This window comes from Rattus norvegicus, chromosome X (assembly GCF_021556685.1).
Source record: "Rattus norvegicus strain SHRSP/BbbUtx chromosome X, alternate assembly SHRSP_T2T, whole genome shotgun sequence".
Classification (NCBI taxonomy): domain Eukaryota; kingdom Metazoa; phylum Chordata; class Mammalia; order Rodentia; family Muridae; genus Rattus; species Rattus norvegicus.
The window spans coordinates 159558463-159630551 of NC_141554.1; the positions used below are offsets into that span (position 1 = coordinate 159558463).

The 72089-nt window shown below is 42.0% G+C and overlaps 2 protein-coding genes across 5 annotated transcripts; one reads left to right on the forward strand and one right to left on the reverse strand.

Moving 5' to 3' along the window:
- Nucleotides 1-14466: 14466 nt before the first annotated feature.
- Cetn2 (centrin 2) lies at nt 14467-19356 on the reverse strand. Of its 2 annotated transcripts, none has more exons than NM_001400934.1 (5): nt 19309-19356; nt 17229-17387; nt 16819-16947; nt 15415-15552; nt 14467-15055 (listed from the first exon to the last, which is right to left on the reverse strand). In NM_001400934.1, exons 1-5 carry the CDS (start codon nt 19309-19311, stop codon nt 14966-14968), a joined length of 519 nt encoding a protein of 172 aa, NP_001387863.1. In that variant the 5' UTR covers nt 19312-19356; the 3' UTR covers nt 14467-14965. The 2 variants fall into 2 exon arrangements, with proteins under 2 accessions (NP_001387863.1, NP_001387862.1); NM_001400933.1 differs by having other exon boundaries at nt 19174-19356.
- A 258-nt stretch (nt 19357-19614) lies between these two features.
- On the forward strand, nt 19615-50483 carry Nsdhl (NAD(P) dependent 3-beta-hydroxysteroid dehydrogenase NSDHL). Of its 3 annotated transcripts, XM_087599715.1 has the most exons (9): nt 19635-19688; nt 23099-23304; nt 27362-27478; nt 29558-29716; nt 41697-41843; nt 44801-44929; nt 46914-47056; nt 48374-48476; nt 49621-50483. In XM_087599715.1, the coding sequence occupies exons 3-9, from the start codon at nt 27404-27406 to the stop codon at nt 49951-49953; spliced, it is 1089 nt and encodes a 362-aa protein (XP_087455841.1). In that variant the 5' UTR covers nt 19635-19688; nt 23099-23304; nt 27362-27403; the 3' UTR covers nt 49954-50483. The 3 variants fall into 3 exon arrangements, with proteins under 3 accessions (NP_001009399.1, XP_087455841.1, XP_087455842.1); NM_001009399.1 differs by lacking the exon at nt 23099-23304 and having other exon boundaries at nt 19615-19688; nt 49621-50474; XM_087599716.1 differs by lacking the exons at nt 23099-23304; nt 27362-27478.
- Nucleotides 50484-72089: the final 21606 nt, after the last annotated feature.

A 72089-nucleotide genomic window follows, 5' to 3' on the forward strand; every position in this document is an offset into this window, starting at 1 on the left:
AGAATTGAAGACCCAGAAATGAACCCACACACCTATGGTCACTTGATTTTTGACAAAGGAGCCAAAACCATCCAATGGAAAAAAGATAGCATTTTCAGCAAATGGTGCTGGTTCAACTGGAGGGCAACATGTAGAAGAATGCAGATCGATCCATGCTTATCACCCTGTACAAAGCTTAAGTCCAAGTGGCTCAAGGACCTCCACATCAAACCAGACACACTCAAACTAATAGAAGAAAAACTAGGGAAGCATCTGGAACACATGGGCCTGCCCCACATGTGGTATATATATCTACCAAAAGTAAATAAGACTGATGAGGCTAAGAAGTGCACCCTGACAGGAACCGGATGTAGATCTCTCCTGAGGACACAGCCAGAGCATGTCAAATACAGAGGCGAATGCTAACAGCAAACCATTGAACTGAGAACTGGACCCCTGTTGGAGGAATTAAGAAAAAGGATTGAAAGAGGTGAAGGGGCTTGCAACTCCGTAAGAACAATGCCAACCACCCAGAACTTCCAGGGACTAAGCTACTAACCAAAGACTATACATGGACTGAACCAGGGCTCCAACTGCATATGTAGCAGAGAATAGCCTTGTTGGGTACCAATGGAAGGGGAAGCCCTTGGTCTTGCCAAGGTTGGATCCCCAGTGGAGGGGGATGTCAGGGGGTGATAAGGGGGATAGATGGGGGGATCACTCTTATGGGGGAGCGGGAGGGGATATGGGATTTATGGACAGGAAACCAGGAAAGGGAATAACATTTGAAATGTAAATAAAATATATGTCCAATAATTTTTTTAAAAAAAGGTATAATCCTGTCTTAGGTTTACTACTACTGTGATGAAACATAATGACCAAAGCAAATTAGGGAGAAAAAGAGTTTATTTGGTTTACACTTCCATATCACTGTTCATTGTTGAAGGAAGTCAGGACAGGAACTCCCACAGGACAGGAACCTGGAAGCCGAAGTTGATGCAGACACCATGAAGCTTATTCCCTATGGCTTACTCAGCCTGCTTTCTAATAGAACCCAGAACCACCAGCCCAGGGATGGAACCACCCAGTGAGCTGGGCCCTCCATCAATCACTAATTAAGAAATGTCTCTCAGGCTTGCCTACAACCAGATTTTATGAAGACATTTTCTCAATTGAGGTTCCCTCCTCTCAGAAGACTTTAGCTTGTGTCAAGCTGACATAAAACTAGCCAGGACCCCTAACACTATTAATGATACTCTGCTATGCTGTCAGACAGGAGCCTAGCATAGCTGTCTCCTCAGAGGCTTCATCCAGCAGCAGATGGAAACAGATGCAGAGACCCACAGCCAAACATCAGGCAGAGCTCAGGAGTCTTGTGGAAGAGTAGGGGATAGAACTGGCAGAGCTGGAGGGTTTGAGGACACCACATGAAGATTAAAGAGTCAATTAACCTGGGCCCATGGGAGGTTCACAGGCACCATACCACCAAGGAGCATGCGAAGGGTGGGCCTAGGCCCCCACACATTTAGAGCAGATATGCAGCTTGGTCTTCATGTGGGTCCCAAAAAACTGGAAAAGAGGCTATCTTTGACTCTATTGCATGCCATTAGATCCCCTTCTTCTAACTGGATGGTTTGGTTAGGCCTCAGTAGGAGAGGGTGAGCTTAGTCCTACTGTTACTGGATGTCCCAGGGTGGGGTGGTACCCAAGGGGGCTTCTCCTTCTCTGAGAAGAGGAGGGGTAATGGAAGGATTTGTAAGGGTAGTAATGGGGGTTTGCAACCTGGACATAAAGTAAATAAGTAAATTAATTAATGAAAAAACTAGCCAGGACAACCACTCAATTGCAGCACTGGGATTGTCAATGAAATTACTGACCTCTGTAGTGAAAGACTGAAAGAGTGAAGCAAATTCTTATTTTCTTATTTTGACAATATTTATTGAAATGATGACTTATGCAGAGTCTTTCTAAGCCCTTTATGTGTATTTGCTTGATTATAATTCTCACAATTGCTCTTGAGGTAGGTTCTAGTAACACACTCCTTGCAGACAGATGAAATGAATGAAGTCCTGGAAGCTTTGCTAACTTGCTTCAGGTCAAAGCAGTGAAACTAGGCACAAAAGTTCAATATTTCACTCTCAGGAGAGTATCTGCTTTAACAAATATCTATAGTCTTTCTTGTAGGATTGTTTGAGAAGGTTTCATTTAATGAAAGAACTTTGTGCATCTCAGGCTGGCTTCAAAGTGCTCTGCAGCCAAAGCTTGCCTTGGACTCCTGATCCTCCTGCTTTTGCCGCTCTAGTGCTGGCATTCCAGAATCACCACAACCAGCTTAGCTAGGTTCCTTCAGAATGTGGTTCTCTTAAAATGTACATTGTAGGATCAAAACAGTAAGCCTGATGCTGAGGTCACCCTGAGGCTCCGGTAACCTGCCTTGGCTTTCATCTTTCCCAGTAAGTGCTGGGCATATTTCTGGCAGAACAGTTTAAGAACTTGGCAGGACAAGTTCTTTAATAAGAGAAGTATATGTATGTTTTGCTAGAAGTCTGGTAGGGAAAAACTACCAATTCAGAGGCTTCAGCAAGAGAAATACGTTGATTTGTTTGCTTGTTGGTTGGTTTGTTTATTTTTCCAGAAACCTGCGATTTGAGTGTTAGGCTTAACCAGAAAGCTAGTTCCTTCTAAGGCTAGGAAAGAAGGCTCTAGCATCTCTCCACAGCTTGTGGGCATTCCAACTATCATTCTCTCTGTGTCTCTTACATATTATAAATGCTTTTCCCAAGAGAGGCAAAAACAATATCTAGCCCTCCTTATGAGGTCACAAAGACAACCCAAAATATGATTCCACCAAAGTTCAGTGTGGAGAACCAGTGAATTTATTCTGATTACTCATAAAGCACTGAGTAAGGGGTGACTGGAAGGAGTGTAGGTGACCCAATGTAGAGGCTCTGCAAAGTCTTCATAACTGTATGGATAGAGCTTCTCATTTTTAGCCTTATACAACCTATTATATTCTAGTCCCTCCCCCAATACCAATGCTGCATGCAATTAGGGCAGAATTTCGCATACACAGGGCTAAGGGAGGCTGCTCGAATGTCTGGTGTGGCTGTGATGCCTCTCAGTCCCCACCCCTTATATGAAGCCTGATCTTGATGGGATCTTAAAAGTAGACACACATGATCAGAGAAACCTACTGTAAAACTTCATTTCCTTCTGTGTCCCAATATCCCCTTTCTGTAAGTGAATTAGTAAGGATAGATATGGCCCCATCCTTATGACCTCAGCTTGAACACAATCATAAAGACCTTAACCACAATGAATGAAGTTACACTCTGAGGTACCAGGAGTTATAATATCAACACTGAGGGAACCACAATTCAACCTGTAATAAAGGATAATTGTCAGAAAAACAGTCATGTACAGCTAGAAAATTTTAATGAGTTAGTAAATCCCTACTTTATGACCCACAAACAATTAATGAGTAAGCCTGACTACAGCTGGAACATTGCACTAGGCACACAGTGTGGCTGTGAAGAACCCAAAGACATAACTGTGCCCTCCCTGGAGAGATGTTCAGTGTAGTTGGGGAATCTCAGTGAGCCACGCAGCAGGTAAACAATTCTAATTGCAAACCTGTTATTGTAGCCTTTTAATTAGACTCAGTAGGGCACCCATCCAAATGTGCGATCCTTTCATGAGGACCCATATCTGCTAGTCTTTTTTGTGGGGTTCCCAGTCTCACTAGAATTCCCCCTCCAGTCTCTCCCAATAACCTAGCCATCACATCACACGCAAAGGCTATTTGAGCATCAAGAAGCTACTAAGGGGTTGGGGATTTAGCTCAGTGGTAGAGCACTTGCCTAGCAAGAGCAAGGCGTGGGTTCGGTCCCCAGCTCCGAAAAAAAGAATTAAAAAAAAAAAGCTACTAAAATACCCATTGCCTCCAGGCCTCTGTCATGGTGCTCCATCTAGTGGCAAGACCGTTTTTTGCAAGACAACTGTCTTGCATTAATTCCAGCTGGGAAATCTCGCCTCACACCACCACCACCACCACCACCATAAATTAAATAATTAATTAATTAATTAAAATAAAAATTTTCCGGACGGAGAGAGCTCCTGAAAAAAATGAAAACTATAGGTTTGGGACAAAGATAAGGATATTTCAATTGGGGAAATGGCAAAGACATTGAGTATGTATATAGAAATGAGTCCACATAGGTTCTTATAAAGGACAGAAAATCCGAATTCAGGGAAGCTGGAAAACTAGCAATAAAGAGTAATATGCAGTGACAGAGATGAATTCATTATTCTGCTGAAGGCCGTAAGTGAGCCCAATGTGCCCACCAGCTTTTTGACCATATGCTATACAGAAGCCTGGCATCCCTAAGTTCCCTTTGTTCTCATGGTACACTGATTTTCTAGATTGTGCAAAGCAAGGCTGAAGAATGTCAAGTGCTAGGCCTCCAAGGCCATAGCTGCCGAGTAGAACAGCTGCAATTTGCAGCAGATCTAACCAAAAGTAAAGGTCTCACTCTTTCACAGAACAACATGACAACAAAGTCTTGAGGGAAAAACAAAATAGAGATCAGGTGGGGAACAGTATGACAATCTATATTAGGATTGACAGGAAGCTTCAGAAATTAAAAGGGGAAGGAGGTTGATGAGGTGGCTCGGTGGTATAGATGCTTGCCACCAAATCTGATGAACTGAATTCAATCCCTGGGATCCACATGGCATAAAGACATAACCCACACATGCTGGTTGTCCTCTGAACACACAGGTGCTCTGGCACATGCAACCACTTAAATAAAAAATGTAATTTTAAATTTAAAAAAAAATTAAAAGATGGAGCCTGGATAGAGAGCTCAGCAGTTAAAAGCATTTTCTGGTTTTGCAGAGGACTTAGGTTTGGTTCCTAGCAACCACATGGTGGGTCACAACTGTCCTCAACTACAGTTCCAAGGACTTCCACACCTTCTGCGGGTGAGAAACATCCATATGGTGTATATACATACATGGTGGCAAAATATACACACAAAATAAACATAAATATTTGTTAAGAAAAGGAACTATTAGTAAGGGGTAGATCAAAGTAACTTCTATGGGATGTCTTCGTGGCACCTAGATGGTCAGAGCAAAGAACAGAAAGGAAAGTTAAATGACATATAAAAAGTTCAGGGGAGACTAAAAGAGGGAGGCTTCCTTCCATATAGCTCAAAGGCTGACTGTGATATTCTTAGTCATGAGGGCAGAGCTCTCCTAAGAGACAGTTCAGTAGTAAAGAGCATTTTCTGCTCTTGAGGAGGAACCTAAGTATTAAACCTTGTGGAGGAACCAAGTCCAAATCCCTGTACCCATGTTTGGCGCTGCGCAATGGCTCTATAACTTCAGCTACAGGACATATGAAGTCCTTTCTTGGCTTCTGCACACATAGACAGCTGCATATATAGATATGCATGTATACATGTACACACACACACACACACACACACACACACACACACAAAGAAAAATAATACATTGCAGAATGGCACAGTAGCTTGGTAACATGGCTTCATCCATGCACAATCAGTGCAGACTGAAAGGTACAGGATACTCTAGCAAATTCCAGCATATGGAACAGTAAACAAGTCATGAAACTCATTGTGGAGGAGGCAAGAACTTACTGCAAAATGTCAATGACAATGGAGGGCTCAGAAAGGGGAATTCTTGGATTAGGCAGCCATCTGGGGTGGGGCGGAGTGGGGGTGTGTGTCTTGGCTTCAAAAACAAACACCATCAGGACAGCAAGCAATTCTGGCCAAACTGATGGGTGCCTATCTGTGTAGAGAGCAGAATACTGCATGTTTTCTGGGAACTAGTAACTATTAAAGTGTGGTTTTGATCCTATTACTTCCTTTAACCCTGCTGCCAAAATTCTTGTATTTGAAAGGAAACAAAAGTGAAATGGAGTTGAACAGTTCTGAACCACAGTGTAGCTAAAGCAGGAGAAAGCTCAGGAGTAGAACTGGAGGGGAGCCCAAGATTCTTGAACTTGACACTGTTTGCAAAGTCAGCACTTTCAGAAGCCATTGAACTTCAGGAAAGTTATTCCTAGTAGATGCTAGTGGACATGCCCAGGGGCTAAACACAGTCTAACTACTAGGCTTCCAAAGAGGCAGGTTTCCAAACACATGTTCTCTTGTTATATTAGCTACCTTAGAAACCATAGCAAGATAAGGAAGCAAAAAGGCAGAAGCTGTTCACATGCTACTGAAGCAAAATAGTCCCCACAAAAAGAATGTAAGGCATGGTAGAAAGTGAAAGTACCTCAAGATGGCCTAGAGAAGCCAGTCTGCATTTAGCATTTAGGCCCCCTACAGTGTTTTGCCTATGTTTTGTGTCTATGTCTTCCAAGGACTGCAATTCAACTACCTTTATCTTTAAACTGCTTTCTCAAATAGATTCTAAACTCAACACCAGTGTGTCTTCAGTAAAAGATTCATCCACTGAAATATTGTTTCATGAATACTTACTATGTCTTTAAGCCCAACATGAATGGACCTCTTCTATCCTCCAGACCATCTTTCCAAAACTTATATGTGTTCCTTCTCCATTCTCACTACATGCCTGAGATCACACTGACCCAACCTCAAATCAGTCATTACTGTCACCAACTGAATCCCACTTAACAAACATTTCTACGCTACAGCCTCACATGGAGTGTCTTCTCCATTCTCTCTCTCTCCCCTTCCCCACCACCCTGATATCACTGTGTTCTGTCCTGAATGACCTGAACACACTCACTTGGTTCCTTCAACTTCTGATCCCTTCCTATTTTGTAAAATGTCTCTGGATCCATTTTTCCCCTCCTTCACCACCACTTCTACACACACACACACACACACACACACACACACACACACACACACACAAAACTGATGCAATTGGCTGAAATTTTCCCTCTCCTGAGAGCCAAGTCTCTCTGGTACAGTCATACTAGAACCAAGCCCATCCCGTCTATCCCTCTGCCTCAGTTCTTTTCTATACCATGTACCCAATCCCTACAGTGCCCCTTGCCTGGCTCCACATGAACTAAACTTACCCAACTCAGGTCCCTCTTCTTGGTTAGCCCCACCTTCCTGCTTGGATGACTCACCCAGTCTGTTTCCTGCACTGAGAATCAGAATGGGTGCACTGGAGGACATGGCGACTTCCTTATATTTGCTTTTGTCACTAGGGATGATATGCAACTCTGACTTCTATCAAGAGAGACTAAAAAGATTTGTTATCAGCATGGGACACATTAAGCAGGAGGAGAATGTTTTCAGGGTAATTAGCTTGATTCAACTATTTTATAAATGACAAATTTCGAAATATAACTGTGCAAACACTAATTATATAGAACTTTTACTTGACAATTAAGAATAAATTGATTTTGTAACGCTATATACTTCAGAGTAAAATGGGTGGAGGGTCAGTCTTTCCAATCATTTATCTTTTATCCTCCTAAAAAATGCTGTCAAGTTTGGGGACAATGATCATATTTTACACCCTTTTCTGACTGATGCAGGGGCTAGGCATACAAATTTGAAAATATACATGCTGGCAAAATAATCATACACATAAAATAAATATATGTAAAAATTTAAATGATCTGATTGAAACTGATCTAATTGTGTGGAGTCTTGTTGTTTTGCTTCTTTGAGACAGGGTCAGACTCTGTGACCCACAATGACCTGAAATTCATTATGTAAGCCCAGCATGCCTAAAAGTCGTGCCAACCCTCTTTCCTCATTGACCTATGTACAGGATTACAAGCTTTATTACCTACCTGGTTATTATTGGTTTTGTGTGTGTATATATGTATATATGTTTGTATGTATGGATTCAATCATTGTTCCATTTTCCATTTCTCTTCAGCTCTTCTTGTTCCCACACTGACCCTGGAGTAGATTACAATGCCACACACTTGGCCTTCTCTCAGGCCAATTCTCTGCAGGCCTAGAAGGCACCTGTACAATACCTATTTCCTTTTCAAACCAACCCCAAAATTCAATGAGATACTATAAAAAAACAAACTCACAAAACTGACTGAATATTACACATTGCCCATCCCTCTCCATTTTGTCCAAACAGAAATTACACATAAGACTATAGGCAGTCTTCGCCTTGAGCTGACCCTGGAACACATCTCTATATACCCAGATCCTGTGGGTAGAGAGCTGGATTTTCAGAAGTGCAGACAATCCTGAGAGCACAGATGAGATTACCTCTTCTGCTCATATTCCTGGCCCAAGAGGAAACCACCTGGATCCCTCTGGACACAGGAACCTAGGAGCAATCTGGGACAGGAACTTTCTGGTCTCTGCCTGCACCCAGAGCTGAAAGCCAGACTCAAGGAGCACTGACACACCTGGGAACAGAGGTAAGACCACAACTTCTGCTCTGAGGGACCCATATGGAGCCCTCAGGACACAGGAACTCAGGAGCAGTCAGGGAAAGGACCCTTCTGGTTTCTGCCATGCCTGGAGCTGAGCTGGTTCCACAGCACACTGTACCCAGATCCCTCTGTAAGAAAACAGGTCTATAGGAGTGCTGACACACAGGCTTACAGGAGGGTCAAGAGACTGTCAGAGACAGCAAGACAAGGTAACAGCAGAGACAAACTGATGGCAAGAAACAAACTCAGGAACCTAAGCAACAGAAACCAAGACTACTTGACATCAGCAGAGTCCAATTCTCTCACCATAGCAAACACTGGATATCCAAACACGTCGGAAAAGCAGGATTTGGAGTTAAAATCACATCTCATGATGATGATAGAGGACTTGTAAGAAGGATATAAATAACTCCCTTAAATAAATACAGGACAACACAGGTAAACAAGTAGAAGCATTTAAAGAGGAAACACAAAAATTCCTTAAAGAATTACAGAAAAACATAACCAAACAGGTGAAGAAATTGAACAAAACCATCCAGGATTGAAAAATGGAAATAGAAACAATAAAGAAAGCACAAAGGGAGACAACCCTGGAGATAGAAAACTTAGGAAAGAGATCAGGAGTCATAGACGCAAGAATCACCAAGAAAATACAAGAGATAGAAGAGAGAATCTCAGGGGCAGAAGATACCATAAAAACCATGGACAGAACCATCAAAGATAATGTAAAATGCAAAAAGCCCCTAACCCAAAGCATACAGGAAATCCAGGACTCAATGAGAAGATCAAACCTAAGGATAATAGGTACAGAAGAGAGTGAAGACTCCCAGCTCAAAGGACCAGTAAATATCTTCAACAAAATCATAGAAGAAAACTTCCCTAACCTAAAGTAAGAGATACCCATAAACACACAAGAAGCCTACAGAATTCCAAATAGACTGGACCAAAAAAGAAATTCCCCTTGTAAGGAAATCAAAAGAAGAGAGACAAACATAATTCCACCTCTAACAACAAACAATAATCACTATTCCTTAATATCTCTTACTATGAATGGCCTCAACTCCCCAATAAAAAGACATAGATTAACAAACTGGATACGCAATGAGGACCCTGCATTCTGCTGCCTACAGGAAACACACCTCAGAGACAAAGACAGACACTACCTCAGAGTGAAAGGCTGGAAAACAACTTTCCAAGCAAATGGTCGGAAGAAGCAAGCTGGAGTAGCCATTCTAATATCAAATAAAATCAATTTCCAACTAAAAGTCATCAAAAAAGATAAGGAAGGACACTTCATATTCATCAAAGGAAAAATCCACCAAGATGAACTCTCAATCCTAAATATCTATGCCCCAAATACAAGGGCACCTACATACGTAAAAGAAACCTTACTAAAGCTCAAAACACACATTGCACCTCACACAATAATAGAGGGAGACTTCAACACTACACAATCATCAATAGACACATCAAGGAAACAAACTAAACAGAGACATAGAGAAACTAATAGAAGTTAAGAGCCAAATGGATTTAACAGACTAATTATAGAACATTTCATCCTAAAGCAATACCTTGTTCTCAGCACCTCAAGGTACTTTCTCCAAAACTGAACGTACACTTAGTTACAAAACAGGCCTCAAAAGATACAAGAAGATTGAAATAATCCCATTCATCCTATCAGATCACCACAGACCAAGGCTGGTCTTCAATAACAAAAACAACAGTAAGTCCACATACACGTGGAAGCTGAACAATGCTCTACTCAATGATAACTTGGTCAAGGAAGAAATAAAGAAGAGATTAAAGACTTTTTAGAATTTAATGAAAATAAAGGCACAACACATGCAAACTTATGGGACACAATGGAAGCAGTGCTAAGAGGGAAAAAACTCATAGCTCTGAGTGCCTCCAAAAAGAAAACAGAGAGAGCATACACTAACAGTTTGACAGCACTCCTAAAAGCTCTAGCAAAAAAAGAATCAAATACACTCAAGAGGAACACACAGCAGTAAATAATCAAACTCAGGGCTGAAAACTACCAAGTATTAACAAAAAAAAAAAAAAAAAAAAAAACCTATACAAAGATTCAACAAAGCCAGGAGCTGGTTCTTTGAGAAAATCAACAAGATAGATAAACCCTTAGCCAGACTAACCAGAGGGCACAGAGAGACTATCCAAATTAATAAAATCAGAAATGAAAAGGGAGGCATAATAACAGAAACCAGGGAAATTCAACAAATCATCAGATCCTACTTATAAAAGCTTATACTCTCCCCAGCTCCGAAAAAAAGAAAAGGAAAAAAAAAAGCTTATACTCAACAAAACTGGAAAATCTGGATGAAATGGATAATTTCCTAGACAGATACCAGGTATCAAAGTTAAATCAGGAACAGATAAACCATCTAAAGAGTTACATAACTCCTAAGGAACTAGAAGTCTCCCAACCCAAAATAGCCCAGGACCAAATGGGTTTAGTACAGAATTCTATCATACCTTCATAGAGGACCTAATACCAATACTATCCAAACTATTCCACAAAATAGAAACAGACAGAGCACTACCAAATTCCTTCTATGAAGCCACAATTGTGCCTATACCTAAACCACACAAAGACCCAACAAAGAAAGAGAGCTTCAGACCAATTTCCTTTATGAATATCAATGCAAAAATACTGAATAAAATTCTGGCAAACAGAATCCAAGAACACATCAAAATGATCATCCATCATGATCAAGTAGGCTTCATCCCAAGGATGAAGGAATGGTTCAATATATGGAAATCCATCAACATAATCCACGTGTAAACAAACTCAAAGAAAAAAAAAACCACATGATCATCTCATTAGATGCTGAGAAACATTTGACAAAATTCAATATCCGTTCATTTTAAGTCTTGGAAAGATCAGTAATTCAAGACCTATACCTAAACATAGCAAAAGCAATATACAGCAAACCAGTAGTCAACATCAAGCTAAATTAAGAGAAACCTGAAGCAATCCTACTAAAATCAGGGACTAGACAAGGCTGCCAACTCTCTCCCTATCTATATAGTACTCTAAGTCCTAGCCAGAACAATCAGACAACAAAAGGAGGTCAAAGGGATACAAAATGGAAAGGAAGAAGTCAAAATATCACTATCTGCACATGATAGGATAGTATATTTATATGACCCCAAAAGTTCCAGAGAACTAGTAAGCCTGATAAACAACTTCAACAAAGTGGCTGGGTATAAAATTAACACAAACAAATCAGTAGCCTTCCTCTACTCAAAGGATAAACAGACTGAAAAAGAAATTAGGGAAACTACACCCTTCACAATAGTCCCAAATAATATAAAATACCTCAGTGTTGACTCTAACCAAGCAAGTGAAAGATCTGTATGACAAGAACTTCAAGTCTCTGAAGAAATTGAAGAAGATCTCAGAAGATGGAAGGATCTTTCATGCTCATAGATTGGCAGGATTAATATAGTAATGGCTATTTTGCCAAAAGCAATCTATAGATTCAATGCAATCCCCATCAAAATTCTAACTTAATTCTTTATAGAGATAGAAAGAACAATTTGTGAATTCATTTGGAATAACAAAAAACTCAGGATAGCTAAAACTATTCTCAACGATAAAAGAACTTCTGGGGAAATCACCATCCCTGACCTCAAGCAGTATTACAGAGCAATAATGATAAAAACTGTATGGTACTGGTACAGAGACAGGCAGGTAGATCAGTGGAATAGAATTGAAGACCCAGAAATGAACCCACACAGTACAGTCACTTGATCTTTGACAAAGGAGCTAAAACCATCCAATGGAAGAAAGATAGAATTTTCAGCAAATGGTGCTGGTTCAACTGTAGGTCAGCATGTAGAAGAATGCAAATCGATCCGTTCTTATCACCATGTACAAAGCTTAAGTCCAAGTAGATCAAGGACCTCCACATCAAACCAGATACACTCAAACTAATAGAAGAAAAAGTGGGGAAGAGCCTCAAACACATGGGCACTGGAGAAAATTTCCTGGACAGAAAATCAATGGCCTATGCTGTAAGATCAAGAATCGACAAATGGGATCTCATAAAACTGCAAAGCTTCTGTAAGGCAAAGGGCACTGTTGTTAGGACAAAACAGCAACCAAAAGATTTGGAAAAGATCTTTACCAATCCTACATCTGATAGAGGGTTAATATCCAATATCTACAAAGAATTCAAGAAGTTAGATTCCAGAGAACCAAATAACCCTATTAAAAATGGGATACAGATCGCTTCTCGGCCTTTTGGCTAAGATCAAGTGTAAAAATGGGATACAGAGCTAAGCAAGAATTCTAAACTGAGGAATGCTGAATGGCTGAGAAACACCTAAAGAAATGATCAACATCCTTAGTCATGAGGGAAATGCAAACCGAAACAACCCTGAGATTCCACCTCACACCAGTCAGAATGGCTAAGATAAAAAAACTCAGGTGACAGCAGATGCTGGCGAGGATGTGGAGAAAGAGGAACACTCCTCCATTGCTGCTGGGATTGCACACTGGTACAACCACTCTAGCAATCAGTCTGAAGGTTCCTCAGAAAACTGGACACAGTACTACCTGAGGACCCAGCTATACATCTCCTGGGCATATACCCAAAAGATGCCCCAACATATAACAAAGACACATCCTCCACTATGTTCATAGCAGCCTTATTTATAACAGCCAGGAGCTGGAAAGAACCCAGATGCCCTTCAACATAGGAATGGATACAGAAAATGTGGTACATCTACACAATGGAATATTACTCAGCTATCAAAAACAATGACTAGGGGCTGGGGATTTAGCTCAGTGGTAGAGCGCTTACCTAGGAAGCGCAAGGCCCTGGGTTCGGTCCCCAGCTCCGAAAAAAAAGAACAAAAAAAAAAAAAAAAAAAAACAATGACTTTATGAAATTCATAGGCAAATGGTTGGAACTGGAAAATATCATCCTGAGTGAGGTAACCCAATCACAGAAAAACACACATGGTATGCACTCACTGATAAGTGGAAATTAGCCTAAAAGCGTGAATTACCCAAGATATAATCCACAGACCACATGAAGCTCAAAAAGAAGGGTAACCAAAATTCGGATGCTTCACTCCTTCTTTAAATGTGGAACAAAAATATTTATAGGAGGGGATATGGAGGCAAAGTTTGGAGCAGAGACTGAAGGAAAGGCCATTCAGAGCCTGCCCCACCTGGGGATCCAGCCTATGTATGTATGTATGTATGTATGTATGTATATGTATATGTGTGTATATGTATATGTATATATATACATATACATGTATATGTATATACAGTCACCAAACCTAGACAATATTGCTGATGCCAAGAAGTACATACTGACAGGAACCTGATATAGCTGTCTCCTGAGAGGCTCTGCCAGAGCATGACAAATACAGAGGCGGACATTCGCAGCCAAACATTTCAGTGAGAACAGGGTCCCCATTGGAGGAGTTAGAAAAAGGATTGAAGGAGCTGAAGGGGTTTGCAACCCTGTAAGAACAACAATGCCAACCAACCAGAGCTCCCAGGGTCTAAACCACCATCCAAAGAGTTCACATGGACAGACCCATGGCTCCAGCTGCTTATGTAGCAGAGGATAGCCTTGTTGGCACCAATGGAAGGAGAGAGCCTTGGTCCTGCCAAGGCAGGACCTCCCAGTGTAGGGGAATGTCGGGGGAGGGGGGGAGGCAGGAAGGGGTGGGTGGTTGGGAAGGGGGAACACTCTCAGAGAAGGGAGAGGGGGATGGGATAGGGGGGTTATGGACAGGAAACCAGGAAAGGGGATGTGTTGAAATGTAAATAAATAAAACATTATTCAATAAAAAAAAGGAAAAAAAAAAGACTCTTTAGGCTTAGAGCATAAGCTCTACTAGCTGTAAAAATCCACAAGTTCCGAAAGCAAAACACTATTTATGGCAGCAAAGTAACAGAGAATTAACTTTTTTATCTATATGCCAATGACAAATTTTATATATGTACCAGGCTGCACTGAACACAATTATTTACAAGGTGTACTCACAGTTAAAGCTAAAAATACTCATCCTTTAAAGAATGAGAGCTTAAATTAAGAAAGGTTTTATTTTTTTAAAGACAAAACAAATGCATTAACACACATCCAAATGCCACAGCAAGCACTCATTAGGTTTTATAAAAGAGAAAACTGCATTGTGGTGTCAAATGAAAACCAAAACCATTTTAAGAACCACTACAGCTTATGGTGACATGGATACATGGACAACTAAGAAGCCAGTGCATGTTTTCAGCTCTGTGGAAATGCATGAGTAAGGTGAAGTCATGGAAGGTGGAGTGGCCACAGTCACACCTTCAGACCCTTTTCCCCACTTTATGTTCTTCTTCTGACTTAGTCAGCAGGTAAATGTACAAAGAACTTAATATCAAAGAACACTTCCAAAAGTCAAAAATAGATTCAAGGTCATGGCTAAAGTTATCCCAGAGGTTAGGGGAGGGGGGCTCTCCAAAGCCATATGTCACAAAATGCCAGGCACTAAATCTAGTCACATGTGCTTGCAGTAGAAAAAGGAACACTGATCTTAATAGAGGCTGGTCTTCTTCATGATGCGCAGGAACTCTTGCTCATTGACCTCACCATCTCCATCTCGATCAGCTTCATCAATCATTTCCTGCAGGGAGGTAAGGGTTCCTCTTAGATTAAGTCACAAACGAAACTGCAAAGTGATTAGATAAGAAACTTCAAATAATGCTATGAGAAAAGATGACTATGGTCCATTTAATGTGAGCGTGCCCCTTTCTATGATAGTTACCAGAAAACCAAATCTCAATTATTGTCATATGCATCCATTGAAAAAAAGCTGGAAAGTGTCTGTTACCTGAAAGCCAAAAGAGGAACTTCCACTGTACATTCTAAAGACAGAGTCCATGGGCAGGAAATTATCACCAAAGGTATGCAGGATACTACCTTTCCTTCCAAGAAAGAAAATAGAGAAAATAGAACCCAGGAAAACCAGAGCCCACTTGTCACCTGGAGCTCCTCATCTGTCAGGTTCTCGCCCAGCTCCTTGGCCACACGCTTAAGATTCTTGAACGATATTTTTCCAGTCTCATCATCATCAAACAGCTTGAAAGCTTTCAGGATTTCTTCTTTGGTGTCTTTCTCAGACTGGAGTAGGACACAAAACTGATAGTTACTCATACCCAGCCACTTGGCCACTCCCTGGTCATCCTTCTGTCTCCAAAAACCTGACTTGAGCAATGGTAGGAAGCCAGGTCCTCTGATTCACGGTGATATGTATCCCCTTTCTACTTCCTATCCCATCATTTATTTCATAATCAAAGCAGAACTTAGTAGGAAAAAAATGCCTGCTTTTCGAAAAGCCAAGAAGTTCTAAGAAATGAACAGGAGGACTTGTTTGGGGGAGGAGGCAAAGTATCATGTGCAAAGGACAGGTTCCTGGTGTGACTGGACAGTCACATACTGTTTTCACAGGTAGAAAACAAGAGCCTCTGGGGTGAGCTGGGGCTCATCTTTCCAACACCCAATACTGGATCTTGTCAGGTATCTACGCTGTCCCTCCTGTGCTTTGTCTTGTACAGAACTTTATCCAGTTCTAATCTCAAGAAGGGAGTTGTAGGAAAACTGTCTTCTTAGATTAATTCCTTGGCCCTGTCTCTCATCATCATATAGTCCTGGTGATAGCTGTCATGATATATGTCCTCTGTCACAGGCAAACAAGTGTGGTCCATTGGAAAAAAGAAGACAAACTTAGTAAAGTTAACATAAACTTAGGGGTTAAATGGGAAATATAATTGTATGTAAAATACTGTATAAAACAAGCAGACACTAGATTTTTAAAATATAGAAGCAGTGAGTAGGGTTGTAATCAGGGAAAATACATTGCTCATGGTAATAGAAGACAGATATACTGATAAGGGCAAAGGAGGTATTTTTTTACAATTCTTCAAAGAATTACTGGGGCCCTGAGTACAATGGAAGAGAGTAAAATTTCTGAAAGCATTGAAACCTCAAATATTTCAGGAAGGTTCTTGCCAGGAAGTACAACTGGAGAGAGCCCCTAGGAAGAACAATCTAGGAATCAATCCTGAATGTGAACCATTTGTCTGGAAATGTCAGATTGATTCCTCATTTATTTTATGCTAATTTAATTTTTAATAACAACAATAACAAAATAAACAAATCTGACAAATATTTGAAAATCTGTGAGTTAAAAGGTTGTACTGCTTGTGATTATCATGGGGCCACATGAAACAAGGTAATGCTTTTACCTTAAAGAAAGACACATGAAACTTAGGGATCCTATCAATTAAAAATGGAATAGATTTTGTTAGATGAAGTTCTTTTTATGTCTAGATTCTCACATCTTACCATTATGGGTAGAAAGTATGTTAATTATCTTAGCTAAATTACCATTTTCTGAGTCATCACTGTCAAAAAGTCACTGAAGTTCATTTTTCCTGTTCCTTCTTTATCGATTTCACTTATCATTTTCTTGATTTCTTCTTTCTTGGGTTCAAAGCCCAGGGCCCTCATTGCCACCTGCAATGAAAATAGAATCATCTAAACAGACACATGTAAATGATGCAGAAACAAAAATAACTGTTGAGGACATTAACCCATGAAATTGATTAAGGACACTGTAATACTGATTCAATTGATATTTGCAATCAACTTTATCAATTAGATCATTGTTTCAGGTAAAATATATACAGGGTACCTTTTTCTGTCACCTTTTCCAGGAAGAAGGGAGAAGAAATGGAACAGGTAGAGAACTAGCAACAGGGAAACACAGGTAACAAAGCAAGATGTGTACAGCTTGCCTTTAGTTCCTTCATGTCTATAGTTCCAGTTCCATCAGCATCAAAGAGATCAAAAGCTTCCCGGATTTCCTGTTTCTGTTCTTCAGTAAGTTCAGGCTTAGGGCTCATCCTTTTTCTCTGGGCACTGGATGCCATGTTTGTCTTCTTAAAATTAGAGGCCTTCACACATTATACAAATATAGAAGCACAGTATTACAACCACAGTCTTTGGTGTTTTTTTTTAATGGTAGCTCTAAACATACATATCTCTTTCATTTAGGCTCAATCCTCCATAATGTACTTATATGTTATTATATAAACTTTCATGGGCCAGTGAGATATCTTGCTGCCAAGCTTGACAACCTAAATAGAAATTAGGATCCAGGCTTCAGTTTTCATTATCAAAGATGGAAAGGGAAACTATGCTCACATGCTAAAAGGAGAGAACCAACTCTTCTAAATTATTCTCTGACCTCCACACTCAGGTTACAATGTGCTTCTCCCCCAATGAATAATAAAGTGTAAAAACTAAAATAAAACTAACCCCAACTCTGAAAATAGAAATAACGCAAACCTGTGTGAAGAAAAAAAAACTTTCAATGTAAAAATATTTAAATTTATATATGTCAGTTTTTACTAAGTTGTAAAAAATAGAACATTGACAATAAAGTGGTTACTTTCTAATGTAACTATAAATTTGTGTTAATAATGTGATGCCTCAAATGACTAAATCCAACTTCATTGGGGAGCAACCAAATAGAAGGGAGTTTTTGTTTTAAAACAGTATATTATCATTTTTCTTTGTTCTTGTATAGATCGACATAGAGCAAGTGAATATACAAATATGAATTTCTAGTGTTAACATAGCCTTCATGAGAGGCTATAACTCTGACCTCCAATGTCTTAAAGTTTATACTACAGAAAGTTCATGCAATTGTACCATTAATTGAAATCAATTGACCTATCACTTTAGGAAATTCAATTTCTTAAGTTATTTTTAAATATAAAGAAGCAACATCAACAGCTTCTTGAATGACAATATCATTCATGCCTAAAACGTCAACATACTTGAATTTTCTTCTTTTCCAAAGTTAGTGAACAGCAAGTGTGAGAGTATCTGTTTGTAAGGAATAAGCTTATCACTTTGTTATGAATAGACTGTCACAAATTTCCATATGCACATCAAGTAGAATAACCTAGTGTGGCCTCACTTTTTTTTTTTTATCAAAGATGAAGAGGGGAAACAATATGTGCTCTAATGCCACTGCTAAAGTAGACAGCTGGGTAATTAATGAAAAAATTTTATACCAACCGATTTTAAAGATCTGCCTAATAAATTGAAAGAATTGCTGGAAAGAACAATTAATCTTTCCATGAACCTCTGCCTCTTCTTTTTTTTAAACTATTGATTTTAGAAGCCAAGACATCTTATTCTTCATTCTGAAAGAGAGCTAGCTGAGAAACCATTTACGGATACGGATGATCAATTGTACATGATTTCGGGAATCTCCGTTCTATAAAGGTACTTAAAACATCTTCTAGTGCCAGTTCCCATGAATTCTGCTCCTCCAATTAATTATACCTAAATTTGGCTAAATGTAAACTTACTAAGATAAATATTATGCCACTACAGAGTGATTAGAATCAATCCATTTGGCACCTGCGTGCTCTCTGCGTAGCTCAAAGCATCTCCTGAAAGCCTGAACGCGCTAGAGACCATCAGAACACAATAAGCCTCTTAGCACCGTGCATAAACTTTAACTGGGTGGCCTTGGCCAGGAGGCCTGAGTTTGACTGAGGCCGGAGTCTAAGGAAAGCAACAGAATGGTCACCCTGCCTTTCTCGGAAAACCAGCAGAGGTCCAGAGACTGTTTGTGGGGGGTGGCTGAAGGTGACTGGGGCGAGGACAGGGTAGTGGGTAAGTGCAGGCGAGGTATGCAGCGGGCGGCTGTACTTTCTCTCCTACCCTTCCGGAACACAGCTCCATGGAAGAACTAGTGCATCAACGCCAAGAACCGTGCAAGGAAGGTTGCAAGCCTGCACCGAGGCCTAGGAAAGGCCCGGGAACGCCGCGGTAGTCCACCGAACCTCCAGCACTTACCATCACCCAACAGACGCTGCCACCGGTTGTTAAGTCAACAGCGTACTCGCGGCCTTGGCGGCTTTCCCACTGCTCCCTGCGCGCACAGCCCGCTTCCCATTGGTTTGGGAACGAGGAGGTGGGGCTGACCTGGCAAAGCACGCCCAAGGGCCAAAGGGCGATGCGTAGGCAGCCAAAGATTGGCCTCATTGGGCAAAATCGTGCTGTGAGCGTCAATTGGCTACGCCAGAGGCGAGCTAGACCAATCAACATTATGAAGGAAGCTCTGCTGATCGTGGGCTCATATAGCTCAGTAGAAAAGGGTGGCTGGTATTCAGCTGGAGTTCGCTGGTTGCCGGTTGCTTGCAAGCTGAGGTCTATCGTTTGAGTGTCTAAACCCGGTAAGAGTTGCGGATTTGCCCTTGGAGGCTGCTGAGTATAGGTGACAGAGCCGGGAGGAAGTGCAAGGGAATGGGTGGGACGTTCTAAAACCGAGTTGGGGACACAGAACATCTGAGGGACCAGCAAAGATATGACCTAATGGTTTGGAGAGAATACTGTGCCTGGGGAAGCTGAGACCTCGAAAATGGAGTGGGTATGCCGAGTGTTGTGCCAGTGGTTCACAAGGCTGGGACTTAGAAACTTAATCCAAGTGAGGCTTTGTCTTTGACATTAGCTCTACAAGGGTCACTTTAGTTCTCAGGGGGATAAGCTGAGGACTTTTGAAAATTCATCAAAATGTGCCCTGTTAGACGTGCAGACACCCAAGACATATGGGAAGGAGCATTCCTGAATGACACTCCCTTCCAAGCAAAGCCACAAGAGTTTTGGAAGCATGGAGTGTAAAGAAAATTAAAGAGCAAAGTGCACAATGGGTGTGGGGTTACCTGTAACTGTGCCAGGAGTAAGGAAGATTTAGGGTCGAACACAGATCCTATGTTCTATGCCCCTCAAAGCATAGAAAATCAGCTTAGGAACATTAAGGGCACAGCATCAGTCTCTCAAACTGAGAAAGGCCCAAGACTTAACAACTCCCCATAAATGTAATATAGGCCCTTTGCCCTCTTTCCTTTAAGCCATGAACCAGATTCAAAACTTTTGTGTCCTATTTGACTCCTTTGTTCCCTGCAGCAACAATCCCCTATATCCAGCCTCCGGGTTCTCACAGTTATGTCCTTAAAGTGTCTTCTGTTCTCTCTGTTCCTCCTCAGCCCTTCCTCAGCAGTATGAGCTAGAGTTCTCACTAAAGTCCGCAAAGCCTACCTCCTCTTCCTGTCATACCCATACTGTTCTCCCCTCTGGCTCACTCCCATCCAGGACACTTTTTGTGGCTGGTATACTGCTGCATTGATCTTACCCAGCCACATGAAGTTTTTTAATTTTATCATATTTTGATTAATTCTTTGAGAAAATTTCAAAAATAAATAGAATTTTTTGACCATCACTATTTTGAGATAGGGTCTCACTATGTAATTCTGGCTGACCTGGCACTCGCAATGGAAACCAGGCTGCCCTCAAACTTCACAGAGATCTATCTGCCACTGCCTCCTGAATGCTTAGATTAAAGGTATTTGCCAGCAGGCCTACTATTGGTCTTTGGTCATTGTCACCTCTGTAAGGTTACTCCTTACTCTGTACCCAGGCCCCTCATATTGCAATATGTATTTATAGTAACACTGGTCACCTCCTAAGCCACTGTAAAGTTAACCTTTTTTCTTCTTTGTTGCCTCCACTAGAAGGTGGGCATGAGGACAGGAATCATATTTGTGTTTACCAGTACCTGGAGAAGGAAAGACTACATGTTAGGTGAACCTTAGCCTATTAGGTAGTCCGTAAGTACCCCTTAGTTTTCCATAATTCATCCTCTACCAACATATACCTATGCTCCACCAGATTAATTTTACAATGAACATCTCTGGTTTAGAAAGTAAAGTCCAGCGAAGCCCACTGCCCAGTTTCATGTCTCTCCATATTCTTTGCTAAAGTGAGTCTTAAATATTCCTCAAAAGTCTCTCTCTTGAAGGCGTAGTCCCCACCCATGATGTTATTGGAAGGTAGTGGAACTTGTACAAAATGGGATACACTGGGAGGCTGCTAGGTCACCAGGGCCATGCCTTTGAAAGTGGATTGTGGGGTTTATTTCTCTGTTTTGTTCTCTTGCTACTGAAAGGTGACTAGTCTCCAGCATCCTCTACCCCATTCATATTCATTCTCCTCTCTCTCTCTCTCTCTCTCTCTCTCTCTCTCTCTCTCTCTCTCTCTCTCGTACTACCAAAGGCCCAAAGCAACATGGATTAAACTTCCAAAACCATAAGCTAACATAGACCTTGAATCTTTTAACATGCTTGAATAGATGTTTTATTTTGGTAATGAGAAAACTGACTACTCTTCTTCCCAGTCAATCTTTGGGGTGACATCCCAACAGGGTAGAAAGGACAATAAATTTCTTCTTTGGTTATGTGCTAATTCTGTGGCCCTTGCTAAGTTCTTTGACTTGTATGAGCATAATGCTGCTTTGTTCTTGTGTAGATGCAACTTATCACAGTATAACATGTTCTTCCCACCCTTAGATGTGATCTATCTTTTAAGACTCTCACATCCTCTTTTTAACTTGCTCCTCGTAGGGCCTTAGAATTCATGTTTTTAGATAATTTCTTGTGACTAAGCATACTACATTAGTTCTCTATGGACTTGGCGTCCTTAGGATCCAAACAACCCCCTTTTCAGTCCTGCTTTGAGCCCCCATAGCAACTCTGAGGTAGGCATGAAAGGTGAGTATTTTCCAGATCCAGCTTTTAAAACAACAGGGTAATCCAGGAGAAGTCACTTGAACTCAGGAAGAAAGCATTGACAACAGGTGCTAAGGAACTAGAAGGATAAGGGGAATTTACCTTAAATATGAAAGGAACAATAGAAGCTAGGCTTGGGCTTGGTAAGAGGCTCCGGAGTGGCCCACAGCAAATTCAAAAGTAAGTAAATAAGAAAAAGTGAGACGTGGCATCTCAGGTCTGTGAAAAAGCAAAGTCCAGTTGGATGGCCCCAGGGAAATAACAGTTCACCTTCTACCTCAGAAAACAAATGCCCTCCTAAACACTTTCATCCTGTGCCATGTCTTTGAATTCTGCAGGGAGAAGTCTTACTTTGTTTTTTTACAGGACCCCTGCTTTGCAATATTTACTCAAGGTAGTGTATCTATTAAGTAAGTAGGTGCCAGCTTCATGGGACTCATTCTCCTTCCATTAGATCATCAGGCCGGGTCTTGTACAGGGTGCTAAGCCTGAAGTGGGTGGTGATGAGACAAAACTCGGGCCTATATCAGGATTCCTAACTCCACTGATTGACTTGTCTGAGAAATGTATTTTATCCTTGAAGTCTGTAATTCTTACACAGATCAGCACATTCTACCCTCAGCTAAGGAACTCAAGGTAGCCAGAGTCTAGCTTCTGTTCCTTTACAGAGAGCTCACACCCCCTCAGGAAATGGGGGGCGCTTTCATCTTTGTGGGGTTCGAAACACACTATCCTTTCCTTTTGTCTTCAGCAATGGGCGGTCACAAACCTTCTTATATTTTTCAGTGTAGGATGTGGTGGTACATCTTGGCTTAATGGATTCAAAGTCCCACCATTCTAAATGAAACAGACTTGAGGCTTCTGAAATAGCAGTCATCACAGCCCAATAGTCCCTAGGACTTTGCTCTTTGAGGTCCACTTTTCAGTAGTTCAAGACAATTTTTTGTCTGTAAGTGTGTGATCAAATGTATGTACCAGAAAATGCAACCGTTTGACTTTTTTGCACTCTCTTCCTACTGTAGGGCAACTGACACCAACTCTGCTCCGATATTTTCATGCTGCAAAACTGAAACTGCATTAGCAGCCCTTCCCCATCCCACCACTGCCAACTACTACCAGAAACCATGTACTCTCAGTTTCTCTGAGTTTAAGTACCTCGTGGAAATGGAATCAGACAGTGCTTATTCTTTTGTGCCTGGCTCATTTCTCATAGCATGATATTCTCAGAGTACGTTCAGGTTGTTGCATGTATCAGAATTTCGTTCTTCTTTATGTCTGCATAATATCTTGCTGTATGATTTAAATGGACCACATTTTATCAGCTCATGCATCAGTGGAAATTTAGGATACTTTTACTTTTTGGCTACAGTGAACAATGCTTCTGTGAAGACGGATATAGGAAAGTCAACTATAGGTCCCTACATATAATTTAGGTTTATATTCTCAAATGAAGCTGCTAGATCACATGGTAATTGTGTTTAATTCTGTAAGGAGCTACCAAACTTCCACAGTGAATAAACTATTTTCTATTACCATTAGCCTCACATAAGTATTACAGTCTCTCTGTGACCTTAATAACACTTATTTTCTGTTTTCTGACTTCTGATAGTAGCCCTCCTAATGGGTGTGAGATGGTCTTAGTGAGATTTTGATTGCCATTTCTCTAGTGATTGGTAATGTTGAGTCAGTTTCATGTGCTTGCTTGCTGTTTGTTAAGTATATCTTCTCTGTTCATTCAGAGCCATTCCTGACATGCATTTGAACCTGACTATAGAATATCACTGCATTTCAGGCAGCGGGCAGGACCAAGGGAATGTCAGTGGCATTGACTCACTGTTAGAGTAATTCTGACCTCCCAGGACCTACACACATCACATAGTCATATAATTTGAGATAGTATAGGTTTAGTTTTGACAAGAGGTTGGTGTGCTAAGACCTGTGTGATCATCATTTGAACATTGCAACCATACTAGGGTGGGCATGTTACTTTTACTTCACACCTCCTCCTCTGGCAAGTGGGAAAAGATATATGCTTCTTGCTTTGAGTAATAGTGGAGGTGGGAGTTGGTAACTATACTCTGTTTCTAGACTGCACAAAATTTCATCTTGCATTCATCCACTAGGTCTTTGTAACCTGACCATAGACAGCATGGTTTAAAACAATAGGACTCCAAACTTGTGAGAGGTTTTCCCTTCCTCCAATTCTCACCGATTTTCAGTGTAAAGATTACTTATTCTCCCCATCATTGGAGGACAAATGGGTTTCTTTTGTTGTGTTGTGTTTTGTAATCCTTACATAACCTCCCTCAAGCTAGCCCAATTTGGGCCCATATTTCTTCCTACATCGTATATGAAACATTGAATACTGGGATGATTATATTTTCTGTATTTTACTGAAGAACCAGGTGAAATATGTTACAGTTGTGTAGCTTAGTGTTCTCGTGGGACTCCTACCAGTGGGAACAGGAGCTGTCTCTGACTCTGCTGCCTGTTGCTGGGACCCTTTCCCCTAACTGGGCTGCCTTGTCCACCCTCAATAAGAGATGTGCCTAGTCTCACTGCAACTTGATATGCCATTCCTGGTTGATATTCATCGGAGGCCTGCTCTTTCTGAAGAGAAATGGAGGAAGAAGGGATGGGGAAAGAGGGGAGGGACCTGGCAGAGAGAAGGGAGGGGAAACTATGGTCAGATGTAAAAATAAATAAGTTAATAAACAATTTTTAAAAAAGAACTACTAAGTGGAACACTTTAGGATGAATTGTGTGCTCTGCCTCAAATTAGGTAGGAAGGGATCACAGCCAGGGTATTGGGCATGTCAAGCAGACTGTATTGAGTGTACACAGCATGACCTCAGGTAAGCTGGAGAGGTATAAAGTAGTTTGGGGATTCAGAGGAGGACCATTGGGAGGTATGATAAATAAAAACTGCTTTTAACAGGGTGTTTAATAGGTATTTGGCACTATGCTTAAATAGCTCTGTCTTTAATTCTCACAGTAATCTTTAAGGCTGTTTGCTTTATAAATGAAGAAACAGGTTCAGTTCCTTTGAATGACTGTCAAGAGAGCTTCCTAGTCATAGGTAGAACTGAGATTTGAACCCAGGCACAGGCTCTGGGTTTCTAGCTGTGAAGAGTGAAAGAATATGTGCTTTGGCCTGTAGGTAAGCAGAGTATCCTCAGGGGATGGACTTGATTAGTAAGCTTGCATTCATCTCCTAGGTCTGTCAGGCCTGACCACACACAACAAGACTTAAAACAGCAGGGCTCCAAACCTGTAGGAAGCATTCCCTCCCTGCAGCTATGATGGGGTTCCACAAGCAGGCAGGTGGATACCCTCACAGCCCCAAATACACAACACTGACCGCTGCTAGAGAGGTTAATAATGGCGTTGGCAGGGTTGCAAGCTACACAGGAGAATCCCCTTGCCTCCATTGCTGTATCTGCCTTCTCATTTGCTTATGCTCCCCTGAGGATCTGAAAAAAAATGGCCAAAGTGAATACTAGGCAGTCATGATTTATAGCACACCAGCTTAAGAACAAAGCTCAGTGAAACTTCTAGATAGGTGTTGCTAGATACATAAGGAAGAGCAGTAAGGATTCTGCGTGTATAAATACTTGATGCAGCTCTGAGACCAGCAGGCCCATGAGTGCCTGCTCTATACTATACCCTGTCTTGCATGCCTACAATTTAGCAGCAACCAAGCCACCTCAGACTGCTTGTAAAACTGGTACAAGGTGCCCTGATCCTTGTTTTCCAGCAACTTCTGTCCTGCTATATGTAAAGCCATATGAGTCCAGTCACTGCCACATAGTTTGAGGTGAGTAGATGTCAGGGCCCTGCAAGTGTTCAGGGCAATGAGCAATAGACACGGGGGGATGGAGTAGGCACGGAAGTGCAGGTTAACTATCCATATTCATTAGATATGTGGACAGAGACTCAGAATAAGGCAAGTTCTGAAATATAGTAAACTGATGTATTGTGTATTTTTCTTATTGCTCTGAGAAAATAACCTGAAGAAAAGCAACCTATGGAAGGAAGTTTAGTGTAGCTTGAAAGCACAGTCCATCATGGCGAGGCAGTCATGACAGCAGGCTGTGAGGTGGCAGGTCATACTACATCTGTAGTCAGGAAGCAGAGAGAGATGAATGCTGGTGTTTAGCTTGCTTTCTCATTTTTTATTTAAAAAAAGATTTCTAAGTTTTATTTTATGTATATAAGTGTTTTGCCTACATTGTAATATGTAAACCATGTATGTATAGCTTGTCTAGTGTTCACTCAGGTAAGAAGAGGGTGTCAGATCCCAAGGCACTGAAGTTAAGGACAGTTATAAGCCACTATGTGGGTGCTAGGAACTAAACACAGTTATTCTGCAAGAGCAGCAACTGCCCTTAACCACTGAGCCACCTCTCCATTGCTTTCTTGTTTTTATTGAGTCCAGGTTCCCAGCTCATGGCATAGTACCATCCATGTTCCGTGTAAGTCTTTGCATCTTAGTTAAACTTCTCTGGAAATGCTTTCACAGACATGTCTCAAAGATGAATAATTACAACTGATAATTTCCATTTTGAATTCAGAGAATCTCCTATAGGTGACCCATCAAACATTGAGGGTTGTAATATGTTTCAAGGACATTTGGGCCTTTGATATGCCCACAAAAATCAATCCACTCATCAAATCAAGTTCATAGAGACATAGGATGGCACCCATTGTTTGAAAGTATCAGGCTGTGGAAATTGGATTGAAGCCATCACAAGACCCAGTCGGTGCTGGGTGCCTGACACTTCTTTCTCCTGTGGCATTTTGCATCTTCTTTCATGAGTAGGCCCTTTTATTTCTGGTACAGTTTTCCATTTACAAATACCACATCAGAAATATTTATACATACAAAATAATATAATTTTTTAACTTGTGTTTGCAACTTGGTATTGTGAGTAAAGGGAAAGGGGAGGAATGATGAGGCCTCCACCAGGACTGCATTTTTCTGTTTGGTAGCATCATTGCACTTGATTACTCTGTCTCCCACTGTAAAGTTCTTGGTCCCCATCATCTTCCAACCGCTACCCAAAGGCTTTTGATATGATTAGTAAAAGAGGTTATTTACCTCGCTTCCTGTCCTGCCTCTAATCCAAGTACACTGTAAGTTAAAGACTTGGCATACACTCCCTAGCATGGGGACTTTGGCCGGTAGGTATAATGGCTAGGGCTTAGCTATTTATGAATATTTACCCATAATGGATAAAGATGCTTTGCTTGCACACTATTAATGTCTTTCTCTATGTTTTTAGGAAGAAGAGTTGATTACAAACGAGACCATACTTTGAGCCATAATGGAACAGGCTGTTCGTAGTGAATCAAAGAAAGGCCAGGTCACAGGGACAGATTTGATAAATGAAGTTTCCAAAGTAGGTACTAACATTTGAAAAGTAGGGGAAGTCAAGCTATTTATAATTACCTCTGCATTTTTATTTATTGTTTTCTCATATATTACATCTTAATCACAGTTACCCTTCCATCCACTCCTCCATGTCCCTCTTCCCACCTCCCCCGATCCACTGCTCCTCTGTTTCCCTTCAGAAAAGAGCAAGCCTCCCAGGGATCTCAACTGAATATGACCTAACCAGCTACACTAAGACTGGGCACAAACCCTCGCATATCAAGGCTTTATCTGTACATGTTTAAGTGTACTTAAACCATTTGTTCAGTCAGGGCTGGTTGGTTATGTTTTTGTGTATTATATACCTTGATTTAAGATATGCCAGTTACTTATTGCTGTGTACCAAAAAAACTCAGAAGGCAGGAGTTTAAAAAGCCAGAATTAGAGCTGAAGCGTGCCTTGGTGGTGAAGAGTACCAGCTGTTCTACAGAGAACCTCTGTACAGTCCCCACATGGCGACTTACAATCATCTGTAACTCCAGTTCTGGGGATCCCCCTCTCCTGCCTTCTTAGAGTACTGACTCTGGTTCCAGTTGGAAGATTTTACATTGATCTTCCCTGGGATTGTTCATATAACTGCAACCATGCAGGCATCTCTGGCATGCATGTTCACTGGTGAACTAATGCATTGATGATAGTGAATATTGGCTGTCATCAAAACACATTGGCTTTAGTTCTTTTGTAGTGCTGGGAATCAAACATATAGCTTAACAGATGTGCTCTATCACTGAAGTACAACCCCACTCCAAGCCCCTTCCTCTCCTATTCTTAGCATTATCATCTTTAAGGTACTGGTTTAATCCATTTGATCCATTCTGGAGTCTCACTACCTGCATTTATTTATATCAGACCTACTCTGTTTTTGTCTGGTATGGCCACAAAAAGTTATTGATTATTTCACATGGTCTCTTCTAGCCACTTAGTCTTAGACATATGATTAAAGACATTAACAAGTCTTTACATGTACAACATCTCTAGGCAGAGTCTGGTTTGATTCCCATCACTATAAAACTCTACTGACAACCGATTGTTTCACTTGTCCCAGACAGTGCACAATGGCTTATACAATGTGTCTGTAGGGTCAAGGCTAGCCTAGTCTACATAAAGAATTCCAGGACAGACAGGGATATAGAAAGAGACTCTGGTTTGATACATACATACATACATACATACATACATACATACATACATACATACATACATACATATTATAAAATCAGGAAATAAAATTCCACTGGAGGACACAACAGCAAAATTATAAGGTTATTTATTTGACTGATTAATTGTTTTGGTCTGTGTGTATATGTATGTGGATGCCTGTATTTGTGTGGTTCATGCAAGTGATTGTACAGGCGTGCACACCCATATGTTTATACAAAGAGACTAGAGGAAGACATTGGGTGTCATTATTGTACGCCACTTTATTTCTTTAAGACAGTCTCTTGCCTTATTATTTTCCCATTACTGTGATAAAATGCCATGGCATAGGCACCCCATAGAGAAAAGGGTTTATTTGGGCTTATGATTCAGAGGGATAAGGGTCCATCACCATCACTGCATAGATACTTGGCAATAGGCAGGCATAGTGCCTAGAACAACAAGCTGAGAGCTCCATCGTGAACCATAAATATGAAGCTGAGAGAGCACTAGGAACAACAGGAGACTTTGAAACTTCAAAGCCCCCAGTGACATATTTCCAGCAAGGCCATAGCTCCAAATCCTATCTAAACAGCATCACCAACTGGGACCAAAGTATTCACATGACCAAGATGACAGGGGACATTCTTATTTAAACTTCTACTATATTCTATAAACTAGAAGGTTGCTGTTTTGCCTAATATGGCTGGTCAGCAAGCTCTCAGGATTCAGATTAAGACAGATGTAAGCCTGTAGAAGGTACCTGGCTCTGACAAGCCCTGAATATGCTACATGGCTTAATTATGTCAGTGCATGTGTCTGTCATTGCAATGGCCTGTGGCAGGTAAGCCTGACCTTCACCACTTTAGTCCTCACACCTCTTGTCCTCTTACCATTCCTCTTTCTGCAGGCTAAGAAGTGCACAGTGATTGGAGGCTCTGGGTTCCTGGGGCAGCACATGGTAGAGCAGTTGCTATCGCGAGGCTATGCTGTCAATGTATTTGATGTCCGCCAAGGCTTTGATAACCCTCGGGTGCAGTTCTTCATAGGTGACCTGTGCAACCAACAGGTAAGGGACTCACTCAGCCTCACTGGTCTTTCACAGTGAGGGAGAGACCAAAGAGAAACCAAGTTCTCAGAGGCCAGGATAACTATAGCTTGAAAAAAATCTACTTTGAAAAATGTAAAAGTTTAGGAAATAATTTCACATACCATATTGTCAATAATCAGAATGAACAACAGTAATCTGTGTCACAGGGACATGAAAACAGCCATGGGCCATAATGTAGTGAGCAGACAAGACTTTGTGCCAAGCAAACTTTACCAAAACATTTTATCAAACATATTATAGGTTAAAACATGCCAACTGCTGCCCTAGAGTATGCACATGGTATGCCATATGGTATTCATTCCTTTTAATTGAGATACAGTTCACATGCCATAAAATTCATATTTAAAAATATATTTTATTATTTAGTTATGTATATATGTCTATATTAACATGTGCATGTGAGTGCAGGTTATCTGTGGAAGCCAGGGGTGTTAAATACCACCAACCTCCCCAATCAGAGCCAGAGTTGGAGGTGGTTATAAACCCTCTGGTATAGGTACAGGGACTTAACTCTGATCCTCTGGAAGAGCAGTGCATGTTCATAACTTCTGAGCCACCTCTCCAGCCTTGAGCTTCCCATTTTTGAAATGTACCCTGTAATAATTTTCCGCTGTACGCTGAAATAACTTTGATTAGCTCTTCCAAACTGCAATTATTCCCTGCTAGCTACTTCCAGAATATCTTTACTTCCGAAGGAGATCTTGTACCTGTTTAATTTCCACTCTCCCCACAGCTCTCAGCACCACTCTTCCACTTTTAGTCACTCTGAAAATTTCCTTTAATACAATGATTTCAAGTTCTATCCATGTTGTATGGGGTATTTATATTCTGAATCATTGTAGATCTTGCCAAGTCACTCAGCAAAGCTCTTGGGACTGTTTATGGTGACCATCCAGAGCCCACCCCTTTCCTTTCCCAAGTGACTTGCTTCATCCCACAGTGGTTTCAGATCCTTATTGAAGGTGACCCCATCAACATTTCTGGTAAAATTGTACTAGAGTGGGACCAAATCTGGACACTTTACTGTCACTCTCTGTATCCTTACCAGCTTTGGCTCCATAGCCACTTTGTTGTCCTGTATAACTTTCATCTTCTTGTCACTTGTCAGCTAGGGTTCTTCACAGAAATAATCCACAGAGGGAAGGAGAAGGTCAGTGCACAGGGTGGGAAGAGAAAGACCAAGATTGAATTCAAAGAATAAGTTTATGTGATTAGGGAGGCAATCCTAAAGTTTTCAGGACAGACAGGAAACTTGGGCAGGACTGACAGGGTGCCCTGATTAGGACCCCTGACTCTTTTTTTTTTTTTTTATTAACTTGAGTATTTCTTATATACATTTCGAGTGTTATTCCCTTTCCCGGTATCCGGGCAAACATCCCCCTCCCCCCTCCCCTTCGTTATGGGTGTTCCCCTCCCAACCCTCCCCCCATTGCCGCCCTCCCCCCACCAGTCTAGTTCACTGGGGGTTCAGTCTTAGCAGGACCCAGGGCTTCCCCTTCCACTGGTGCTCTTACTAGGATATTCATTGCTACCTATGGGGTCAGAGTCCAGGGTCAGTCCATGTATAGTCTTTAGGTAGTGGCTTAGTCCCTGGAAGCTCTGGTTGGTTGGCATTGTTGTACTTTTGGGGTCTGGAGCCCCTTCAAGCTCTTCCAGTTCTTTCTCTGATTCCTTCAACGGGGGTTCTATTCTCAGTTCAGTGGTATGCTGCTGGTATCGCCTCTGTATTTGCTGTATTCTGGCTGTGTCTCTCAGGAGCAATCTACATCCGGCTCCTGTCGGTCTGCACTTCTTTGCTTCATCCATCTTGTCTAATTGGGTGGCTGTATATGTATGGGCCACATGTGGGGCAGGCTCTGAATGGGTGTTCCTTCAGTCTCTGTTTTAATCTTTGCCTCTCTCTTCCCTGCCAAGGGTATTCTTGTTCCCCTTTTAAAGAAGGAGTGAAGCATTCACGTTTTGATCATCCGTCTTGAGTTTCATTTGTTCTAGGCATCTAGGGTAATTCAAGCATTTGGGCTAATAGCCACTTATCAATGAGTGCATACCATGTATGTCTTTCTGTGATTGGGTTAGCTCACTCAGGATGATATTTTCCAGTTCCAACCATTTGCCTACGAATTTCATAAAGCCGTTGTTTTTGATAGCTGAGTAATATTCCATTGTGTAGATGTACCACATTTTCTGTATCCATTCCTCTGTTGAAGGGCATCTGGGTTCTTTCCACCTTCTGGCTATTATAAATAAGGCTGCAATGAACATAGTGGAGCACGTGTCTTTTTTATATGTTGGGGCATCTTTTGGGTATATCCCCAAGAGAGGTATAGCTGGATCCTCAGGCAGTTCAATGTCCAATTTTCTGAGGATCCTCCAGACTGATTTCCAGAATGGTTGTACCAGTTTGCAACCCCACCAACAATGGAGGAGTGTTCCTCTTTCTCCGCATCCTCGCCAGCATCTGCTGTCCCCTGAGTTTTTGATCTTAGCCATTCTCACTGGTGTGAGGTGAAATCTCAGGGTTGTTTTGATTTGCATTTCCCTTATGACTAAAGATGTTGAACATTTCTTTAGGTGTTTCTCAGCCATTCGGCATTCCTCAGCTGTGAATTCTTTGTTTAGCTCTGAGCCCCATTTTTTAATAGGGTTATTTGTTTCCCTGCGGTCTAACTTCTTGAGTTCTTTGTATATTTTGGATATAAGGCCTCTATCTGTTGTAGGATTGGTAAAGATCTTTTCCCAATCTGTTGGTTGCCGTTTTGTCCTAAGCACAGTGTCCTTTGCCTTACAGAAGCTTTGCAGTTTTATGAGATCCCATTTGTCGATTCTTGATCTTAGAGCGTAAGCCATTGGTGTTTTGTTCAGGAAATTTTTTCCAGTGCCCATGTGTTCCAGATGCTTCCCTAGTTTTTCTTCTATTAGTTTGAGTGTGTCTGGTTTGATGTGGAGGTCCTTGATCCACTTGGACTTAAGCTTTGTACAGGGTGATAAGCATGGATCGATCTGCATTCTTCTACATGTTGACCTCCAGTTGAACCAGCACCATTTGCTGAAAATGCTATCTTTTTTCCATTGGATGGTTTTGGCTCCTTTGTCAAAATTCAAGTGACCATAGGTATGTGGGTTCATTTCTGGGTCTTCAATTCTATTCCATTGGTCTATCTGTCTGTCTCTGTACCAATACCATGCAGTTTTTATCACTATTGCTCTGTAATACTGCTTGAGTTCAGGGATAGTGATTCCCCCTGAAGTCCTTTTATTGTTGAGGATAGCTTTAGCTATCCTGGGTTTTTTGTTATTCCAGATGAATTTGCAAATTGTTCTGTCTAACTCTTTGAAGAATTGGATTGGTATTTTGATGGGGATTGCATTGAATCTGTAGATCGCTTTTGGTAAAATGGCCATTTTTACTATATTAATCCTGCCAATCCATGAGCATGGGAGATCTTTCCATCTTCTGAGGTCTTCTTCAATTTCCTTCTTCAGTGTCTTGAAGTTTTTATTGTACAGATCTTTTACTTGCTTGGTTAAAGTCACACCGAGGTACTTTATATTATTTGGGTCTATTATGAAGGGTGTCGTTTCCCTAATTTCTTTCTCGGCTTGTTTCTCTTTTGTATAGAGGAAGGCAACTGATTTCTTTGAGTTAATTTTATACCCAGCCACTTTGCTGAAGTTGTTTATCAGCTTTAGTAGTTCTCTGGTGGAACTTTTGGGATCACTTAAATATACTATCATATCATCTGCAAACAGTGATATTTTGACTTCTTCTTTTCCGATCTGTATCCCCTTGACCTCCTTTTGTTGTCTGATTGCTCTGGCTAGAACTTCAAGAACTATATTGAATAAGTAGGGAGAGAGTGGGCAGCCTTGTCTAGTCCCTGATTTTAGTGGGATTGCTTCAAGTTTCTCTCCATTTAGTTTAATGTTAGCAACTGGTTTGCTGTATATGGCTTTTACTATGTTCAGGTATGGGCCTTGAATTCCTATTCTTTCCAGGACTTTTATCATGAAGGGGTGTTGAATTTTGTCAAATGCTTTCTCAGCGTCTAATGAAATGATCATGTGGTTTTGTTCTTTCAGTTTGTTTATATAATGGATCACGTTGATGGTTTTCCGTATATTAAACCATCCCTGAATGCCTGGGATGAAGCCTACCTGGTCATGGTGGATGATTGTTTTGATGTGCTCTTGGATTCGGTTTGCCACAATTTTGTTGAGTATTTTTGCGTCGATATTCATATGGGAAATTGGTCTGAAGTTCTCTTTCTTTGTTGTGTCTTTGTGTGGTTTAGGTATAAGAGTAATTGTGGCTTCATAGAAGGTATTCGGTAGTGATCCATCTGTTTCAATTTTGTGGAATAGTTTGGATAATATTGGTATGAGGTCTTCTATGAAGGTTTGATAGAATTCTGCACTAAACCCGTCTGGACCTGGGCTCTTTTTGGTTGGAAGACCTCTAATGACTGCTTCTATTTCCTTAGGAGTTATGGGGTTGTTTAACTGGTTTTTCTGTTCCTGATTTAACTTCGGTACCTGGTATCTGTCTAGGAAATTGTCCATTTCCTGAAGATTTTCAAGTTTTGTTGAATATAGGTTTTTATAGTAAGATCTGATGATTTTTTGAATTTCCTCTGAATCTGTTGTTATGTCTCCCTTTTCATTTCTGATTTTGTTAATTTGGACGCACTCTCTGTGTCCTCTCGTTAGTCTGGCTAAGGGTTTATCTATCTTGTTGATGTTCTCAAAGAACCAGCTTTTGGTTCTGTTGATTCTTTCTATGGTCCTTTTTGTTTCTACTTGGTTGATTTCAGCTCTGAGTTTGATTATTTCCTGCCTTCTACTCCTCCTGGGTGTATTTGCTTCTTTTTGTTCTAGAGCTTTTAGGTGTGCTGTCAAGCTGCTGACATATGCTCTTTCCTGTTTCTTTCTGCAGGCACTCAGCGCTATGAGTTTTCCTCTTAGCACAGCTTTCATTGTGTCCCATAAGTTTGGGTATGTTGTACCTTCATTTTCATTAAATTCTAAAAAGTTTTTAATTTCTTTCTTTATTTCTTCCTTGACCAGGTTATCATTGAGTAGAGCATTGTTCAATTTCCAAGTATATGTGGGCATTCTTCCCTGATTGTTATTGAAGACCAGTTTTAGGCCGTGGTGGTCTGATAGCACGCATGGGATTATTTCTATCTTTCTGTACCTGTTGAGGCCCGTTTTTTGGCCAATTATATGGTCAATTTTGGAGAAAGTACCATGAGGACCTGAGAAGAAGGTATATCCTTTTGCTTTAGGATAGAATGTTCTATAAATATCCGTTAAGTCCATTTGGCTCATGACTTCTCTTATTCTGTCTACATCTCTGTTTAATTTCTGTTTCCATGATCTGTCCATTGATGAGAGTGGGGTGTTGAAATCTCCCACTATTATTGTGTGAGGTGCAATGTGTGTTTTGAGCTTTAGTAAGGTTTCTTTTACATATGTAGGTGCCCTTGTATTTGGGGCATAGATATTTAGGATTGAGAGTTCATCTTGGTGGATTTTTCCTTTGATGAATATGAAGTGTCCTTCCTCATCTTTTTTGATGACTTTTAGTTGAAAATTGATTTTATTTGATATTAGAATGGCTACTCCAGCTTGCTTCTTCTGACCATTTGCTTGGAAAATTGTTTTCCAGCCTTTCACTCTGAGGTAATGTCTGTCTTTGTCTCTGAGGTGTGTTTCCTGTAGGCAGCAGAATGCAGGGTCCTCGTTGCGTATCCAGTTTGTTAATCTATGTCTTTTTATTGGGGAGTTGAGGCCATTGATGTTGAGAGATATTAAGGAATAGTGATTATTCCTTCCCGTTATATTCATATTTGGATGTGAGGTTATGTTTGTGTGCTTTTCTTCTCTTTGTTTTGTTGCCAAGACGATTAGTTTCTTGCTTCTTCTAGGGTATAGCTTGCCTCCTTATGTTGGGCTTTACCATTTATTATCCTTTGTAGTGCTGGATTTGTAGAAAGATATTGTGTAAATTTGGTTTTGTCATGGAATATCTTGGTTTCTCCATCTATGTTAATTGAGAGTTTTGCAGGATACAGTAACCTGGGCTGGCATTTGTGTTCTCTTAGGGTCTGTATGACATCAGTCCAGGATCTTCTGGCCTTCATAGTTTCTGGCGAGAAGTCTGGTGTGATTCTGATAGGTCTGCCTTTATATGTTACTTGACCTTTTTCCCTTACTGCTTTTAATATTCTTTCTTTATTTTGTGCGTTTGGTGTTTTGACTATTATGTGACGGGAGGTGTTTCTTTTCTGGTCCAATCTATTTGGAGTTCTGTAGGCTTCTTGTATGTCTATGGGTATCTCTTTTTTTAGGTTAGGGAAGTTTTCTTCTATGATTTTGTTGAAGATATTTACTGGTCCTTTGAGCTGGGAGTCTTCACTCTCTTCTATACCTATTATCCTTAGGTTTGATCTTCTCATTGAGTCCTGGATTTCCTGTATGTTTTGGACCAGTAGCTTTTTCCGCTTTACATTATCTTTGACAGTTGAGTCAATGATTTCTATGGAATCTTCTGCTCCTGAGATTCTCTCTTCCATCTCTTGTATTCTGTTGGTGAGGCTTGTATCTACAGCTCCTTGTCTCTTCTTTTGGTTTTCTATATCCAGGGTTGTTTCCATGTGTTCTTTCTTGATTGCTTCTATTTCCATTTTTAGTTCCTTCAACTGTTTGATTGTGTTTTCCTGGAATTCTTTCAGGGATTTTTGCGATTCCTCTCTGTAGGCTTCTACTTGTTTATTAATGTTTTCCTGTGTTTCCCTAAGGGAGTTCTTCACGTCTTTCTTGAAGTCCTCCAGCATCATGATCAAATATGATTTTGAAACTAGATCTTGCTTTTCTGGTGTGTTTGGATATTCCATGTTTGTTTTGGTGGGAGAATTGGGCTCCGATGGTGCCATGTAGTCTTGGTTTCTGTTGCTTGGGTTCCTGCGCTTGCCTCTCGCCATCAGATTATCTCTAGTGTTACTTTGTTCTGCTATTTCTGACTGTGGCTAGACTGTCCTATAAGCCTGTGTGTCAGGAGTGCTGTAGACCTGTTTTCCTCTCTTTCAGTCAGTTATGGGGACAGAGTGTTCTGCTTTCGGGCGTGTAGTTTTCCTCTCTACAGGTCTTCAGCTGTTCCTGTGGGCCTGTGTCTTGAGTTCACCAGGCAGCTTTCTTGCAGCAGAAAGGTTGGTCTTACCTGTGGTCCCGAGGCTCAAGTTCGCTCGCGGGGTGCTGCCCACGGGCTCTCTGTGGCAGCAGCAACCAGGAATACCTGCGCCGCCCCTTCCGGGAGCTTCAGTGCACCAGGGTTCCAGATGGCCTTTGGTGTTTTCCTCTGGCGTCCGAGATGTGTATGCAGAGTGCAGTCTCTTCTGGTTTCCCAGGCGTGTCTGCCTCTCTGAGGGTTTAGCTCTCCCTCCCATGGGATTTGGGTGCAGAGAACTGTTTATCCGGTCTGTTTCCTTCAGGTTCCGGCGGTGTCTCAGGCAGGTGTCCTGCCGCTCCTGGGCCCTCCCCCACGGGAGCCCAGAGGCCTTATACAGTTTCCTCTTGGGCCAGGGATGTGGGCAGGGGTGGGCAGTGTTGGTGGTCTCTTCCGCTCTGCAGCCTCAGGAGTGCCCACCTGACCAGGCGGTGAGGTCTCTTTACCACAGGGTCTGGGAGCAGAGAGCTCAGGACCCCTGACTCTTATAGAAACCTGCTTCATTCTTTTTTTTTTTTTTTTGGAGCTGGGGACTGAACCCAGGGCCTTGTGCTTGCTAGGCAAGCGCTCTCCCACTGAGCTAAATCCCCAACCCCCCTGCTTTATTCTTAAGGTCTTCTTCACCAAGAGTTTCAAGGTCAGTATGTTTTTGTCTGAACCAGCTGATTGTTGCTATTTCCCCCATCCAGTTCTGGATGCAGTCACCAGGGAATAGTGATTGGTATAATATGGACCAGGTGATTGACCAGACTCCCCTTCGGGTTATGGCCCCAGCACTGGTAAAGCCATCTGTCTTTTCCTTCTGCTTCTCTGGGTAGTGAGTAAATTCTGATTATTCCTTGTGTTTATCATGGCCATAGTGCTCAACCTCCCCTGGCGCCATCCAGCCTTGTAGTCATAAGCCTGCCCACACCTCCATCTGATTCCAAAGGAAGACTTTCCCAATACAGCATGTTCTCTAGTCACAACCAGCCTCTCAGGTACAAGCAGCAGGCATTAACCAGGACAGAAGTTTGCCAGACAAATGTGATAAAAGGTCAGAGACTAAGGCAAAACTCTGAGAGTAGACCCTGAATTGTATGCTAAGCAAAAAAAAAGTGGATTGATACAGGGCAACACTTTAAAACCATCCTTTTGCCTCAGCCTCCCAGTGCTGGAACTACAGGCACCCACCTACAGCTGAAGAACCCCCTTTTATTGCTCTCTCTTTAGCTCCTGATTGTACTTTCCAAACAGCCAGATGGAAACACATGCTTACCAACTGAAAGTGGGGAGGAAGAACAAAGTAATTCCAGATCTGTGGTATTTTTTGGAGTTTTTATATGTGTATGGGTGTTTTGCCTGCATATGTGTCTCCCTGACACATATATACTGCTCCTACAGAGGCCAGAAGAAAGAACTTGAGTTCCAGACAGATGTGAATAAGCCTGTGGATGTTGAGAATCAATTCCAGGTGCTCTGGAAGAGCAACCAGGACTCTTAAACACTGGGCCATCCTCCAGCCCCACATCCGACTTTTGTTCCCCCACCCCCACCCCCAACTTGTGGCTTTTGTAGTTTTGTACTTCAGAGGGCTTTTCCACTTATGGCTTTAGGATTTTTTTTAAATATCCAGGCCTCAGTTTTAGTGTTTTATTATATGCTCCCTGTATCTTGGCCTATGTCATATGTTCCTTCTCTTTCTTTATGCTGTCCCATAGATTCTCTCCTTTATATAACTTCTCGTGGCCATGTCATCTTCTGTGTGCATGAAGGTGTGGCCAGACAGACATTCTTGTGGAGGCCAGAGGTTAATATCAGGTGTCTTTAGTCACTTTTCATGTCATTTTTGAGACAGGATCACTGAAACTGGAGTTCATTGACTCAGCTAGGCTAACTGGCCAGGAATCTCCACGGATCCACGTCTCTGCTCCACCAGCCCTGGGATTACAGGCATACCTTTGTGCACGGCTGGGTTTTTTGTTTGTTTTTTAGTTTTGTTTTTAACATGAGTCCTGGGGACTCCAAGTAGCCACCTTCTCAGCTTGTCTGTTCCCTCCGACCCCTAATTATTTTTAAGCCAATCTTCAACATATCACTCTATCTATAAACATTTCAGGATTTGTCTCTAAAATATAAAAATCATGTTTAATAAAAATATTACACAATTTTATCTCAGAGGCACCATAAATAGTTCCTTAATGTATAATTGCTTTCCCAAATAAAGAGTTAAACACAGTCAAGACTGTATTTCATAAATATGTCAGTCTCTTAGTTCCCAAGATGCCTTAGTAGGTGTGTTGACTTAATGGTATTCAGCTTGTTTATTATCAGGTAGCACATCCCAGGGTCTGGAGTTTGCTAATTGCATCTCCACATAGTCAGCATGTCCCTGTGCCAGCTGCTATTTCCTGTATACTAGTAGATTCATTGTCCAGTAAGGAACCCACCAGCCACATATGGTCACCAAGCACTTCAATTAAGACAAGTCTTGCAGTGAGAAGCACTTTAAAATACATATTGAAATTCAGAGACTGAGTACAAAATCATTAAGTAGCTCAATAATTTCTATGGATTATGTCTAGGTGCTGCAAAATCTAGACTTTGATAGGTTTACACACACACACTTTTTTTTGAGACAGGGTTTTGCTTTGTAGTGTAGGCTATCTTGGAACTCACTCTGTCGAGGATACTGGCCTCAAACTCACAGTAATTGTTTTGCTTTCAACTCCCAAATAAGTATGAGGCAATGACTTGATGTGGTTCAGGTCCCCCCAGTCCTGGTAAATCATGACTGCAAACTCCTATGTGTGTGTATGCGTGTGTACATGCACACACATGCGTGCACACAAACAAGAGAGAGATTTTAAGATATTAAATAGATAGGAGAAGAGAGAGAAGAGTATTTGTCTTCATCCCTGTTTCCTAGTTCACTGCTGCTTCTCTAGGGCAGACTAAAGAAACTACTATTCCTCGTCTTTCAAAAGATGAGTCATCTGACCTTCTCCCCACCCAGTGTCAGAGGGACCCATCCTCATACCTAGGAGGAAGGAATGCTACACAGAGCAGCCAGAAAGAATCTGGCCAGGCAGGCCTTGCTGGGGTTTCTTATTAACTGTGCTTATGACTGTGCTTCGGCTTGTGTCATGAGACTGGAAGCTTGTGCACCCAGGATGGGCACGGAAGCTCCACACCACTTCCTCAATACCTCACCCTGTGCACCTCTTCACCTGCACCCTTTGTAATTCCTTTATAGTGAGTCAGTAAATGTGCTTACCTGAATTCTGTTAGCCTCTTGCACAAGTTAAACAAAGCCATAAAGGGAATCTGGGAGTGAAGTAAGTATGGGTGCATAGATTCTTTTTTATCTAGCACATTATTAAAGAAATCTATGCATCCATGGTTACTAAAAAGAAAATTCAGGTGGACAGAGGTCTCCTTGGCAGAGGAATGTCAACTCAATAAATGTCTAGGGCACAAATGAGAATGTCACCATTTGCTGAGAAATGCTGCAGGACAGAAACATCAGTGGGTGTTGTAAATATCACCCCACAGATTTGGTAAGAATCTGGCAGGCAGCTATCGCCTTCATTGAATGATCCAACTTGGCATTATCAGCAGTGCTCTGATAAGTACATACCAGCACTGATGTGGAATGCTTGCCAAAACTATTAAGCCTAAATGCAATCATGAGTGAGCACACAAATTCAAATTGAGAAGTTCATAAAATAACCTCTCTGCTCCTATGAAATATTAGTGTTAGAGAAGACACTTTAATCTGGGAACTGCCCCAGATTAAAGTAAGTGGAAAGAACAGAAGGATCACATATGCATGGTCCATGTTTGGATCCTAAACCCCAAATAAATATTGTCAAAATGATTAGGGAAGCTTAAATATGAAATAACTGTTGATAACTAAGAGTTGCTAGGGACTGAGGAAATAGATGAGTTCAAATCCCCAGAACCCACAAATAATAAAAAGCTCTGCATAGTCATGCAGACCTGCAAACCAAACATTAAGAAGGTAGAGATGGGTGACTTTCAGGAGCTTGTTGACCAGCTAACGTACCTCAAACAACAAGATGTCTTTTAAAATATAGGCAATAAAGACAGGTGATGCTCAGTGAGTGTGAGGGCAAACTGGTCTATATAGCAAGTTCCAGGCCATCTGATGATACATAGTGAGACCCTGTCTCAAAAAGGGAGGGGCTGTTTTCTTCAAGAGTTAATCAGTTTATTCCACTCTATTTTCTACTTTTGCTAATAATTCTTATTCTTACTGATGACCAAACTGCCTCTTTTGCCAGTAGGAGTCTCTGTGTGTTAGTTCTTGAGTCTTTTTAGTCTCTAGTAGGCTTGGAGAGCCTTACTGACTCCTGCTTCATTTAGTATGTTTACTGCCCCAGATCTTCAGCACCTGTTTGTCTTAGGTTCCTTCTAGAAGTAAGTAAAACTTGCTCGCTTTATAAATCTCCTTCCTGTCTCTGTATTGTCTGGCTTCTCATACTCCCATTTATTCCAGACACGGTAATAAGAAAGAGATAATTAAAAGAAAACTGTTTTATCCCACGTACTTTGGTTTCATTTGAGTCTTTAACGAAGAGTATGGGTTTTCTGTTGCTTATATAATTCTAAAAAACCAAAAGACCTACAGGCCACAGATGACAGAATGTGAGAAGGCTGTTGACCTGCCCTAAGCCGGAATGATTCTTTTGTCTTTGTGTGCTTTTCCAGGACCTGTACCCAGCTCTCAAAGGTGTAAGCACAGTTTTCCACTGTGCGTCACCCCCGTCAAACAGTAACAACAAGGAGCTCTTTTATAGAGTGAATTCCACTGGCACCAAGACTGTCATTGAAACCTGCAAAGAGGCTGGAGTTCAGGTAAGGGGAATGCTGCAGTGATGAGTATCAGAAACATGTGCTTGCTTCTTCAGAGCGAGGAGAGGAGGAGTAGTTCTTGTTACTGTCTTCCTGGGACCATCCAGGGTTGCCTTTTACATGTTGAGAAGATTCTAAAAATTAAGCCCTGGGGACCAGTTGATATCACAGAGGACCAGTTGGGGTTCTACTCTTCCAATTTAGATAGGCTATCTGAATGCTCAGGTAGACTAAGGCCTATTTGTCTTTGCTTAACAAACTATGAAATTTAGTCACTGTTTATTTTTTCTGTTAAAACAGCATGTACTTAAGGTTTTCAATGTTTTACCCTGTAACCATTTCATATATGCATTCAATGATACTAACTATATTCACTTCCTTGTCCAACCATTACCATTGTCCATCCCTAGTCACATAATAAGCAGCAGGGCTCCATTCTTCTGCCCCTCTGTAGCACGTAGCAGCCACCAGTCTCTGGCCATCTCCCTGATTACTTTAGGAAGCTCACATGAATCATTCAAACCATGTTTTAATTCTTTTACTTATGGTACAGTGTCTGTAAAGTCTGTCCACATTGGAGCATGTCAGAATTTCCTTCATTTTTCAAGCCTAATATTCCCCTTAGCCTTGGACCATAATGTCTTCCTTCATCCATCAATAGACATTTGTGGTGCTTTTACCTTGGAGCTGCTATGAATGGGGCCTGAAAATACCTCAGTCCTTGCTTTTAACTCTTTGTGGTCAGTACTCAAATATGGGATTCCGGAACCATAAGATAATTTTGTGCAGAACATTTGTTTAACAACCTTGCTTATATTTTCAAAGAGAAAAGAGGAAAGCACTGTTGCTTATATCTGATAGAAACCTATCATGACTTAGGCCTAAGGGCATACACATTTTAGCCTTGTATCAGCTTACAACAATGTTAGAAATCTGCTTCCTAGAATGACCCTAATGGAAGCCCAGCCTCTAGGTGCAGCATCTCACTTGCTTACAGTGCTATATGCCACAAATACTCTGAACTGAGTAAAAGGGTACTTCTAATAATTTTCCTGGGTACTTTTGGCCAGTTACCAGTAACCAACTGGCCCAGCAGGAATAGGTGAGAGGGGAGTTCTTCTGGATTCCCATTGGTTAAAATTCCCATCCACCAATCATATTTTTTTTTTTTTTTGGTTCTTTTTTTCGGAGCTGGGGACCGAACCCAGGGCCTTGTGCTTCCTAGGTAAGCGCTCTACCACTGAGCTAAATCCCCAGCCCCCCACCAATCATATTAATGCGTAAGCAGGAAGTAGAGAGAGATGGATGCCAGTATTCAGTAAGCTTCCTCCTTTCTTCCTGTGCAGGATCCTAGTCTATGATCCCCTGCACGGTGGCTTTCCCTCCATAATAGAAACCTCTGTGCAAGTGCCAAACAGACACATCCAGAGATGTATCTCCTAGATGATTTCAGACCAACTGTCATACTCAGCTGTGCTTTGCACTTGACAAGACACTTTGCCCTACTGCACTTGTCACTGTCACCTACTTTTCCTCTTCTTACGTAGCCATGAGGCTATTCACTACATGCACCTCCAGTATAAGGTATTGGCCTACACATGGGAGAACTTTAGAAGAGTGGTGTCACACTGAACGTGTCTTTCTGAAGCTTTTTCCCACCAATACTAAACTTTTGAGCTTTATACATCTTAATATATGTAGCTCTTGTTCATCCTCTGAGGAGGTAGATAGCTTGGTGTACAGGAGCAAAGAAATTGATGTAACGAACATTTTTTTCTCCAACAACCAAAACAAGTCTTTAATGCATTTTATCTCAAAGTTTTAAAATGTTACTTCCCATACTTCACATGCAGAGGATTTCTAAGGCCAAAGGCATCAAATCCTATTGAAACTGGAGTTACAAGAGGTTGAGAGCCATACCACATGGGTGTGGGGAACCAAGTCAGTTTCTCTTCAAGAGCACTAAGCACTCTTACCCACTGGAGAGCCATCTCCCCAACCCCTAATTTCCCTATATTTATTGTGAATTTAGCTAGTTTGCTAAACTGTTAACATTTTTCTATAGGCTTGCCAATGTTTTCTGTATAAGCATTTATTTTTTCATTCTTATCATCTACTAATGCAGCTGTTCTCAACTTGTAGGTTGTGACCCCTTAAGGTCACATATCAGATATCCTACATGTCACATATTTATATTATAATTTATAACAGTAGCAAAATTGCAGCTATGAAGTAGCAATGAAATAGTCTTATGGTTGAGGTTCACCACAACATGAGGAGCTGTATTAAAAAGTCACAACATTAGGAAGGTTGAGAACCACTGCGCTGATGATATTAATTTAGTTTCTTGTTTTCTTAAACATTATAATTTAGTGTTTGTCTTCTCCTACAACTGTGGCTACGACTTGTATAATTATGTACAATAAAAGAACTAAAGACCATAGCTAGCTGCTTTCCTTTCTTCCTTCCTTTATTTCATAGTGCTGCCGTGGACTGAACCTAGGGCCCTATACATGCCAGCTAGATGTTTGGCTCTACTAGTAAAGCATGACTGAAGTTATGTTTGTATGCATATGTATGTATTCACATGGCAAGATTGGTGTCAGACCAACCAGTAGAATTTTGCAGGCAGAAATTTCCCTAAAGGTTGGTGGCTCATCCTTCCCTCCACAGAGATGCTCTCCTATAGTGATCTACCATGAATGGTGTTCATTTTGATGTCTCCCTCAGACATCATAGGACAGAAAAAAATAAGATCTACTCTTTTAGATTGGAATACCATACTGTGTCTAGAGTTCCTATGGCTATAAAGGTGGTGATGTTTAGGTTATCTTAAAAGACATAAAAAGAAAAGATAATCCAGCAAGTGCCTTGGAAATGCCTTGTAGATAGGGCTGGCTATGCACTTTGAATAGCAATAATTCCTGACTTGTATTTTCCTTTGAATTTTTTTCTGTCAGAAACTCATTTTAACCAGCTCTGCCAGTGTTGTCTTTGAGGGTGTCGATATAAAAAATGGAACTGAAGACCTCCCTTATGCCATGAAGCCCATTGACTACTATACAGAGACCAAGATCTTGCAGGAAAGAGTATGTACTTTAAAGCTGGTTAAATGAGCAGATACCTCAAGTGTCTCCATTCATAAGAAAAATATCTATGAATATGGGAATGTTAGTATTTTGGGGCCCAAGCACCCAACATGAGATATAAATTCATGTGTGAAGTTAAATTTCAAGAAGATAGAATACCTTAATGTGGCCAGATACTGTTCTCGGTATTTTCTGGGAACTACTTCTTTTACATTTCATAATGATCTCAAATGGTAGGTTCTCTTTCTTTTTTTTTTTTCCAAATAGGTTCTCTTTCTTATCATCCAAATTACAAGAAAATATCCTGATTCACAGAGGGATCCAGAGTGTTTATCAGGGATCACATAGTTTCCACATGCTTGATTGTGGTGAGAACTGAGGTTTCGAGGACACTGGAGATCCTGTACTATAGACTGGACAGCTGTGGATTTGCATCTCTTAGCCTTTGTAGCACATACACTGTGGTTCTCTCTCCAGGCTGCTACTGATAAACTGAAGCTCTACACTGAACTGGCGTGGGTCTTACTGTTCTGCCTGTTTTCCCGTTCAGCTCAGAACAGGACACAGTCACATGGAAATCATAGCAGAGCCTGTTCTCAGCTAATTAAGAGAAACTTCCTAAACTACATATGGCCTTCGGCTCCATGTAACTAGGCTTAAGGAAGACCAATGCCTACAATGAGCTTCCTGAGAATTAGCTCAGAAGCCCTGTGCAACTGAGGTACTGGGCTTCCAAGCTGCAACTGAGTAAGCTCATGACCTCCAGATGGAAGCCTGGCCTCAAGTCATGAATGTGTCACTGGCATGGACTTTTAGGTACTCAGCTAGAAGTCTGAAAAACTGGAGGTGACTCCAACAGCAACATAATCTTGTTTTCCAGATCACTTTAAACCTTCATCATCATCATCATCATCATCATCATCATCATCAGTCATCTTTAGGATTAATCTAGAAAGTCTTCAAATAACATTCTCTTTAGCACTAGAGATAGCTATGACAAAGGCCACTTGAGGGCTTGCTCATTCTCTTCAGCACCTATATACATATTTTGCCACCTTGTTTTTACTAATATAACACCATTTGGGAAATTACTTACGAGGCAAAATCTGTTTCTTCATATAGTCATGCATCATAAGGATGGAGCCATGTTCAGAAAAATACATATTGGGTGACTTATCATTGTGGTAACATAGAGTATACCTGAAAAATTCTGACAGCTATGGGACCTCTGGCAATATGAGACCACCAATATGTGTCTTTGTGTGTATATGTGTGTCTACATGATAACGGAGGTATGTGGATATATGTATGTTTGTATTGAGGCAGGTATCTTCTGGAATGTTGTCTACCTCCTTTGAGACAAGGTCATTCATTGACCAGTTAGACTAAACTAAACTGGTCCAGTAAGCTCCAGGTATCTTCCTGTGTCTGTCTCCATAGCCGTGGCATTATAAGCTTGCACCTCCACACATTTTGACATGGGTTCTGGGGATCAAACTCATGTCCTTGTGCTTGCAAAGTAAAAGGTTTGTGGACTGAGCCAGCTTCCCAACTCTATGTGTCTGTTGTCGACTAAACTGTTTGTTACATGGTGCATGAGTATGCTTGAGGCTTTGCACATGCCACTGAATTCAGGAGCTCTTTGGTGGTAGCGGCCTTCTTGGAGGTTCAAGACTACTTCATTAAGTAGAGCTCTCAGACACTTTCCAGCAATTGAGGAAGCCAGGATACACCCAACCTGAGCTTTATGATTTCATCCTAGCAAGTGTTAGCCAGTTTTCTCCTGCATTGTTGGTTTTTCATGGACAGATGGGATAGAGTTATAGTATGCTGTCCCAAGGCAGACAACTGTCCAATGGCCTGCACACACACCAAATATGTCATCAGTCTGTCTCCTAATGGGAAGTACTCCACACATAGTAAGGTACTGTCTTAGCTCAGGAAAAGTCTTACAGTGGCTCCTTTCTCTCCTGCTTTCTTTCAGGCAGTACTGGATGCCAACGACCCTAAGAAGAATTTTTTAACTGCAGCCATTCGTCCTCATGGCATATTTGGCCCAAGAGATCCCCAGTTGGTCCCAGTCTTAATTGATGCAGCTAGAAAAGGCAAAATGAAGTTCATGATTGGGTAAGTCCACTCCCTTTGCTCTCTGTCCCCTTCTGACTGTGTGATCACACATACAAAAAATAATTTGAGAGTTCCAAGAATATAACTGTCTGAGTCTATTCAGGCTTCTTTAACAAGATAGTATAGTCTGAGTAGCATCACAAATAGGAGTAACTCACAGATCACAGTTCTGGAGACTGAGAAGTTCAAGATCAGCTGTCAGCAAAATTGGTATCTGCTAAGAGGACTTAGCAGTGTCTGCTAAGGACTATCTAGTCCTCTTACCTGCTGTGTATCTTTATGTGGCTCCTATTCCTGAGGGCATGTTCTAATTTCCCTGTAAAGTTTCCACCTCACAACACCAGTACATTGGGGATTAGATTCTAACAAGAATATTAAGGGAACACAAACATTCAGACCATACATGTGAGCTTCTCTGCTGTCTTCCATGTTGATTTTCTGGGAGTACTATATCAAATTCCCAGTTCTTAAAACAACAAAAATTGATTCTCAGTTATGGAAAACAGAAGCTTCTCCTGGCTGCTGTGAGGAACCCACAGGCCACTGGACTTGTCTTTGCTGTTCCTTGCATGCCACTATATCACTCCTACCTCTGCCTGCCTCTGATAAAGACTTCTACTCTAGTCTTACCATAAATGATTTCATCTGCAAAGACCCCATTTCAACATACAGTCACTCCACAATTTCCAGAATGGTGTAAGCTTTTCTTCTCTTTTTTCTTTGTTTTGTTTTGTTTGCAACAGGATTTCTCTATGTGGCCTCGACTGTCCTGGAACTTTTTCTGTACACCAGGCCGGCCCCAAACTTAGAGATCCTCCTGCCTTTGCCTCCTGAGTGCTGGGATTAAAGGCATGCACTGCTACACCCAGTGCCTCTTCCTTTGCATTTCTTTCTTCCTCTTTGTCCTTGTGTCATATCCTGTACTAACTAAATCTCACTGATCCCCTGATTTAAAACTTTGAGGGATTACAGAGGCCATGCTAGAAAACTGGAAATCCATTAACTGGGTGTATCCTGGGCAAGTGTTCAAGATATATACCCCAAATCTAAGCCTAAGAAGACACACTGGTGTTGGTCCTGCTGGGACATGCAGGACACCACACTCTCATATTCAGTATTTTACTGCCCCCAAGGGCCCCAGTAATTCTGCATGGCCACGTTTCCTTACCTGTTACAATCACCTGTTAACTAACTGTACCAGAGGCAGGGACTGTTCAGGTAGAAGTGGGTTAGTCTATTGAATATCTCAGTGCCGGGACTTTGTGGGGCCAGCATCCAGCCACTCAGCACAACTGAAATGCTTTTGTGTACCCACAGAAATGGGAAGAACCTGGTGGACTTCACCTTCGTGGAGAATGTAGTTCATGGACACATCTTAGCAGCTGAGCACCTCTCTCGAGATGCAGGTCTGGGTGGGAAGGTAAGACACTTGCTTCTCTCAGCACTTCAGGATCCAATGGGAAGTTCTGTATCATAGCAGTATCACATTACTTTGGAGCTGACAGCCAGAATGGACCTAAGCCTCAGGTTTTTTTTTTCTCCAGAGCACCCATGCTCACTCCAGGCCTGGCCATATGTACATAGAGCAGATGTCTACTCCATGCTTTTCTCCTCCTTAGAGTCCAGATCTCCATCCCCCCGCCCCACATGTCTCATGTTGCTCAGACCTGACACTCCTCTAGCAAGTGATGCATATGAACTACCTGACATTTGGCATCCGGAAGTCAGCAGAGTTGAAAGAATCTACTCTGTTCCTCCCACCTTGCCTCCTAAATCTCGATATTGGCTCTGAGTGTTTAGTACTCTTTTCTCCCCCTGAACATTTGCCTCCTAAATCTCGATATTGGCTCTGAGTGCTTAGTACTCTTTTCTCCCCCTGAACATTTGCCTCCTAAATCTCGATATTGGCTCTGAGTGCTTAGTACTCTTTTCTCCCCCTGAACATTTGCCTCCTAAATCTCCATATTAGCTCTGAGTGCTTAGTACTCTTTTCTCCCCCTGAACATTTGCCTCCTAAATCTCGATATTGGCTCTGAGTGCTTAGTACTCTCTTCTCCCCCTGAACATTTGCCTCCTAAATCTCCATATTAGCTCTGAGTGCTTATTACTCTTTTCTCCCCCTGAACATTTTCCACTTTCCCATGTATAACTTTGGGGATAGTTGGAAATGGGATGGGTATAGCTTTTGGTTTAAAAGATCTAATACAGATCTTACATACAAAGATAAAACCAAATGTAACTTACTAAGTGCAGACTAAACTTCATATAAAGTCCTGGCCTTTTTATAGAATTTATATCACCTCCCCTCTTTGCCCTTAAACACTGTCCATTCTGAGGGTCTAAGACAGATACATTGCCAAAGCTAGGCATGTGATGCCTGATAACACAACCTCACCATTTAGTGCCCCTGCAAAAGAGATAGGGCAAGCAAGACAGTATGCTCTTGCTTTCCCACAGAAAGAGTTGGAAGTGGAGCCAGCAGCTAGTTGAACTTAGGGACCCATGTGTGGCCCGTTCACTCCAGCAACTGTGCAGGGCTCTCTAACTTCATGTTCTTTTACCAGGCATTTCACATCACCAACGATGAGCCAATCCCTTTCTGGACGTTCCTGTCCCGCATTCTGACAGGCCTCAATTATGAGGCCCCCAAGTACCACATCCCCTACAGGGTGGCCTACTATCTTGCTTTCCTGCTATCTCTACTGGTAATGGTGCTCAGCCCTCTCATCCAAATCCAGACAACTTTTACACCATTTCGGGTGGCACTGGCTGGAACATTCCACTATTACAGTTGTGAGAAAGCCAAAAAGCTCATTGGGTACCGGCCACTGGTCACCATGGATGATGCTGTGGAAAGGACTGTGCAGAGTTTCCACCACCTGCGGAAGGACAAGTGAAGCTCCCCAGTGCCCTCACCAGTAACTTTCTCCTCTCTGTTCTAAAGAACCAATATCCCTAAGTGAGTTTCTTCTGAGCTGCATGCCCCTTGCTGGTTAGATGACAGCATACTTGACTCCCTCTATGATATTGGAGGTGACAACAACAGGAGACATTTCTCCCAGAATAGCATTGGACTTCTCAGGCAGACTCACAGTCTACTGTTTTGGTCTTTCTCTCTCCTCCCCCTACTTCTGTCTCCTGGGTTCATTATCAGAAAGATAATACTAAAGTGAAAGCTTTGTTTAAGGTCTTAAAAATTGAAGAAAATCAGAAATTGTAAAGACAGTAAGACTTCAGACATACATTTTATAAGATCACAGTACAATAGTTAGAAGTACTGATGAGTGTATTCCCAATCCCTGGTCCCTAAGGCTAAATCCACTGCTTGTTCCTTGCTCCCTCGTATACTCTCAAGGTCTCTTTCAAAGATGGTTGCAGTGTTTGTCTCCATTGTTTTTCCATAAAGTATTTCCATTTATCCACAGAATCTGGTGGTCTTTATTGCTCAGTGGTAATGCAATGCAATGGCACAGTGTGTGCTGTGTTAGCTGGTCAGCTCCTAATTCATAGGAGATGTTGGACTGCTTGGCAATAATCCAAAGAGAGTGGCCTCCTTCATTGCTATGATGTTTGAGTAGAAACTCCTCCATGAGATGGTGCAAAACAGGCTACAGACACCTTTGCAGCTCACTTCACAGAACATTATCAGGCCACCTTCTAAAGAGTACAGGCCACTAACAATCCAGCTATTTCTGTTCTCTGAACTCAGTCAAATGTATTCTTGAAAAATTCTAAGCTCTTCTTCATCACTCTTCAAAAGTAAGAAGATGATTGGAAGAAAATACAACAAGGAGATAAAAGTCATACAGTTTGTGCTGCTGGCTTATTAGCTCTGCATGGGGAGGGGCCATGGTAAGTTGCCAAGGCATTCAGATATAAATGTAATTAAGATGCCATGTTTGCTTGCAGTAATGAAGTTATAATCAGAAACTGCTAAAGTATGATAAAAACAGTGATTGTTTATGCACTTATGGAAGACAAAGTGAAGTGATGTGGTTTCTTCAGAACAGGTGATGCACTGAGGTCGGACCTTGAAGGATGGAGAGATGGTCACTGAGTGCATTTCTGACTAAAGATGTCAGTCTCATAGTCAGCAGCATGTGCTTCTTGGCTGTATACAACTTCAGTTCAGTAGAGGACACAAGTGGGAAAGCCAGCTTGGGAAGCAGTAGGACATTGGTCAGGCTAAAGAGGGAGGCAGGGAATAACCTTTACTCTGTAGATAAAGACAACCTGCGATGTTTCATACAATTAAAGATGTTCTCAATGGAGCGGAAAGATCAAGAAAATCCTCCTGAGTACTCTACATGGGAGACCAGAGAGTAACAGCATAACAATGAGTTAGAAATAGAAGTACACAGAAAGAAGATGCACCTCAGATGGTAACAAAGCTTGAGAGTTGCTCAGAACTGCTGGCTAAGAAGGCAATAGGGCAAGCTAACAAACCCTGAGACCCAAATGCCTTAAAACTCCCTCAAAAATGTTAACAGCACTTGGACCAAAAATGACCCTTGTCAATCTCAGGTGTCCAATGTGTTCTTCTTCCTTCTCCTTTGTAAGCCTTCTTGTCACTGTAACAAAATACCTGAAATAAACAATTTGAGAAAAGGAAATGTTCTTTAAAGAACTTAACTCCAGTTGGTTGGCTCTGTTGCTTTGGGACTGTGGTGCCCTATCTCATTCAAGGGTATAATCTCAAAGAACTAACTTCCTCCTGCTAGGCCACACCTGTTAAAGGATCTACCACTTCCATGGGATAGAGTCCAAACCTTCAACATTTAGGCCTGAAGAGAATATTCAAGACTCAAAACTATGGCTTTTGTTTATTTGTGTAGTCTACACATTTTCACCAGGTGCTCCTCTGAGCTTCTACAATGAGTACAACATAGATCCTGTCTGGCGTGGACATTGTCACAGGGTTATGCAACTAATATATAAAAGAAAACTGTTCAAAATTCCAAAATGGAAAATTGGGGCTAAAAATATGGCTCACTGGTAAAGAGCACGTGTTGGTCTTACATAGGACCCAGATCAGTTCCCAGCACCCACATAGTAACTCATAACTAACTGTCTGTAACTCCTGTTCCAAAAGATCTGACACTCTCACACAAACATACTTGCAGGCAAAATACCAATGTACATAAAATACAAATAAATTATTTAAAAAAGGGAAAGCACAGAATACCATGGGCAGGAGATGGTCCTGTGAATGAACCTAGTGCAGAGGGAACCTGGAACTAAGCATGGAAGCAGTGCCCCTTAGACCTAAAAGATCGAAGTGAGTTAATTAGAGAGAGACAGACCCTACATTCTCAGCTGCTCACACTTTCCCGGCATTCCTAACTCAGGCCCACTCACCCCCTACACCCTTTTGGAGGAAATGCAAGTACCAGGAAATTTCAGCCTTGGGCGTACCCCAAATATGCTTAACTGTGACTGAGGATAGACTTGGCAGTGTGTCTGCAAGTCCTGCAAATAGTTTCAACCACTGAAGTAGCCTCACCTCAGCCACTACAAGACACAACTTGATCTCATCACAGGCCCATGTCCTAGGGGTTACCCAACCTGTTGAATTTCTGATGACTGATGACCTATAGTAGCTGCCTAGAGCATGGAGCTTGGCCTCTGCATCTGCTGTGCAGTACTTTCTCTAGAGAATCAGGGCCAGGGAAAGGTACAGAAAGTTAATGCTCTATGTCTAATGGGGTAATCTCCCATTTCACTCCCTTTTCCCATCTCTAGGGCTGCTGACCTAGTTCTTCCTGGCTCATCTGTACCTGAGTCAGGTGTGCTGTGACAGCAAGCTGATCTGTCCCTCTTCTGATATACCAGACCTAAAAACAATTCTAGATTCCACCTCACTACTAACAATGCTTTAGCCGATCTCAATGTTCTCCCAGCCTACCTTTGCATTTCTATCATTAGGCTAACGTGTGTATTCCAGCACAACTGTGCTACCACTCTGATTCACGCCCTGTCATCCATGTACTTGCTCAGGTTGCCCTGCTTGCTGGCAGTGCATTTTTGTGGTCATTCCTTTCCTTTCCAGAATCCTCTCTGGTTCCCCAGCCTGTGGCTTTTGAACTTCACCTCATTTCATGTGTTCCTGCCTTTGCCTTCTCCTACTTCTGTCAGGCCAGAAGTTCTTTCAGGGACTGAGACAGCCAGTGTCCTGCCAGCACAGAGTAGCTGTCCATTAAGCACAGGTGATCTTTCCTGACTAGGTGTCCTAGGGGAACAGCAGGAAGCACAAAAGCCAGGCTTTAGTGGAGAAGAGCCCTAGTCCCAGCGTACATGCATGGGGTCTGCAACCTTTGAGTACCAAAAGTTACCCTTTCAGTATGTGTCTTTCACTAATGTGTCAGACAAGGCTGTGACCTAATAAAAATCACTAACTAGGGAATTGGGGCTCAGCAGCTGTAGAGAAACCTGGTTTGGAGAGAGATCCAAGAGAGATAAACCAAAGAGCACTAGGCATCCCTGTCCACAAGTCTCTGAGCTAGCTGTTCCACTCTGGAGTCCATGACTTCAACATGAAAGCCATGGAACCCATGCAAAGGACAGAAATGGCCTCTTGCTCTTCAAAGGTTCCAGGTTCACCGTGAAGCAGCACATGCTGGTTCCCCTTTCACACCCTCTTTCTCCCAACTCTACTCTTCCATCGCCAAGAGTGCAGCTGTGCCACCCTGCATCCACTTCCAAAGCAGCAGCATCCTACAACCCAGCCTCCAAGGTTCAGCAGCTGATTCTATTTCAAAGTCTATCTCCAACATCATTCCTTCCTTATAGCTCCCTCACTTCTTGCATATCCATCTAATTATGCCCTCAATCATATATTAGCCATTGGCCCAACTGCCCACTCTCCGTTATAGGCTGACTTCTTGCTCCTTAGAGGCCAAGGGCTTTCTATTCTTTACCTATTCCAGGGAAGGTACTCACTAAGTATGGGAAGACTTAAGGACTAATGGAAAAGAAAGCTAACAATTCCCACATTAGCCACCGGAGGGAGCCCCAAAGATCCTTTTCACAACCAGAACGGGGACCACTTGTTTTGGCAAATGAGCACCACCTTTCACATTCTAATGTGAAATCTAGCTAAAAGTTCCTAAGCCTACTGGATAGCAGGCTTCAATCTGATATGTTTACATACTGAAGGGTTCAAAAGGCACAAATAGGGCCTGGGGAGATGGCTCAATGATTGTTGTGCAAGTATCAGGACCTGAGTTCAAATCTCTAGCACCCACATATAAAGCTGGGCATGGGTGTATGTGCCTGTAATCCTAGCACTAGGAGTAGGGAGCGGATACAGGAGGTTGACTGGGACTTGCTGGCTGTCAGCCTAGCCAAAAACAATGAACTTTAGCTTCATTGAGAGGCCCTGTGTCAGAATAAGGTGAAATTTATTGAGGAAGATACAAAATAGAGGAAGATGCCTGATGTCCTCTACTAGCTTCCACACATGAACTCACAGGAGTGTACACCTGAATATGTGTGTTTACATACACATAAGCACAAATAGGAACTGTGAGAAGGGAAAACACTAGAATCTCCCATTCTTATATGCTCCTCTCTTCAGCATTGCTTAGCCATTGACTGTGGCCAAAATAGAGGCTTCCTTTTGCCAGGTATCCCTCCTCCATGCTCATCTCCAGGAAGATGATCCACATAACCTCTCTGAGTTCTGAGAATTTCTGTAGAGAAAAATTTCAGCGCGTCCTGAGCAGAGATAGAAGGGGGGGGGGGAGGTAAAGGCAGCCTGTCTCCCATTGACTCCTATGAGATGCTCTTCCATAACAGGAACTAGGGAACATGCACACAACACCAGCTTTGCTCTTCGTAGGAAGAGGAGAGGAAACTGGGAGCAGCAATACAGCCTTTGCCCTCAAGGAGTTCACAGTCCCACCAAAGAAATGAAATGCCAAAGTTAGCCCAATTATTCCTCCTCTTAAAATCAAGGATGGGCTAACTGAACCTGGGCTCAATTATTGCTTGACTCCTGCTTTTATAGCATTTTATTGGTACACAACTGCAGTTATTCACTTATATAGGCACCTTTTGCTACAGTGGTAGAATTGAGTCTCGCCCAAGAAAACCTAAAATGTTTTTGATTTCCCTTTCACAGTAAGAATTTATAAACTGCCACTTAATTAAGACTAATAGGATAAAAGACACTTGAAAGGACACTCAATCAAAGGCAGGGTTGGAAGGATCTGGGAAGAGTTATGGAAGGGGAAAATATGATGAAAATATATGAAAAAATTTAGCTAAAAATAAAAACATTCAACTCCATTGTTTAAATCAACATCAGCTCACATGTATCAGGCCTGCTAGTATTTTTTTTTAGTGGACCAGAGTGATAGTTCAGTATTCATGTTTACAAGCATGAAGATGTACATGCAAGTCTAAGAATACACACCTTAAAAATGAGTCAACTATGCTGACATACCCGTGTTACCCTAGATGTGATGAGTTAGAGACAGGAGGATTCCTGGGATTCACTGGCCAGCTAATCTAGCCTGATCAGTGAGGTACAGGCCAATGAGAGACCCCTTCTGAAAAAGAAACAAGGAGGACAGCAATAAACTAATCATACTATGTATATATTTTTTATGCAGGCCAGAGGACATTACGTGTATATTCCCCACATACATGTGTACCTGCACACACAGAGACATGTACACATGCAGAAATGCAAGATGCTAGTAAGCTTGTGGATTCTTTGTACACTGTTGAATTATGATATAATCTAACAATGCCACCTCTAGATATATACCTAAGAAAATTGAAAGCAAAACCTTGAAGAGACATTTGTAGACCCAGGTTCATAGCAGCATTAATTAAAATAGCCCTAAAGTGGAAATAGTCCAGGTGTCCATCAATAGAAGAATGAATAAGCAAAATATGGTGTGTGCAATACAATGATAGGCAACCTTTAAAACAAGAATTTAAACATGTTACAACACTGGCAAACTGTGGGACACTATGTTGAGTGAAATAGCTAGTCATGAAAGGACAAGTCACCTGTGGTTCCACTTATTTAAAGATACTAAATAGAACAGCAGTGATACTTGCCAAGTTGGCTGAACCTTGGAGTTTGTAGATATGAGTCTAGACCACAAGAGCTGTAACTACAGCACCTTAGCTTGGTATTGCAGCCTGAAACTGTAGGACCATAAGAGGACGATGGACCAAAAGCCAAAGGAAACTAGGGGGAAGGTGGTCAAGGATGAGGCTGTGAAGAAACAGTTGGGGTTACAGACAACAGGTCCAGCCACGCCCAAATACTCAGAAGAACAAATGGCCATATGCCCTCTCCTCTGATTTTCCCAACAAGGTCTCTGTTATTACCCCCACTTTGTTCAAGGAATCTTAAAGCCTCAGAGAGGAAAAGCAGACTTCCTCAGATATTCAGCTTGTTAGGGTGCAGCTGAACCTTGACCCCAGGCTGGCAGCCCTCAACTCAGCCTTTTGTTAATAAAGATTGTCTTTGTATCACCGATGATGTTTGGATCTGTATGTTTGAACACGCAGGTGAGGTGTGTGCCCTTGCTCTGGGATGAGAGCCCTGGATGAATTTATTCCTGTGGTTGCTCTACCAAATTACCACCATTTCAGTGACTTTAAACTATTTTTTTTTCTTGTTCTGAGGACAAACTGCCATTTTAAAATTCAGACTGCACTGGCTGCTTTGTGGTGAAGCGGAAGTGAGGTGGGGAGCAGACTGGAGTTGCCATGGCAATCCTCCCATAGACAGCCGCCCCCGCCTCTCCCCTCCCCTGCGTGCCTACACTTTACCTGGAGGGGCGGGTCCTCAGGCCTCCTGTGGCTGTGAAGTGCTGCAATGCCCTCTTGACTTTCAGACGTGGAAAAAACCTCAGGCTGCTCAGTGAAAGCTAAGCCATGATTGACAGGCTGCCGGGGCTGCTTCTTGATTGACAGGCACATTGTAATGGCAGAGAGGAAGATGTGGTAAGACCAGACACGGGTTGCCATTTTGCCTTTTTGTTTTCAGCATCTAGTATTATTGGCTTCTGGCCCCTTGTCTTCAAAGCATTTTTCTTCAATCTCTGTTTATACAATCTTATTCCTCACTTACTCTTATGAAAATAGGTAAAAAATCATCCTTACATGCACCAAGGTGATCCAGGATTATCGTCTCTTCATTTTTTAAGACCCTTGATCACATCTGCAAACTCTGTGTTACCCATGTAACAAAATAGGAGGCTCTGAGGCTTAGGAAATGGACAGCACTGAAAAAAAAAAAAAGGGACAACATTCAACCTACCATAATGACTAAGGTCTAAAAGGGCTCCTCTGGCTGGTGAGGTTGCAGGGCATAAGTAGAGCCTGAAACATCTCAAGTGAGTGGGACCAGGCAGCCTTGAGTCTAAAGCCCTGAAATCTAGGAGAAGCACAGAGAGAAGATACCAAGCCGTCTGCTGAGGCATGAAATATGCTAGCGCTCAGTTTGGAAGCTAAGTTCCACCTGGAAGAGAGGTCAAAGGACAGGCAAGTCCTAACAGGTTCAGTTGCTATAAATCTGGGGCAGGGCAGCAAGGCAAGTTGTCTCAGAGAAGAAAGTACTTAATTCTTCTTGCCTCACAAGGGCGCCTGCTAGGCTTCCACCAGGCCCAAGACCTTAAGAAAACTGTTAGATACCTTCAGTCCTGAACCAGAACTATTCAGATCATTCACTGGACTGGTCTGTCACTTACTGATGAGTGCAAAATTTACATAGAGGTCACCAGGAGGGTGGTGCTGAGAAATATGGGTGGATCCTCCTGAGAATCCAGTGGCCCAGGGTGAGCAAGTGCTTGTTCTGCACTGCTCCAGGCTCTGGACTGGAACATCTGCTAGTTGGTCTGGGTCTGTGGCTCCAGCAAGTATGGAACTCAGAGACTTGGGCATACCACTTTGTACTTTCTGTGGTGCAGTAATTAGCATGTCCAAAAAGGAAGCTGACAGGCTGGGCTAAAGGCTTTCATCCAGAAGCCACCTATTCATATACCAATGAAGGGGCTTCCAGGATGGGACTTTGTGACTCTTTGAGGAAGATTGCAAAAGCTGGGCCCTGCACCAATGACAATAGTAAGACCTGAGGTACCAAAAACCACTGAAGGCTGGTCAAATGAAGGAAGGAGCAGCAAGGCAGGAAAATATTCAGTCGGATAGACACCTTAAATCCTGATTTCATGACTTTGGTTCTATGCCCAAGTCCTAATCTCTGTGAGGTGACCTTTTAGTAAACAGTCTTTGTAGATAAGATCAAGTTAAGATTATAGGATACCTGAATTTGAATATGATGGTGTTCTCAAAGAAGAGAATAGTGCCACAATATATCTGAAGATGGTCATTTGGAGAAAGACACAGATGGGAGCCATGTGGTCACAAGATGGGGAACACCCAAGGCTACTAAGTCTGGAGGAGACAAAGAAGGACCATCCTTGGAGGTTCTCTAAGGTGGACAGTACTGCCAACATTTCAATTTCAGACTTCTGACCTTCAGAACTGAGAGAGAAGCCACTCCATCACTTTAAGTACGCTGGTTTGTGGTTTTTTTGTTCCGGCAACCCTGGCACACTTAACCTTTCCCATGTGTCTGCAGAGGTTTAAGTGTTGTATGTCTTCTAAGTGAGTGATCCTCTCACTGCCACCCTAACAGTGAATAAACAGCACTCCTCCCCTTCAAAGCACCTTGGGAATAGTAATTAACTCTTACTTAATTGGCTGAAATAATGTGAAGCTCTAGTGACATCATCTCCATCCTGTGCCCAGATCTAGCCACAAGCACAGTCTGGTGACTGTTGGGCTCTGAGTCTTGTCTTGTGGTAACATGTTGAGCCTTTCCCAGCTGTCCCACAGAACATGACTGGGGAGGGCCCTCCACTCATATCAGTTCCACAGACTTGAAGATGGCCAGGTATGCATACTTAGTCAGCATAGGCACACAAATGATTTCTGTGACTGAGGATGATGCACATTAAAATGAACATACACTGCACTTGGTTGGTCACATATCATCAAGATATTACTAGTGCTTCACTTTAAAAAACACATATCTTTCATATTTCTACATTGTGAGCCTGCAGCCCTGAGGACCTTCATGGCTCTTGCCTAATAGATCCAAAAGGAGAAGATCCCCTCTGGTGTTTGTATTCAGGATCTCAGCAGGTGAGAATTACTTGGAGTGGGTAAGTAGCTGCTTGCAAGGCCTGGAGGCAAAAGTCTGCTGGAAGCCAGAGGTAGTCTGGGCCAAAATTAGTTTAAAAAGACTCAGAAGAGACTCAGATCAAAGACCATGGGCCCTGATGAGGAGTGGGAGCTGTACCCACCATGTAAGAATCATTGGTGGTCAGGAAACTGAAGTCAGAGTACTGCCTTTAACTCTGCCACTAGTTAACCTGATGAGAGCAGCAGACCAACCCTAGGCTGCCCAGACTTGAAGCCATAACCCCTTTATCCAACATGCATCGGCCTGGATCACTTTGTACCAGGCATATCCGCTCTTGGCCCCATGTACTGAAAACTTTACTTGTGTGTCCCAACAGAACGACCTGAACATCATTGGTGTTACAAAGACTGTCTTTGTTAACAAGCAAAGAAATGAAGGTGATCCTTCCTGAATTCTCTTCCAATCCTTAATATTATAAAAGGAAAGAAAACCTTTAACAATTCAAGCCTCAAAACCATGGACTCTCGTGTTTCTGCTCTGTATTTAAAGTATATATTTAATTTAGAACTCAGAAGAGTAGACAGGCAACTACCTCAATCAGATTCTTGCTTTCTTGGTGACTGCTCCCCAGCATGGCCATGTAAAAGCACCCAGACATGGAAATGCTTTGCTTTTTTTTTTATTGTACTTTCAGGAATTTCTTACCATGAATGTTTAGCTCCATTAGTTTGAGCCTGTGGTGAAACAGCCGTCATGATGGGAGTTTGTGACAATTCAGAACCATTAACCTTGTCACTAGAATACAAAAGAAAGGGAAAGAGGCCAGTAGATAGCAGAGTCCTTTCCCTAGGCCCTCCCCACAATAACAGAGACCTCCATGATAACATCTTCTGAAGATTCGCATCACCTGCTTCCTGGCGGTACCACCCCAGGGACTAAGCCTTTATTTAATACATGGTCCTTTTAGGAACACTCAACATCAAAACCAACCATATTCTTCTGCCCAAGAGGACATGAAAGCCCGTCAGCTTTTCCTCTGTACTCCATCCTATATAGCTTTTGCTTTGACTGGTCCCTGAGTTATATTTTAATAAACAATAATAGCAAGTAAAGTGATTTCCAGAGTTCTGCAAGCCACTCGAGTAACTATTGAACTTGAAGGAGGGCTTATAAGAACTCTGAATTTATAGGCAGCCTATGTATCGTGTAGCTAGGTACCTTTGTGTCAGAAGTGGATCTCATTGCAGAACATGCAGTTGTTATCTGGAGATTCAAAGAAGAAATATTTGGATAGAGGCAAACACCTACACTTTTGGGCTGGGTAGGGTCAATATGAGTCAAAATGCTTGCGATCCTAGTTATTCAATAAAGCATTAATCTGGGTGCTACTTTGAAATACTCTGCAGTAGTGATCCAAGTCCATCATGATTTAACTCTAAAGTAGAGAGATGATATGATCCTAGTCCCTCAGCCTCAGCCAATCAGCTAGGTCATGGTGGTTTGCAGCATTGGTCCATATCCAAAAGGCCCAGCTTGCTCTTCTTGATGGCTCTGCTCTGAAGTGTACACCTCCCCAGGCAGCCCCCACCATCACATAAGCCACTTCCTTTCAATGGATTATTAGTATAGATACACTGCTGGTGTTTTTTTTTTTTCCTGTTGGAATGGATACCCAATTCATCCTCTCAACAAAATCTTCACACTTGGCAAAATGAGTAGTGAATTCTCTCAACCATTTGTCAGAACCCAGAAAAAGAAGAAACATTCCCTAAAGGGAACAGAAAATAAGAAAATGACAATCCAAACGCAAACATAGATGCCAAAAATAAGAACTCCACCAGTCCTAGGTAATGAAGGTGTATGGAACATAGTCTCATATCATGTTGGTGTTGAAGCAGGGGTACAATTGCTTAGGTAGTTCTCAATATATGTGAGGATAGAATTCAGTTCAAAAATTGGTGAGTCAACTATCAAACTTTTAGAAGCACACTTGACAACAGTGGCCATGTACTTTGATTATGTCATAGCCTTATTTTACCTCTTGACATCTTTCATGCCTCAGGACCCAAAGCTAAAACACCAGGTTGAAGAGGGCCCCTGGTTAAACTGAGGTCCTGCATCACTCTCCTCTGTTGCCCAAATCTATGGAGAAACCTGGTTTGTAGCATTGGTTACTACAAAAGTGAATTGTGTCCTTAGGGCAAGTTATTTAATCCAACACAATTGCTTTTCTGAAGGGCTCCAGGAGCTTTGGATTGCTGTCTGGGCTCAGCCACTTCAGGGCTATATGGCCTCACTACTCTAAGCCTCATATCCTCCTGTGGACCATACCCCAGTGGCAGCAGCTAGTAGGGAGCACAGGAATATATTCTGGATCAGATATGTCTGCTTGGACCCTCAGGAAGGGTCACAGCAACAGGCAACTAAGGTCACAATCCCCCTGTAAAAAAGCCAGCTAGTCATGGACTATCCCCTTCTGGAGACTGATGAAGCTTTCACTCCCATTGCAAGCAGAAGAACATTTACATAGAAGCTTCCAAATACATGTTACCTCTTGACCTTTCTAGAAATATCCTACTAGAAAGCCAATTATGTGACTTCTGTCATGTGTAGCATTTTACACACAATTTTACTTCAACATAAACACACTTGCATCTGCTTCTTGAGTTCATTTTGAGATAGGCTCTTCATGTGTAGCTCTGGGTGGCCTCAAACTCAGTATGTACCCCAGGGTGGTCTCAGACTCAAAGCAATCTTGCCTCAGTCTCCTACATGCTAGGACTACAGAAAAAAAGCTACCATCCCCAGCCAATAATTTCATTTTCACCAAAGGGAAAAAGCCTTCTTATAGAGGTAGCAGAAAGAAGGGGGCCAAAGTACCAAGGGTGGATTTCTCAGGATACCTAGCAGAGGCACTTGGCACCATTCTTAAAGATTAGCTTTGCTGTTGAGATCAGGAGCAGCACTGCTGGCCAATGTGTTCCTATGCTCCCCACTAGCTGCTGCCATTGGGGCGAGGGCTCCTTGAACACATGGAAAAGGACAATACCTTCCCTTTGGGGCATGGACCACAAGAGGATAGAAGGCTTAGAGTGGTGAGGGCATATAGCCATATAGCTTTGAAGTGGTTCACCAATTTCGGCACCCTGTATAAAATGTAAATAATTATCAGTACACCACAGAATGGTATGAGACTGGAATAAAATTATTTCTGACATAAAACATTAAATAAACATCAACCAAGTATGCACAAGAGAATCACTTGCCTTGATTCAGCTTCATCAAGGTGGCCTTGTCTATCTAGTAATATCATGTCAGGCATGGATCAGAAGTCTCTGGTCTCTAGTTGTTATAGAAATTTGGATCAGATTAAAATGTCAGTTGCAAGCTTGTGGTCACTGTTCGCCCAGGCGGGGCAGCTTACTGGAAGAGGAGGTCTACCCATGCCATGCAGGTAAATCTCAACCACGGTGACTTCTGAGGCCTCTTATCAAATTCCTTCCTTGTGGAAATCCTCTCATGAATCTGTGGTTCCTCTCTGACTTTCTCTGATCATCTTGACATATTCACTCTTTCTTATGTTATGTCCACCAGGAGTTTCAAAGGGCCAATACAAGCTGCCTCCATCCCTACATAATTATGTCTCTCTGGGTCCAATCATGTCATTATATGTCAACTTTGTCCTCTCTAGGTTGTCACATAAGCCACTCAACCCTACTATGGATACCTACCCCTCAGCCATTTAGTCCTTAAGACCAGACAGATTTCCTGACTTGTCTCCCATGGCATTTCTGATTTCAATGTTAATGATTGGTGGAAGCAGCCAATGCAAACAGGCTCTCTTTTCACTGAACTCAACTCCTTCTGGGTCAAACACAGCCTTCTATGTGATGCACACCAAACACCAGTTCTTCTGTGTGGGCTTTGGCCCCATGGTTGAACCCCAAGCCTCTCTGGTCAAAGCTGGGAAGTAGAATTGGGAACAAGGACATGAAAGCATGTGCCAGCCACACAGAACATTCTGCTGCTCCAAGAAACCTACATCAAAGTGGCTACAGGGTGAGCTAATAGAAGATGGACAAATGTGACTCCACATTTATTGCCCTTTACATGGAATCCAGACTTTACAGGGAGGGAGGGGCTGGAATTATAGGTGTGCACTGCTATTTCTAGTAGATGTGGTGCTGAGACTTTGGGGTATGACTTCTCCTCCCAGTAGTGACACTATAGTTTCTGGCTTAAGGTACTACTCAGAAGCAAAATCTGCCACTAGCTCTGGGTCTCACATGCTCCCTGGAAAGTGCTTTGGCATGACTTGAGTTGGCTCTTTGTAAAGTACTTGGGAGCATCAGAGTCACTGTTCAAGCTGGATCTGAAGTTTCTGAGGCTGGTAAAGCTAGCCTGGATGCTAAGAACAGCTTTCTTTTTTGTTTTTATTAGTTGATTTTATTGTGAAAGTAGTGTACTATCATAAAAAAATCAAAGAACACAGAAGGGAATAAAGAAATTTAAATACCCTCTTACTCTGCCCACACAAACCCACTTCCAGAGGCAGCCACTATGATCATGTGTGTGTGTGTGTGTGTGTGTGTGTGTGTGTGTGTGTGTGTGTGTGTGTGTGTGTGAAACCTTCTAGATACTTTGTATGTGGAAAAATGAATTTTCGAAAATTGCCTTTAATGATTCTTAGCATCATTTTTCGCAACTGTGCAGATGCGTGTTTGCACACTGTACTGAGATTATACTCATCCCCCCTCTTACCCACCCCCACTCCTGCTGATCCCCACTTCCAAGCACATCCCTCTTACCTTTATATCTTCCTTTTGAAATCACTAAGTTTAAAAAGGATCACTTCATGAACATTGCTAAGAGGTTTTTGACTAGAAAGTAGGCAACTCATCAGTGGGTACACCACAGATGAAAGTCACACACACACACACACACACACACACACACACAGAGAGAGAGAGAGAGAGAGAGAGAGAGAGAGAGAGAGAGAGAGAGAGGTGGGGGATGGAGGGGCCTCCCTGATCCCTGTTGGAATATCAAAGGACCTAATTTTGTGTATATCTTGAATAGGCAGCCATAGGTGCTGTGTCCTCTTCTTCCTCCTCCTCCTCTTCTTCTTTTGGTGTGTACATCTGTGCTCTTTGTGAAGGGTATATGTGTTGGGTGGACATGCAATATTCATATGGAGTATGTGGGACTATAGAGAAGGGGGCATAAAGAATATAAGGGCCTGAGAATGAAGAGGAGAGCTGTGAAGTACTGACTTCTGACTATGACGTGGCCATTGTGGTTGTGAACACAAAGCAGTGACTGGGGAGAATATATTGAAGATGACTACTGTTGCTGAACTGATCCTTGCTAGTAACTAGCTTTCTGCCAGAAGGTTCTATGCAGACTGCTGGGGAAGAAAAATTCATCAGTGATCTTACCCAGTTTAACATTTATTCATCAGTACATTTTGCATACACATGAGTGTTCAGGTTTGTGTGTGTATGTGAAGGCCGGAGAAGCACCTAGAATATCTTCTATTGCTCTCTCTGCCTTTCCCCTTTTGATGGGGTCTCTCATGGAACCAGAAGTTCACTGTTTCAGCTAGGCTAAGGGCAAGTAGGCTTCCTGAATATGCCTTTCTGTAATCCAGAAAGGCTGAGGTTACAGGCACATCCAGGTCCTGCTTTTCACAAGGGTTCTAGGGATTTGAACCTAGGTCCTCCTACTTGTACAAGTGCTGTACATTCCATTTGGAGGCTTTTATATTCTCTCTGCCCCATCTTCCACAATGTTACCGGGACCCTGGAAGGGGTGATACAGGTGTCCCGTTAAGGACTGAGCACTCCACTGTCATTTATTCTCAGTACTTTGATTAGTCTCTGTACTAACCGCCATCAATTACAAAAAGATACTTCTCCGCCCACAGTGGAGAGCAACGTTAGTTAATATATAGGTATAATCATGAATATTTAGAATGCAATTTGGCTACATGTCCAATTAACAAAGCCTCAATAGTATGTTGTCCCCTAAGGCATGTGACTCCCCAGGTATAGTCTTTTGATCAATGTTACATGTATTCCCTACTATAGACCAGGCCTCAGATCTACTCAGAAAGACATTACCCTCCAAACAGTCCTATGACAATTGCACCAGTGGTCATATATTGCCTGGCAGGTCAACATATAGGATTCAGAGCTGAATAAGACCACTAATGCTGCCTTCCACAGCAGCCTGCACATAACATCCTGGCACTATGACAGCTAGCCAGAAAAGAAGTTTCCACATCAGATTCAACTTGATTTCTACATGCCCTGCAACCAAAATGGGTGGTTTCTTAATCAATAGGTTCTTACCATCTAACCCTAATGGGCAACCAAGAGCAACTGCTGTATCCTTTATGATTTGGGGGGCTAGTTGGGCTTCCTAGGCCAATAACTCATAGAGAGGTATTTGTTTTTGTTTTGTTTTGTTTTTGAGACAGGATTTCATGGAGACCAGGCCAGCCAGGTGTTGAACTCTATAGGTAGCTGAGGATGCCCTTGAGTTCCAGATCTTTCTGTCTCTACCTATGAAGTACTAAATTACAGGAATGATTTTTTTTAAAGAAAGAGGTAGAGAGATGGCCCAGCAGTTAAGAATAGTGGTTATTCTTTCAGAGGACCCAGGTTTGATTTCCAGCATCCACATGACAACCCCCATAACCCAAGTTCTAGGGATCTGATGCTGTCTTCTGGCCTCCATGGGCACTCACACATATGGTGCACAGATATATGTGCAGGCAAAAATCCCATACATATAAAATAAAAATAAGGAAATCTTTTAAAAAGTGAAATGTTATAGGAAATACAAAATAAAACATGAGAATACAAAAACAAAGCAACAACAACAGAACCACAAAGTGACTCAAGTTTCAGCTTATAGACCATAACAAAGAGTAATATTTTTCAAGGCCTTTATACTATATTATAGAAATAAAGTTACACTGTGCTGTCATGGATCTTTTCTTCTCCTGCTCCTCCTCCTCTTTCTTTTTCTTCTTTTGATGCAGGGGCTCACTATGCGTCCTAATGCAATATAGAGCAGTCTAGCTTTGAACTCAGACCTCCACTTGCCTTGCCTCCCAAAAAAAAGCATGCATCATCATGGCAGGCTCTATTGTGCCTTATTTTCATGCAAGCCATATTTCCCTCTTCCATTTAAAAATGTGACGTATACTTTCTTATGTCTAACCTGAGATCTAAAATCATCTTGATCAGCCAGAGTATAACATTATAAATGTAGGATACTGTTATGTTTTTTAATGTGAAATGTTGTCCATATGTGCATGTGTTAGGACACTTGGTCCCCTGCTAGTAGAATTATTTAGGGAGTAACATAGAGCTGAGCAGAAAGAAGTCATTCGGTATAAGTTTTAAACCCTCCTTGGGTTCTAGTCCTATGCTTTCTATTTTCCTGCTCCATACCATGTGACAAGTACAAGTTCCCAACACCATGGGCTGAGCACCTCTGTTCTGCTTTCCTGTCATGATGACCTGTTATCCTTTGTAACCATAAACCAAATAAACTTTATATTGTTTCTGTGTGTGTGGAGGGGTGTCTTTTTAGTTGACACATAATAAATATGCAGATGGGGATACTGAAAAAAACTATGTGATCCCCAAACCTGGAATTTAAGGAATGGGCTTGAGTGAGAAACTAGAATTCAAAATTTAGAAGCCATCATTGTTTAGGTACTATTCAAAGCTACAAGATGTATTGAAGTCCCCATAGAAATGAGTATAGTAGATAAGAGATTCAAAGACTGAGTCCTGGATACCTCGAAAATTAAGAGGGTGTGGCCTGGGAAGAGAGGAGGAACTGAGAAGGAACTAAAGGAAATAGGAGTGACTGGTTTCAAAAGACACTGGTGTCCAGTAAATATGAACTTTAAAAGTAGCCATTGGATTTAGCAACACAGCAGACTACAGATCTTAACAAGAGCTACTTTTGTCTAGTGATACAAATGAGAGAAAGAAGAAAAAAAGAAGAGCTGGAAACAGGAAATGTAGATTACTGTCTGAAGGGAAGATGGGTATCAAGAGAAAACTGACTTTCTGTGGTGAGAATTTCAGAACACCTCAGACTGGCCTGGTTAAGAGGAACTAATTGTTAACCTAGGAGGAAGGAAGAAGTATATTATGTGGCAGGATATGGGATGTACAGCATTTAAGTTGGCCTTTCATCTGAGTCAGGGCAGGTCATACCCATGCTCCAGAACAGAGGTTAGAGCCCCTAGCTAATAATGCTACTGACATGGATAGATATTTATACGCATCATGTTTTATATACTATGTAAATGTGCATATACCACATACTAAAAGGAATCTGTACATGTTAGTACTCCTGGGTATTTTCCATCATGCGTTAATTGGGCAATTGATGCATTCTCTTTTTCCTATTGTCTGTCCCATTTTTTCCTGGCCTATTTTCCTGTTGGGTTAATTTTAAGAAGATGAGCGCTTGAGCTCTCATGTAGAGAAACAAATCTTGCTCATCCGTCATTTCTGTAATGACAGTTATGCTGGGGTTTGCTCTGCAGAAGTTTTTCATTTCTCCATCTTTTCTCTTATGCTTTCTGGTTTTCACAACATACTTAGTAAGGCTGTCCCCACTCCAAGATTCCTTCTAGTGCTTTTATGGTTTCATTTTTACATTAAACCTCTGAGCCATCTGGAGTTTATTTTCATGCATAGTGTGAAGTGGGAAACCTAGCTTGCTGTTCCAAAATGCTTTCTTGTATGATAATGCTTTCAATGCACTGAGAAGTTTAATCTCAGGCTGAAGCATTCCATCTCCTAGGAAAGCTCCTTAAAACAGAAGGTAAACACCTGAAAACAGCTTTAGGAAGTCCTGAAAACTGACTAGATTCACTAGGCCCCTCCCTCTGCAACTCCATCTCAGACAAACCAAGCTGCAGATAAAACTGAGAACAGACCAAAACAGAACAGACTGAGAACTGCCTAAAGACTCGGAAACCAGCAAACCTGTCTGGAAGAAGTTTAGACCAACTTGGAGAGTCACTTGGAAAGTATACTCTCCAATCTGTTGAGCTGTCTTCATGCTATGCAGTATGCTCCAGGTCCCCGCTTTATGAGCTGTCACCCATGCTGGGGTGGGCTTTGGTCATGCAGCTGTCTTTGAGTCATTTGTGCTTCTGTGAGTAACCCCCGTCCATATTTCTATAAGTAACCACAATAAAACTCATTGGTTCACCAAGTTGAACTTGGGTAACATTCATACTTTGTTTGATCTGTTATAGTCTCCCTATCTGGGATGAGTTTTGTGAGTGTGTGTGTGTGTGTGTGTGTGTGTGTGTGTGTGTGTGTGTGTCTGTCTGTCTGTCTGTCTGTCTGTCTGTGTCTGTGTCTGAGTGTGTGTCTGAGTGTGTATGTGTGTGTCTATGTGTGTGTCTGTGTCTATGTATGTGTCTATGTGTGTGTCTATGTGTCTGTGTATGTGTCTGTGTGTGTCTATGTGTCTATGTATCTATGTTTCTGTATTTGTCTGTGTTTGTGTGCCTGTGTGTCTATGTGTGTTGTGAAAGTCTGTCACAAAACAAGGGCTTAGAATGGAGGGACAAGAATGTTTTTGAGCATGTTAGTTTTAGTTAATTGATTCTTAAACATCCATGTAGTGAATTCAAATAGCAATATTTGCAGCAGCAAAAGTTTATTGAACAATGCCAAAAAACAAACTGTATTATAAACAGAAGGCAACTTTACATTTACAGTGTCCTATGAAGGCAGATAAGTGGAATGTTAGAGAAACCACACAAAACAAGTCTTTCTAGAAGGAAGGAACAGTCAGTTGTACCTGTGAAATAAGGGCAGGGATGTGAATGGTGAGTTTAGCAATATGAATTGCTGACAAGAGTGATTTTAAGCAAGTGGTAGGGTTGAAATCCTGTTGGGAATGAGATTGTGAAAGAATGGGAAAAGTGGAGGCAATGAGTCCAGAAAAGAAAGTAGAGGTGGCAGTGGGGTTCACCACATCATCATCATCATCATTATCATCATCATCGTCGTCGTCGTCATCATCATCATCATCATCATCATCATCATCATCATCATCATCATCATCATATGGGAAATGCTCCAGATAAGATGGGCAATATTTTCAAAGTGCTAGGGATTGAGCTTGTGGCCTTGCATATGCTAACTGGGCATTCTACCAGTGAACTGCATTCCCAGTGAGACAGATATTGTTACAATACAAAAGAAAAGGAGATGGTTATGGGGGTAAGGTGGTGGTTCTATCAATAAACTGATTGCCATATAAGCATGAGTACCTGAGTTCAATCCCTATAACCTCTGTTTAATTTTTTTAAGCAAGTGCCTCAATGTATACCTATAATATACTCCCCAGCACTGAGGTGGTGGGGACAGGAGGGGACAGAAGGATCCTGGTATTCATTGGCCAGCTAGTCTAGCTGAACCAACATGTTTCAGGTTTAGTTATTAGTCTTATTTAAAAAAATAAAATGGCCAAGAATAGTGATATTTTTAATTCTAGCACTCTGGAGCAGAGGCAGGTAGATCACTTAGCCCATGGCCAGCCTGGTCTGTATAGTAAGTTCTAGGCCAGCCATAGCTACATAGTGAGACCCAGTCTTAATAAATAAATAATAAGCAAACAAGCAAACAAATAGAGAGCAGTTGAGGAAGTCTTTGAGAAGAATTTAGGAAGGTGCACTGTTCTACACAGTTGTATGACCTTTGCCAGCCCTGTTCACTGACTTGGAACAAGTGTTTCAAAGATGCAGGTGTTTTACTTTACACAAATTTGATGATGATACAGGGGTGGTAGAGGTGATGGAGGAGGATTACGGATGTTGCAAGACACTGTGGCTGAAAGGATGGATTGTAGACTTCTTTGTTAGCTTGGGAGACAAAGAAAGGAAAGGCTAATGAATGAAAAGCAAAGAGAGAAATCAGGTTTATAACTCTGCGAAGCTTCGTGGATATTTGTCCCTGAACCAACTGAACAAACCCTTAGAAAGAAAGGAAGTTGGAAAAATAGAGGCCTGTATTAGAGATTCTAGAAGTCTGAACACCATGCAGGTGTTTGAAGTGAACTTAATGGAGCCTTTGGAGAAATAAAGGCAGGGAAAATTGAGAGCCTGCAGGTTGGGGATGGCCAGTCCCCAGATATGAGTGACTAGTGTCACATAGATATTAGCCAACTGTTGCTCTCTAGTCATTTCCCCTCACCTTCTATAAAGTGAAGCAGACCTAAGTTGCTATTCCAGAACAGACTAGCCCATCTCCAGAAAAATGATTGTGGGGAACTTCTTCTGGAAAGGGCTTCAGTTAAGAAGACAGACACTCAAAGCAGCATTGCTAATGATGACTGAGGCTTCTGTGCTTTCTAATACAGTAGCCACCAATCCCATGTGCTGACTGAGCATTTGAAATGTGGCCTGATGACAGAAGAACAGAATTTCCAAGAGTATGTCACTGTGACTCCTTTAAACTTTAGTAGCCTGAGTACAAGCTGCTGTCCCTTACAAGACAGATGTAGCCATTTAAAAATGAGCATTTGTGTGCACTCTGGAGCTCTCTGCCAGGTCTCCCAACCCAGGACTTCTGTCTGCTCAGGAGTCCCACAGATACTCCCCTTCCCCCAATGGCCACTGATGCCTATCTTAGTCAGTACAGCTCTATAGACACACATTTGTTTCAGGTTCCATTGCAACAGACCTCTAGGCCTGGAATGGGACAAGAGGAAGAGAAGAAAAGAAAGTACGATACCAGCCTAGAGCCACATGGCCAGTTCATGTGGCACAGATACAGGTTACTAAAGCTATATGCCATGAATGGTGTCAAGGGCATCCCCAGCTAGGCCTGTCTGATACTTTATGATGAGAGTCAGACCTTGGCCCTGAGCCTGCTTTCCCAGGTAGGGCCTATAGCAACATGGAAGAAGAAAGATGCTCATCTCAACTGAAAGATGGGGTGAAGAGTAATGATCCTGCAAAACCCTTCATCTTCCATCTCCAAATGCTGCTTCCCCCAGCGCCCTGGGAAGTTATCGCAGCTAAGCATCCAGGGAGGTTTCTGAGAAAGATCAGAAAGTTTACAGCCTACAAGAGGTCAGCCATAATCACCTGCCTTCTCCTGGGTGCAGAAGATGCACTGTGGCTTCAGGGATGTGCTGCACTTCCCTTTCAAGGTTGTGTTCTACAAGTACAAAGGAAGAGTTCAATCCAATAGATCAAATCCACAGCTCTGGTGCTTGAAAGCACCTTAAGTAGTTGTGGCCAGAGTTCTGTCAGCCAGTGGCTTACCCCAGAATCTGAGGTACCTCTTTCTCTGCTTTCTGCAACAGATGGAGTTCAAGTACTCCTAGTGCGAGGCCCATTAAAACCAGGGACCCCACAGAACCCAGTATGGACTATGCATTCCTGATTTTGAGCAGGTAGTAACTTCCAGACCCTTCCTCTTCCAGGCAGTGGCTCACAATACCCAGCACTCCTCTGAGAGGGTCCAAAGAGCCTGAAACACTTCTGGGGCAAGAATGAGGCCTCTGGGGAGGTGGTTTGGGCTGGCCTCCAGGAGAAGCTCCCAGCTAAAGCCACACTGTCTCTGGACTCCCAAGGCTGACAAGCCCAAGCCCTCAGTATGGCCCCATGCTGGCCAGCAGTGGCTGAGCTAGCTCAGGAGATGAGGGGGTAACGGGCAGGGAGCCCACTGTCTCCTCCTCATGACTTTCCTTCCTCCTCATCCCAGGAGCCTCCTTGCCGGCCAACTGTACTAAAACTCCGGAAAACCATGGCGGGGAGGCTTTCCAATTAGAACATTCTTTTTCCGATCTGTGGATGAT

Coding starts and splice junctions, on each gene's coding strand:
- Nsdhl (NM_001009399.1), top strand. CDS start 27,404: ATGGAACAGGCTGTTCGTAGTGAATCAAAGAAAGGCCAGGTCACAGGG. Junction 41,844..44,800: donor GCAAAGAGGCTGGAGTTCAG/GTAAGGGGAATG, acceptor TTTTTCTGTCAG/AAACTCATTTTAACCAGCTC. Junction 48,477..49,620: donor ATGCAGGTCTGGGTGGGAAG/GTAAGACACTTG, acceptor TTCTTTTACCAG/GCATTTCACATCACCAACGA.
- Cetn2 (NM_001400933.1), bottom strand. CDS start 19,194: ATGGAGCTGTGTTCCGGAAGG. Junction 16,948..17,228: donor TAGACATGAAGGAACTAAAG/GCAAGCTGTACA, acceptor TTTTCATTGCAG/GTGGCAATGAGGGCCCTGGG. Junction 15,056..15,414: donor TGACAGATGAGGAGCTCCAG/GTGACAAGTGGG, acceptor ACCTCCCTGCAG/GAAATGATTGATGAAGCTGA.